The sequence below is a fragment of the Rutidosis leptorrhynchoides genome, chromosome 3 (assembly GCF_046630445.1).
Source record: "Rutidosis leptorrhynchoides isolate AG116_Rl617_1_P2 chromosome 3, CSIRO_AGI_Rlap_v1, whole genome shotgun sequence".
NCBI classification, from domain to species: domain Eukaryota; kingdom Viridiplantae; phylum Streptophyta; class Magnoliopsida; order Asterales; family Asteraceae; genus Rutidosis; species Rutidosis leptorrhynchoides.
The window spans coordinates 35,550,165-35,622,253 of record NC_092335.1 but is presented as its reverse complement, the minus strand read 5'-3'; positions in this window follow the sequence as shown (position 1 = coordinate 35,622,253).

Genomic DNA, 72,089 nt, shown 5'->3' with positions numbered 1-72,089 from the left:
TTCAAGATTATTGAACGTGTCGGACCAGTAGCTTACCGACTTGAGTTACCCTAACAACTCGCAGCTGTACATAACACTTTTCACGTCTCGAATTTGAAGAAATGTTTTGTTAAAGAAGATCTCACTATTCCGTTAGACGAAATTCAAATCAACGAAAAACTTCAATTCATTGAAGAACCCGTTGAAATAATGGATCGTGAGGTTAAAAGACTTAAGCAAAACAAGATACCAATTGTTAAGGTTCGATGAAATGCTCGTAGAGGACCCGAGTTCACCTGGGAATGAGAAGATTAGATGAAGAAGAAATACCCGCACTTATTTCCAGAAGATACGTGATGGTTAAAGCTAAGGGGTATAAAATACTATTAAATTTTAGCAGGAAATACTATTAAATACGTTACAATTTTATACAAGATATTTATTATTTATTTACAGATGGGATATACCTAAACCTTGCTACAACACTATAGGCAGTGTACCTAATCGTAGAGTAGTATAGTTTTTAGTAAGTCCGGTTCGTTTCACATGGAGCGGGCTTATTGTACACTATATTTTAATTAACTATATTTGTACAAAATATTTATAATTATATATAATAATATATAAAAGGGGGTTTACCGTTTAATGACCGGTTTGTCGATTTTAAAACTTTAGTCGCAGTTAAAACCTAATGTAAAATATTAAATAAATAAAAGACTTAATTTAAAGCGTAAAATAAATAACGATAATGAAATTGCAATAAATAAAAGTGCGATGAAATAAAATTGCGATAATTAAAAATGTGATAATTAGAAGTGCAATTAAATATGAAAATAAAGGAATTATGCTTATTTAAACTTCCGTAATCATGATGTTTGACGTGTTGATTTTATTTTATTCCCATGGGTTAATTGTTCTTTGTCCTGGATTATTCAATATTTCCGTCTGGTTTTTGTCCATAACAGTCCATCAGTCATAAATATAAAGTGCGAGTGTCCTCGTCAAATTATCCTTATACCCGAAGTCATAAATATAATTACACCAGGATATCGACTGCGTGTAACCCAAGGTTTTAATACTTTGTTATCAATTATGCCAAGTGTCCTTGTACATAATTTCACCCCTGTTTTAATAATTCCATAGACTATTAATCCATTCCCGTGTCCGGTTAAATGAACGATTATTCGTACATATAAATATCCCGCCCATCGTGTCCGATCGAGTGTATATGGTTATTTATAGGTATGTCCAATTGTAAATCTTTATATTAAAATTAACAAACTATCATTTAGTAAAACAAATATAAAGCCCATTAATAGTCCATAGTCTAATTTCCACAAATGTCGTTCTTTTGTCCAAACTCCAATTATGGTAAAAAGCCCAATTACCCAATTTTAATATTTTTAGCCCAACATCATGATTACTTCGTCTTAAATAAGCATAATAATAACTTAAGTACGAGACATTAATTTAAAAAGGAGAACATAGCTTACATTGATTATTTATCGCGTAGTGTTACACGGACAGAACTTCGACTTCAAAAACCCGTAAAATAACTTTTACATAACCCAAACTAATCTAATATAAAACTACCCTATACTATATATAAATATATATATTTATTATTATTAGAGGAGTATTATTATTATTCTATTTAAAACTCGTCGAATAAGCTGGCTATTTATAGGACCTGACCAACTTTTTCGGGCCATGCGATCGCATGGGATATGTGCCTTCTGGCCATGCGATCGCATGGTGTCTGGAACCAGCTCACATTCATTTGTTTTTTAGTCTGCCGACACTATTTAATATAATATAAAATATATAAATAATTTATATAATTATTTAAATATTATATTATATTCTTGTGCATAGTAGACTTGTAATTTTTGGTCCGTTGCGTCGGGCATTGATAGTTGGCTCAGGTCCCGGTTTCGGATTTTTGAACGTCCTTTCGTATAATTTAATATCTTGTACTTTGCATTCCGAAACTTGTACTTTTGTCATTTTTAGATGTTTCTCATCAATAAATTGAACCACTTGGATTGTATCTTATACATTTGAGCTTTTTGGTCATTTGCGTCTTCAAATCGTCGTTTTGGCCTTTTGTCTTCGCACTTATTTAATATAAACGATTACAACTTAAAATAGGACAATTACAACTAAATAATTTACATATTGGGAGGATATTGCTACTAAATATATGTTCATTTAGAGCACTATCAATACATCAACACCCCCAACTGCTTAAAATTTCGGGACGAAATTTATTTAACGGGTAGGTACTGTAGTGACCCGAACTTTTCCATGTTTATATATATTAAATGAAATTGTTATTTACATGAAGAAGTGTTTCCAACATGTTAAGCAATCAAACTTGTTAAGACTTGATTAATTGAAATAGGTTTCATATAGACAATTGACCACCCAAGTTGATCGGTGATTTACGAACATTAAAACTTGTAAAAACTATATGATGACATATATATGATTATATATATAGTTAACATGATATTATGATAAGTAAGTATCTCATTAGGTATTTTAACAATGAGTTATATACATAAAATTGAGTTTATTGAATTAAGAAACTCGAAACGATATATATAACGATTATCGTTATAACAACGTCCTACTAAATACATATGAATCATATTAAGATATTGATACACCATGTTTAATCATGATAAATGATAAGTAAACATGTCATTAAGTGTATTAACAATGAACTACATATGTAAAAACAAGACTACTAACTTAATGATTTCGAAACGAGACATATATGTAACAATTATCGTTGTAACAACATTTAACTGTATTTATATCATACTAAGATATATTAATATATCATAATATCACGATAATGTAATAATTTAACATCTCATTAGATATAATAAACATTGGGTTAACAACATTTAACATGATCGTTAACTTAAAGGTTTCAAATCAACATTTACATGTAACGACTAACGATGACTTAACGACTCAGTTAAAATGTATATACATGTAGTGTTTTAATATGTATTCATACACTTTTGAAAGACTTCAAGACAATTATCAAAATGCTTCTACGTAACAAAAATGCTTACAATTACATCCTCGTTCAGTTTCATCAACAATTCTACTCGTATGCACCTGTATTCGTACTCGTACAATACACAGCTTTTAGATGTATGTACTATTGGTATATATACTCCAATGATCAGCTCTTAGCAGCCCATGTGAGTCACCTAACACATGTGGGAACCATCATTTGGCAACTAGCTTGAAGTATCTCATAAAATTACAAAAATATTAGTAATCATTCATGACTTATTTACATGTAAACAAAATTACACATCCTTTATATCTAATCCATATACCAACGACCAAAAACACCTACAAACACTTTCAATCTTCAATTTTCTTCATATAATTGATCTCTCTCAAGTTCTATCTTCAAGTTCTAAGTGTTCTTCATAAATTCTATAAGTTCTGGTTTCATAAAATCAAGAATACTTCCAAGTTTGCTAGCTTACTTCCAATCTTATAAAGTGATCATCCAACCTCAAGAAATATTTCTTATTTACAGTAAGATATCTTTATAATACAAGGTAATACTCATATTCAAACTGTGATTCAATTTCTATAACTATAACAATCTTATTTCGAGTGGAAATCTTACTTGAACTTGTTTTCGTGTCATGATTCTGCTTCAAGAACTTTCAAGCCATCCAAGGATCCTTTGAAGCTAGATCCATTTGTCTCTTTTCCAGTAGGTTTATCCACAAAACTTGAGGTAGTAATGATGTTCATAATGTCATACCCCGTCCAAATCCTCTTGGACGAATACAATAACATCTGGTACCATTGGGATGAACGGACCTCTATATGCCATGAACGACTCCATGTAATATGAGCAAATGCATAGCGGAAGATTTCTTTCATACCTGAGAATAAACATGCTTTAAAGTGTCAACCAAAAGGTTGGTGAGTTCATAAGTTTATCATAAAACAATAAAATTCATCATTTTGATAGACCACAAGATTTAAATGTTGCATGGTATAAATGGGCCCGAATCCTATACCCGCCTGTAATGTACATGCGATATCTTTTAAATACAGTACACCTTTCTTGTGTACAAAACCATTTTTCATAAATCTTAGTAACCGTACACATATCTTGTGCACAAAAATAACATACACATAACCTGTGTATAAAATCATTCTCTCGATACATAACATTCACTTTTCATTGCTTTCATAGCTTGGCTTGGTAACCGACCTTAACATATAATGCGCATAATAATATCCCCAAAACTGGACATCTCGTCTGTATAATAATCATATAAACTTCGAAGTACTAAACACCACGCCCACTAGCCCTTCCGTCTAGTGAACATTCTGGGTGGGGGTGTTAAACCCGGTAGCTACCTTTAGGATTCGCGTCAATTAGGCGTGCACTAATTCTCAAAATTAGTGATGTTCCGTAATTCTTAGGTTACCAAGCAATAATAATCAGGGGGAAAATATTCATATCAATTGTGGCAATTATCACGTCCACATAATTCAATGGTGGAAATTATCACGTCCATATAATTCATTCGAGGAATGTTTTGCTTGTGTCTATCTCGTCAAACATTCATAAAAGCATTTCATGTATGCGCAGTTCAAAATGTATTTCAAAAGCATTTAATAAAGCAGTTGTAAAAGTATCACAGGTATTCTCAGTCCCAAAAATATAAAGAGTAAAAGGGAGCAAATGAACTCACGATACGATATTGTGTAGCAAAAATATGCATACGACAGAACTGAACAATGCATGGTTGGCCTCAGATTCACGAACCTATATCAAGTATGTATATTAACACATATAATAATATTCAAATAAATATATATACTTTGATATTAGTAATTTACTTGTGGTATTAAATTAAATATTAATGATAACTTAAATATTTTTATTATATATATATATTTTATTAAATTATCATAATAAGATATTATATACCTTATTAATATATTTTGAATAAATACTTAGTGTTAATATTTTTAAATACTTATAATTTTTAATATGATAGTATTTTTAATAAATTCAAGTTATATTAAAACGTAAATGAACAAAAAGTATTTTATTAGTAAAAGTAGTATACTTATTATATATATTTTTATATATATAATGTTTGAATTTATCTTATGATATCTATCTTTTTAGTTTAAGATCATAAAAATATAGTTATATTTTATATACAAAATACATTTAAAACTAAAGTTATAGTTAGTAATATTAATAATAATAATAATAATAATAATAATAATAATAATAATAATGATATTAGTAGTAAAAATAATAATGATAATGATAATAATATTGATATTAGTAATAAAATTTCTTATTTTAATAATATTAATAATAATAATAATAATAATAATAATAATAATAATAATAATAATAATAATAATAATAATAATAATAATAATAATAATAATAATAATAATAAGTATACTACCTTAAGGAAATAGTAAAAAAATAATGTCGTAGCCCGGACTCAAACCCATGACCTCCCGTTCAACACCCACACACTTAACCAATGCTCTGCATCATTTTTTCTAAAATAATTCCTGAGTAAAACCATATAAGCCTCCTATCCGTCTGTTCTTCTTCTTCCTCTTGTTCTAAAAAAGAGATGCCACATTCCGGGCTCAAACCCGAGACCTCTCGCTCAAGACCAACACACTTAACCATCCATCTGCTCCTCCATTTCTGTTTTAATTATCTCCTAAATTTCTTTTAACCTTTAACTGTTTTCATTTTTTTTTATAATCCAATCATCATCATACCACAATCATGATTATAACCTAATCATAACCATCTAAATACACGGGATCATCATGAACATCGAACAATCCATCAATAACAACATCATAGTGATATCATCATTATCTTCACGAATCATTATCATCTACATCACGTGTCATCATCTTCATTATTTACATGATCATAACCATCATGATCATAATACTATCATAAGCTCATCATCTTCTTAAGTCATCATCCTCACACTTACTAATATCTTATCATACGCGTAATAAAAAGGAATACCAGGAACGGTGCTCATTTTAATTAATGGCCCAAGATAAAAATACTAATACTTACGGCCCAACATATGATATACATTGAAGCCCGTTAATTACCTCAACCATTCACGGCCCAAATAAAGAAAAGAAGAATGGTAGCCCAAGGGGAAATCTGGTAATAGGTCGATAAAGAAGTGGGGTTTATGTTTTGGGTGGATGTCACTATAAAGAAAAAGGAGTACATGATGGCCGTAAAAAAAAGGCAAAGGTTGAGCAGTATTTGTAGGGTTATATAATATGGTTCTTGATCAATAAACGGAAACGGAGAGTAGAAACAATAATGGAGATCGAATATAATAAATATGTGGTGGGTTTTGGTTTGAATCGTAAACAGAAGCAGGAGAGGATCTCATCACAATTCATGGTCTCGATCGTGTCCTCATCATCATTTTCGATCATTATTGTAACAGAAACAGTGGAATGGTTTGCTAGAATAATAGAACTCGTAAAAGTAGGTTATGTGGTTTTTATTGTATGGTTTTTGAATAACAGTAAAATAGGAACAGGTTATTGAAGTAGCAGCATGGGTTCCATATTAGAGGTGGCTATTTGGTTGTGAAGATAGTTGATGGTTCGAACATAACATAAATCATAAAGAACCAAATATCACTAGAGTGATTTGTAGTGGTTGTGGTAGTAAACAAGCAGAAAGTTTGCAGTGGTTATGCGTATTCATGGTGGAGGTTATGGTGAGAAGAAATAGAAGGAAAAGAGAGAAGAGAGAGATGGAGAGATGGAGGGTTGATGTTCACGTAGGTGGTGCGATGGTTCCTTCGGTTTGTTCGACCCATGATTAAAACGAAAGAAAGATAGATGGTGATTCAAGGTGATTGTTGCAAGGTTGTGATGTTTAATGGTGGTGGGTTTAGGCGGTTTTTGATTACCGGATAAGATAAATAGGGTGGTGGTACGGTGGTGGATGTGAGGTTTGTCGATTATGTGTTGGATTTATATCTAACAAGTGATGGTCTAGTGTCTTTGATCTTCAAGTATTTACATGGCCAAGTTGATCGATATGAAAAAAAAATTAGAAAAAAAATGGTCTAAGTTTATGGAGAAGATAGGTGATAGTGATATAAGTCTATCTATGTTAGTGTAAATGTATATGTATGTATATATATTATATATATATATATAAATATGCTAGTTGTAGTGTTTCAAACAAATGAATTCAACGTGCAGCAACAATAATTCATAAATTAATATATTATTAGTCACCATTTTGTGTATATATATATCCATATTCCATATTCATTATATATCATAGTGCATGAAAGTTATGGAAAACAGAAAGCAAGTAATCATTTATGCATAGTGTAGCCGAGTTTAAATTTAAGTGATATGGTGTGATATTTGACAGAAAATAAGAAATATTGACACCTAGCCTCCACTCTATATTTGATTATGTGTATATGTTTATGGGTAATATGTCAAGTGTGTCACGGATGAAGGAAGTATGCACCAAAAAAAGTACCAATCACATCTCAATCAACAATAGTGATTAGCCATTTAATATCGATATATTTATCTATAGACATGTATATATATACGGATATTATCTTGGGTTCCGTTGTTAAACAGTGGTGGATAAAAGTCTTCGGAAAAATTTCATATTTTTTTAAATTAACTATATTTATTTATTTTGGCCATTATGGTATAAAATTCAATCATTAATTTAATAAATAAAAATTACATCAACTGTCCCTCTCATTTATGGGTGAAATATCAAAAGTGTTAAAATTTAACAAATAGTTCCTAAATACATTTTTAATAAGCCTAAAATTTATAGAATTCATTTTCGTATCACCATTTATTTAAAATTACATAAGTTTGAATTTAATTTGCTTAATATCAATCGAAACATCAAACGAGTATTACAATCATTTAATATTTATTTTTAATATACTTTATTTATATATATAGATATATTTTAAATAATAATTATTATAATATCCTATTTTTATTTTACTTTACATAAATAAATTTTAGTAGCAACAACATACAATATTTAAAATTATGTTTCCAATTATTATTTATATATGTGTGTGTGTGTATATATATATATATACACACCTATCAAGTTACAATTAATTGTTCATGAATCATCAGAACTGGTCAAAGGTTAAATGAACCAATGTAAACAGCTCAAAAATTTTAAGACTCAATATTACAGACTTCGCTTATCGTGTCGAAATCATATAATGATTAAGTTTAAATTTGATCGGAAATTTCCGGGTCGTCACAGCACCTACTCGTTAAAGAAATTTCGTCCCGAAATTTGATCGAGGTTGTCATGGCTAAGAATAAAAATGTTTTCCTGACGAATATGAGCTGATAATTAGAGTTTTATTACAGTTAAGTAATACGGATAAGATAATTCGATTACTCGAAGAGTACGAGTGAAGCTATGACAAAAGAATGAATTAAGTAAATGCAAGTTCGTCTTAACCGGTGACGTAGTCACGGTTGATTTTCGGAATTTAAGGGATTTGGAGAAAATCTTCTTAATAAGATTTGGTTCTTCAATAATTAAGGGAGTTAGGATCCTCTTAAATTTAATGCGGGTAATCTACCTCGATTACTATGAAATGTCCCGTTCTTATTGATTAAAAACGTTCCATATTAATTGATTTCGTTGCGAGGTTTTGACCTCTATATGAGACGTTTTTCAAAGACTGCATTCATTTTTAAAACAAACCATAACCTTTATTTCATAAATAAAGGTTTAAAAAGCTTTACGTAGATTATCAAATAATGATAATCTAAAATATCCTGTTTACACACGACCATTACATAATGGTTTACAATACAAATATGTTACATCGAAATCAGTTTCTTGAATGCAGTTTTTACACAATATCATACAAACATGGACTCCAAATCTTGTCCTTATTTTAGTATGCAACAGCGGAAGCTCTTAATATTCACCTGAGAATAAACATGCTTTAAACGTCAACAAAAATGTTGGTGAGTTATAGGTTTAACCTATATATATCAAATCGTAACAATAGACCACAAGATTTCATATTTCAATACACATCCCATACATAGAGATAAAAATCATTCATATGGTGAACACCTGGTAACCGACAATAACAAGATGCATATATTAGAATATCCCCATCATTCCGGGACACCCTTCGGATATGATATAAATTTCGAAGTACTAAAGCATCCGGTACTTTGGATGGGGTTTGTTAGGCCCAATAGATCTATCTTTAGGATTCGCGTCAATTAGGGTGTCTGTTCCCTAATTCTTAGATTACCAGACTTAATAAAAAGGGGCATATTCGATTTCGATAATTCAACCATAGAATGTAGTTTCACGTACTTGTGTCTATTTTGTAAATCATTTAAAAACCTGCATGTATTCTCATCCCAAAAATATTAGATTTTAAAAGTGGGACTATAACTCACTTTCACAGATTTTTACTTCGTCGGGAAGTAAGACTTGGCCACTGGTTGATTCACGAACCTATAACAATATATACATATATATCAAAGTATGTTCAAAATATATTTACAACACTTTTAATATATTTTGATGTTTTAAGTTTATTAAGTCAGCTGTCCTCGTTAGTAACCTACAACTAGTTGTCCACAGTTAGATGTACAGAAATAAATCGATAAATATTATCTTGAATCAATCCACGACCCAGTGTATACGTATCTCAGTATTGATCACAACTCAAACTATATATATTTTGGAATCAACCTCAACCCTGTATAGCTAACTCCAACATTCACATATAGAGTGTCTATGGTTGTTCCGAAATATATATAGATGTGTCGACATGATAGGTCGAAACATTGTATACGTGTCTATGGTATCTCAAGATTACATAATATATAATACAAGTTGATTAAGTTATGGTTGGAATAGATTTGTTACCAATTTTCACGTAGCTAAAATGAGAAAAATTATCCAATCTTGTTTTACCCATAACTTCTTCATTTTAAATCCGTTTTGAGTGAATCAAATTGCTATGATTTCATATTGAACTCTATTTTATGAATCTAAACAAAAAAAGTATAGGTTTATTGTCGGAAAAATAAGTTACAAGTCGTTTTTGTAAAGGTAGTCATTTCAGTCGAAAGAACGACGTCTAGATGACCATTTTAGAAAACATACTTCCACTTTGAGTTTAACCATAATTTTTGGATATAGTTTAATGTTCATAATAAAAATCATTTTCTCAGAATAACAACTTTTAAATCAAAGTTTATCATAGTTTTTAATTAACTAACCCAAAACAGCCCGCGGTGTTACTACGACGGCGTAAATCCGGTTTTACGGTGTTTTTCGTGTTTCCAGGTTTTAAATCATTAAGTTAGCATATCATATAGATATAGAACATGTGTTTAGTTGATTTTAAAAGTCAAGTTAGAAGGATTAACTTTTGTTTGCGAACAAGTTTAGAATTAACTAAACTATGTTCTAGTGATTACAAGTTTAAACCTTCGAATAAGATAGCTTTATATGTATGAATCGAATGATGTTATGAACACCATTACTACCTTAAGTTCCTTGGATGAACCTACTGGAAAGGAGAAAAATGGATCTAGCTTCAATGGATCCTTGGATGGCTCAAAGTTCTTGAAGCAAAATCATGACACGAAAACAAGTTCAAGTAAGATCATCACTTGAAATAAGATTGTTATAGTTATAGAAATTGAACCAAAGTTTGAATATGATTATTACCTTGTATTAGAATGATAACCTACTGTAAGAAACAAAGATTTCTTGAGGTTGGATGATCACCTTACAAGATTGGAAGTGAGCTAGCAAACTTGAAAGTATTCTTGATTTTATGAAACTACAACTTTTGGAATTTATGAAGAACACTTAGAACTTGAAGATAGAACTTGAGAGAGTTCAATTAGATGAAGAAAATTGAAGAATGAAAGTGTTTGTAGGTGTTTTTGGTCGTTGGTGTATGGATTAGATATAAAGGATATGTAATTTTGTTTTCATGTAAATAAGTCATGAATGATTACTCATATTTTTGTAATCTTATGAGATATTTCATGCTAGTTGCCAAATGATGGTTCCCACATGTGTTAGGTGACTCACATGGGCTGCTAAGAGCTGATCATTGGAGTGTATATACCAATAGTACATACATCTAAAAGCTGTGTATTGTACGAGTACGAATACGGGTGCATACGAGTAGAATTGTTGATGAAACTGAACGAGAATGTAATTGTAAGCATTTTTGTTAAGTAGAAGTATTTTGATAAGTGTATTGAAGTCTTTCAAAAGTGTATAAATACATATTAAAACACTACATGTATATACATTTTAACTGAGTCGTTAAGTCATCGTTAGTCGTTACATGTAAGTGTTGTTTTGAAACCTTTAGGTTAACGATCTTGTTAAATGTTGTTAACCCAATGTTTATAATAACAAAAGAGATTTTAAATTATTATATTATCATGATATTATGATGTACGAATATCTCTTAATATGATATATATACATTAAATGTCGTTACAACGATAAACGTTACATATATGTCTCGTTTCAAAATCATTAAGTTAGTAGTCTTGTTTTTACATATGTAGTTCATTGTTAATATAATTAATGATATGTTTACTTATCATAATATCATGTTAACTATATATATAACCATATATATGTCATCATATAGTTTTTTTACAAGTTTTAACGTTCGTGAATCACCGGTCAACTTGGGTGGTCAATTGTCTATATGAAACATATTTCAATTAATCAAGTCTTAACAAGTTTGATTGCTTAACATGTTGAAAACATTTAATCATGTAAATATCAATCTCAATTAATATATATAAACATGGAAAAGTTCGGGTCACTACAGTACCTACCCGTTAAATAAATTTCGTCCCGAAATTTTAAGCTGTTGAAGGTGTTGATGAATCTTCTGGAAATAGATGCGGGTATTTCTTCTTCATCTGATCTTCACGCTCCCAGGTGAACTCGGGTCCTCTACGAGCATTCCATCGAACCTTAACAATTGGTATCTTGTTTTGCTTAAGTCTTTTAACCTCACGATCCATTATTTCGACGGGTTCTTCGATGAATTGAAGTTTTTCGTTGATTTGGATTTCATCTAACGGAATAGTGAGATCTTCTTTAGCAAAACATTTCTTCAAATTCGAGACGTGGAAAGTGTTATGTACAGCCGCGAGTTGTTGAGGTAACTCAAGTCGGTAAGCTACTGGTCCGACACGATCAATAATCTTGAATGGTCCAATATACCTTGGATTTAATTTCCCTCGTTTACCAAATCGAACAACGCCTTTCCAAGGTGCAACTTTAAGCATGACCATCTCTCCAATTTCAAATTCTATATCTTTTCTTTTAATGTCAGCGTAGCTCTTTTGTCGACTTTGGGCAGTTTTCAACCGTTGTTGAATTTGGATGATCTTCTCGGTAGTTTCTTGTATAATCTCCGGACCCGTAATCTGTCTATCCCCCACCTCACTCCAACAAATCGGAGACCTGCACTTTCTACCATAAAGTGCTTCAAACGGCGCCATCTCAATGCTTGAATGGTAGCTGTTGTTGTAGGAAAATTCTGCTAACGGTAGATGTCGATCCCAACTGTTTCCGAAATCAATAACACATGCTCGTAGCATGTCTTCAAGCGTTTGTATCGTCCTTTCGCTCTGCCCATCAGTTTGTGGATGATAGGCAGTACTCATGTCTAGACGAGTTCCTAATGCTTGCTGTAATGTCTGCCAGAATCTTGAAATAAATCTGCCATCCCTATCAGAGATAATAGAGATTGGTATTCCATGTCTGGAGATGACTTCCTTCAAATACAGTCGTGCTAGCTTCTCCATCTTGTCATCTTCTCTTATTGGTAGGAAGTGTGCGGATTTGGTGAGACGATCAACTATTACCCAAATAGTATCAAAACCACTTGCAGTCCTTGGCAATTTAGTGATGAAATCCATGGTAATGTTTTCCCATTTCCATTCCGGGATTTCGGGTTGTTGAAGTAGACCTGATGGTTTCTGATGCTCAGCTTTGACCTTAGAACACGTCAAACATTCTCCTACGTATTTAGCAACATCGGCTTTCATACCCGGCCACCAAAAATGTTTCTTGAGATCCTTGTACATCTTCCCCGTTCCAGGATGTATTGAGTATCTAGTTTTATGAGCTTCTCTAAGTACCATTTCTCTCATATCTCCAAATTTTGGTACCCAAATCCTTTCAGCCCTATACCGGGTTCCGTCTTCCCGAATATTAAGATGCTTCTCCGATCCTTTGGGTATTTCATCCTTTAAATTTCCCTCTTTTAAAACTCCTTGTTGCGCCTCCTTTATTTGAGTAGTAAGGTTATTATGAATCATTATATTCATAGATTTTACTCGAATGGGTTCTCTGTCCTTCCTGCTCAAGGCATCGGCTACCACATTTGCCTTCCCCGGGTGGTAACGAATCTCAAAGTCGTAATCATTCAATAATTCAATCCACCTACGCTGCCTCATATTCAGTTGTTTCTGATTAAATATGTGTTGAAGACTTTTGTGGTCGGTATATATAATACTTTTGACCCCATATATGTAGTGCCTCCAAGTCTTTAATGCAAAAACAACCGCGCCTAATTCCAAATCATGCGTCGTATAATTTTGTTCGTGAATCTTCAATTGTCTAGACGCATAAGCAATCACCTTCGTTCGTTGCATTAATACACAACCGAGACCTTGCTTTGATGCATCACAATAAATCACAAAATCATCATTCCCTTCAGGCAATGACAATATAGGTGCCGTAGTTAGCTTTTTCTTCAATAACTGAAACGCTTTCTCTTGTTCATCATTCCATTCAAATTTCTTCCCTTTATGCGTTAATGCAGTCAAGGGTTTTGCTATTCTGGAAAAGTCTTGGATGAACCTTCTGTAGTAACCAGCTAGTCCTAAAAACTGGCGTATGTGTTTCGGAGTTTTCGGGGTTTCCCACTTTTCAACAGTTTCTATCTTTGCCGAATCCACCTTAATACCTTCTTTGTTCACTATGTGACCGAGGAATTGAACTTCTTCCAACCAAAATGCACACTTTGAAAACTTAGCGTACAATTCTTCCTTTCTCAATACTTCTAACACCTTTCTCAAATGTTCACCGTGTTCTTGGTCATTCTTTGAGTAAATAAGTATGTCATCAATGAAAACAATGACAAACTTGTCAAGGTATGGTCCACACACTCGGTTCATAAGGTCCATGAACACAGCTGGTGCATTAGTTAAACCAAACGGCATGACCATAAACTCGTAATGACCGTAACGTGTTCTGAAAGCAGTCTTTGGAATATCATCTTCTTTCACCCGCATTTGATGATACCCGGAACGTAAGTCAATCTTTGAATAAACAGACGAGCCTTGTAGTTGATCAAATAAGTCGTCGATTCTCGGTAGTGGGTAGCGGTTCTTGATGGTAAGTTTGTTCAACTCTCGGTAGTCGATACACAACCTGAATGTACCATCTTTCTTCTTGACAAACAAAACAGGAGCTCCCCACGGTGATGTGCTTGGTCGAATGAAACCACGCTCTAAAAGTTCTTGTAATTGGCTTTGCAGTTCTTTCATCTCGCTGGGTGCGAGTCTGTAAGGAGCACGAGCTATTGGTGCAGCTCCTGGTACAAGATCTATTTGAAATTCAACGGATCGATGTGGGGGTAATCCCGGTAATTCTTTTGGAAATACATCGGGAAATTCTTTTGCAATGGGAACATCATTGACGCTCTTTTCTTCAGTTTGTACTTTCTCGACGTGTGCTAGAACAGCATAGCAACCTTTTCTTATTAGTTTTTGTGCCTTCAAATTACTAATAAGATGTAGCTTCGTGTTGCCCTTTTCTCCGTACACCATTAAGGGTTTTCCTTTTTCTCGTATAATGCGAATTGCATTTTTGTAACAAACGATCTCCGCTTTCACTTCTTTCAACCAGTCCATACCGATTATCACATCAAAACTCCCTAACTCTACTGGTATCAAATCAATCTTAAATGTTTCGCTAACCAGTTTAATTTCTCGATTCCGACATATATTATCTGCTGAAATTAATTTACCATTTGCTAATTCGAGTAAAAATTTACTATCCAAAGGCGTCAATGGACAACTTAATTTAGCACAAAAATCTCTACTCATATAGCTTCTATCCGCACCCGAATCAAATAAAACGTAAGCAGATTTATTGTCAATAAGAAACGTACCCGTAACAAGCTCCGGGTCTTCCTGTGCCTCTACCGCATTAATATTGAAAACTCTTCCACGGCCTTGTCCATTCGTGTTCTCCTGGTTCGGGCAATTTCTAATAATGTGGCCTGGTTTTCCACATTTATAACAAACTACATTGGCATAGCTTGCTCCGACACTACTTGCTCCGCCATTACTCGTTCCGACACCATTTGTTCCTTTCGTTCTATTAACCCCTGGTCCGTAGACCTCACACTTCGCCGCGCTATGACCATTTCTTTTACACTTGTTGCAAAATTTGGTGCAGAACCCCGAGTGATACTTTTCACACCTTTGGCATAGCTGCTTCTGATTGTTGTTGTTGTTGCGGTTATTATTGTTGTTGGGATGATTGTTGTAGTTGCTGTTGTTGTTGTTGTTGTTGTTGTTGGGCCGTTTGTTGTAGTTGCGATTGATGTTGCGATTGTTGGGATAATTGTTGCGATTGCTGTTGTTGTTGTATTGGTGATTCTTATCACCATTTTCCTCCCACTTTCTTTTGACTTGCTTCACATTGGCCTCTTCAGCAGTCTGTTCTTTAATTCTTTCTTCAATCTGGTTCACTAGTTTGTGAGCCATTCTACATGCCTGTTGTATGGAGGCGGGCTCGTGTGAACTTATATCTTCTTGGATTCTTTCCGGTAATCCTTTCACAAACGCGTCGATCTTCTCTTCCTCATCTTCGAATGCTCCCGGACACAATAGGCACAATTCTGTGAATCGTCTTTCATACGTGGTAATATCAAATCCTTGGGTTCGTAACCCTCTAAGTTCCGTCTTGAGCTTATTGACCTCGGTTCTGGGACGGTACTTCTCGTTCATCAAGTGCTTGAATGCTGACCACGGTAGTGCGTACGCATCGTCTTGTCCCACTTGCTCTAGATAGGTATTCCACCATGTTAACGCAGAACCTGTGAAGGTATGCGTAGCGTACTTCACTTTGTCCTCTTCAGTACACTTACTTATGGCAAACACCGATTCGACCTTCTCGGTCCACCGTTTCAATCCGATCGGTCCTTCGGTTCCATCAAATTCCAAAGGTTTGCAGGCAGTGAATTCTTTGTAGGTGCATCCTACACGATTTCCTGTAATGCTAGATCCAAGGTTATTGTTGGTATGTAGCGCAGCCTGTACTGCGGCTATGTTTGAAGCTAGAAAAGTACGGAATTCCTCTTCATTCATATTCACTGTGTGTCGAGTAGTCGGTGCCATTTCCTTCAAAATAGTCAAATGGAACAAGTTAATCATACAGAATATTAAGAGTAGTTAATAGTATTTCGTAGCATAATATGAACTCATTTATAAAAGCTTTTTCTTCATATTAGCGTTTTATAAGTTTAAATTCGGGTAGTACCTACCCGTTAAGTTCATACTTAGTAGCTAATATACAATTCAACTACTACAATTCTATATGAAAAACTGATTATAATAATATTTCGCGTTCAAACTTTTATACAATATTTTACAAACTTACAATACCGCTTATTTTACATAAAGCATGAAATATAGCACAAAATAACTTTGATACAAGATAGTTGTGAAGACAATTCTAGCTAGTACACAAGTCGTTCAGCAAAGGCAATAAAGACACGTAATTCATACGTCCAGAAACAAGTCATGCATTCTGGTTTTACTAGGACTACTTCCCATCCTTGGTCTTGTGCAACATAACCGTTATGGCCGTTGATAAGACAGCGTGTTGTAACGTCATCAAAGGGACGAGGGTTACGTAATGTCCAACAGTCCCGTAATAATCTAAAAACCTCATTTCTTACCCCAATTACCGACTCCGTCACTTGTGGAAACGTTTTGTTTAATAGTTGTAGCCCGATGTTCTTGTTCTCACTTTGGTGAGAAGCGAACATTACTAATCCGTAAGCATAACATGCTTCTTTATGTTGCATGTTAGCCGCTTTTTCTAAATCACGAAGTCCAATATTCGGATATATTGAGTCAAAATAATTTCTTAACCCGTTGCGTAAAATAGCATTTGGGTTCCCCGCAATATATGCGTCAAAGTAAACACATCGTAACTTATGGGTTTCCCAATGTGATATCCCCCATCTTTCAAACGAAAGTCTCTTATAAACCAAGACATTCTTGGAACGTTCTTCGAATGTCTTACAAACTGATCTCGCCTTAAATAGTTGTGCCGAAGAATTCTGGCCGACTCTAGACAAGATTTCATCAATCATGTCTCCGGGTAGGTCTCTTAAAATATTGGGTTGTCTATCCATTTTGTGTTTTTAAACTGTAAAATAGACAAGAGTTAGATTCATAAAAAAAAAAATACTTATTAATACAAGCAATTTTTACATATATCATAAAGCATAAGAACACTATATTCCATATATTACACCACACGAATACAACTATCTTATTCCGACTCGCTCGTTTCTTCTTCTTCAGTTTTGGTTCGTTTTGCCAAGTTTCTAGGGATATATGATGTTCCCCTAATACGAGCCGTCGTTGTCCACATTGGTTTAGAAAAACCTGGTGGTTTAGAGGTTCCCGGGTCATTGTTACAACTTAAGGACTTCGGGGGTTGACGATACATATAAAGTTCATCGGGGTTGGAATTAGATTTCTCTATTTTTATGCCCTTTCCCTTATTATTTTCTGTTGCCTTTTTAAATTCAGTTGGGGTAATTTCTATAACATCATCGGAATTCTCGTCGGAATCCGATTCATCGGAGAATTGGTAATCCTCCCAATATTTTGCTTCCTTGGCGGAAACACCATTGACCATAATTAACTTTGGTCGGTTGGTTGAGGATTTTCTTTTACTTAACCGTTTTATTATTTCCCCCACCGGTTCTATTTCTTCATCCGGTTCCGATTCTTCTTCCGGTTCCGATTCTTCTTCCGGTTCCGACTCTTCTTCCGGTTCCTCTTCGGGAACTTGTGAATCAGTCCACAAATCATTCCAATTTACATTTGACTCTTCATTATTATTAGGTGAGTCAATGGGACTTGTTCTAGAGGTAGACATCTATCACATAATATCAAACACGTTAAGAGATTAATATATCACATAATATTCATATGTTAAAAATATATAGTTTCCAACAAAAATGTTAAGCAATCATTTTTAAAGAAAACACGGTCGAAGTCCAGACTCACTAATGCATCCTAACAAACTTGATAAGACACACTAATGCAAATTTTCTGGTTCTCTAAGACCAACGCTCGGATACCAACTGAAATGTCCCGTTCTTATTGATTAAAAACGTTCCATATTAATTGATTTCGTTGCGAGGTTTTGACCTCTATATGAGACGTTTTTCAAAGACTGCATTCATTTTTAAAACAAACCATAACCTTTATTTCATAAATAAAGGTTTAAAAAGCTTTACGTAGATTATCAAATAATGATAATCTAAAATATCCTGTTTACACACGACCATTACATAATGGTTTACAATACAAATATGTTACATCGAAATCAGTTTCTTGAATGCAGTTTTTACACAATATCATACAAACATGGACTCCAAATCTTGTCCTTATTTTAGTATGCAACAGCGGAAGCTCTTAATATTCACCTGAGAATAAACATGCTTTAAACGTCAACAAAAATATTGGTGAGTTATAGGTTTAACCTATATATATCAAATCGTAACAATAGACCACAAGATTTCATATTTCAATACACATCCCATACATAGAGATAAAAATCATTCATATGGTGAACACCTGGTAACCGACAATAACAAGATGCATATATTAGAATATCCCCATCATTCCGGGACACCCTTCGGATATGATATAAATTTCGAAGTACTAAAGCATCCGGTACTTTGGATGGGGTTTGTTAGGCCCAATAGATCTATCTTTAGGATTCGCGTCAATTAGGGTGTCTGTTCCCTAATTCTTAGATTACCAGACTTAATAAAAAGGGGCATATTCGATTTCGATAATTCAACCATAGAATGTAGTTTCACGTACTTGTGTCTATTTTGTAAATCATTTAAAAACCTGCATGTATTCTCATCCCAAAAATATTAGATTTTAAAAGTGGGACTATAACTCACTTTCACAGATTTTTACTTCGTCGGGAAGTAAGACTTGGCCACTGGTTGATTCACGAACCTATAACAATATATACATATATATCAAAGTATGTTCAAAATATATTTACAACACTTTTAATATATTTTGATGTTTTAAGTTTATTAAGTCAGCTGTCCTCGTTAGTAACCTACAACTAGTTGTCCACAGTTAGATGTACAGAAATAAATCGATAAATATTATCTTGAATCAATCCACGACCCAGTGTATACGTATCTCAGTATTGATCACAACTCAAACTATATATATTTTGGAATCAACCTCAACCCTGTATAGCTAACTCCAACATTCACATATAGAGTGTCTATGGTTGTTCCGAAATATATATAGATGTGTCGACATGATAGGTCGAAACATTGTATACGTGTCTATGGTATCTCAAGATTACATAATATATAATACAAGTTGATTAAGTTATGGTTGGAATAGATTTGTTACCAATTTTCACGTAGCTAAAATGAGAAAAATTATCCAATCTTGTTTTACCCATAACTTCTTCATTTTAAATCCGTTTTGAGTGAATCAAATTGCTATGATTTCATATTGAACTCTATTTTATGAATCTAAACAAAAAAAGTATAGGTTTATTGTCGGAAAAATAAGTTACAAGTCGTTTTTGTAAAGGTAGTCATTTCAGTCGAAAGAACGACGTCTAGATGACCATTTTAGAAAACATACTTCCACTTTGAGTTTAACCATAATTTTTGGATATAGTTTAATGTTCATAATAAAAATCATTTTCTCAGAATAACAACTTTTAAATCAAAGTTTATCATAGTTTTTAATTAACTAACCCAAAACAGCCCGCGGTGTTACTACGACGGCGTAAATCCGGTTTTACGGTGTTTTTCGTGTTTCCAGGTTTTAAATCATTAAGTTAGCATATCATATAGATATAGAACATGTGTTTAGTTGATTTTAAAAGTCAAGTTAGAAGGATTAACTTTTGTTTGCGAACAAGTTTAGAATTAACTAAACTATGTTCTAGTGATTACAAGTTTAAACCTTCGAATAAGATAGCTTTATATGTATGAATCGAATGATGTTATGAACACCATTACTACCTTAAGTTCCTTGGATGAACCTACTGGAAAGGAGAAAAATGGATCTAGCTTCAATGGATCCTTGGATGGCTCAAAGTTCTTGAAGCAAAATCATGACACGAAAACAAGTTCAAGTAAGATCATCACTTGAAATAAGATTGTTATAGTTATAGAAATTGAACCAAAGTTTGAATATGATTATTACCTTGTATTAGAATGATAACCTACTGTAAGAAACAAAGATTTCTTGAGGTTGGATGATCACCTTACAAGATTGGAAGTGAGCTAGCAAACTTGAAAGTATTCTTGATTTTATGAAACTACAACTTTTGGAATTTATGAAGAACACTTAGAACTTGAAGATAGAACTTGAGAGAGTTCAATTAGATGAAGAAAATTGAAGAATGAAAGTGTTTGTAGGTGTTTTTGGTCGTTGGTGTATGGATTAGATATAAAGGATATGTAATTTTGTTTTCATGTAAATAAGTCATGAATGATTACTCATATTTTTGTAATCTTATGAGATATTTCATGCTAGTTGCCAAATGATGGTTCCCACATGTGTTAGGTGACTCACATGGGCTGCTAAGAGCTGATCATTGGAGTGTATATACCAATAGTACATACATCTAAAAGCTGTGTATTGTACGAGTACGAATACGGGTGCATACGAGTAGAATTGTTGATGAAACTGAACGAGAATGTAATTGTAAGCATTTTTGTTAAGTAGAAGTATTTTGATAAGTGTATTGAAGTCTTTCAAAAGTGTATAAATACATATTAAAACACTACATGTATATACATTTTAACTGAGTCGTTAAGTCATCGTTAGTCGTTACATGTAAGTGTTGTTTTGAAACCTTTAGGTTAACGATCTTGTTAAATGTTGTTAACCCAATGTTTATAATAACAAAAGAGATTTTAAATTATTATATTATCATGATATTATGATGTACGAATATCTCTTAATATGATATATATACATTAAATGTCGTTACAACGATAAACGTTACATATATGTCTCGTTTCAAAATCATTAAGTTAGTAGTCTTGTTTTTACATATGTAGTTCATTGTTAATATAATTAATGATATGTTTACTTATCATAATATCATGTTAACTATATATATAACCATATATATGTCATCATATAGTTTTTTTACAAGTTTTAACGTTCGTGAATCACCGGTCAACTTGGGTGGTCAATTGTCTATATGAAACATATTTCAATTAATCAAGTCTTAACAAGTTTGATTGCTTAACATGTTGAAAACATTTAATCATGTAAATATCAATCTCAATTAATATATATAAACATGGAAAAGTTCGGGTCACTACATACTATGTCTGATATTTTACTATAAATTCACCTCTTCCATTCCATTATTTTCACAACTCCTTTACTTCCTCCTATTTTGAAGCTTCATGCTTCTGTTTTCTTTTCGACATAAAGTAAACCGATCAAGACGTATCGATTTTGTATGTATAAAGTTCGGATGAACATGATTAAGATTCTAAGCAGGAATGAAAGGGAATAGTACGATTTGATTTGTAGATTACCGAAAATTACGGAAGATAGAACTATCAAGAATATATTTTCTTGATATGTTCGGAGTTTAAGTAGAATGAAAGAGTTTTGTAACATGGCACATGATGACGTTATAATCTGTGAATCATCACGTCCCATTAGAAACTCAGCATGACTTACTGTAATATAATCACGTTGGCTGGGCGTCATTATATTATACCAATCCATGCTTCAATTCCCAACACTTCTCCACAATTCATTCATAATTTATACTTAAATTTTTACAGAATATTGGAAACTAAAACAGTTTCCAATATGATGTAGTACATATAACACGAAGAGATATATAATTTCGGACGAGAATATTTATGTAGATATCTTCAGAAATATCGAGGATATTTATGATAATATTTTGGAATTTCTAAATTCGAAGGTTGATGAAGAAAAAATTTTTCGCAAGATTTTAACATGACTTCGGAGCAGGATATTCTCTAAAGATTTCATTGGATCCAGAATTACCTGTATTCTTTGAATATATGGTATGGTCCTTGTATTTGGCCTTGGTCTCCTTCATTGTTAGCTCAATTCGTTTTTTCTTCTTCTTCCTATCAAGCTTTCCTAACACTCCTTTCTTTATCATCAAACTTTTGACCGTTTAGACCATCTACAATTTTTTTATTTCCTCTGCATTTAATGCTACGATATCTGAATCTTCGGTTATCAATCCGAGGTAGTTTCAGGAGAATTGTGTTTTTAGATGATTAAACGTTGATGGTAGTATGGTGGAATATAAAAGGTTCTCTGGTAACAATAAATGAGTACGCATATATATCAAAGTTATAATAAGGTTGTTTTGAATGAAAAGTCGAAGTTGTCTTGCTGGAGCTGTGACAAAATTGGCTATTTTGAAGAAGCACTACAAAGTTATTTTGGGTAATAATAACACTAAAGGAATTAGCACAGCTACGTGTTAAACGTTTACTCAGTTTCCGAGAGTTTTTCAGGTGCATAACTATATGTATAAATCTTTTCTTCTATAGACGAAGTGCGGTTGGTTCATCCTCTCGATTGAAGTGCTTTCAAGAATTATGAAAGGTTTGAATCGCAGATTGTAATCGTCAAGATACAAATGAGGTGTAAGATGAAATCAAGTGGTAACTTGAAGAATAGTTTAGTTTCATATGTTATAATCAATATTTTAATTCATTTTAATTGTCCAATGTTTTCTTCATTATGCCACTTGTTGGATTCTTGATAAGTCAAAATCCAAATATGAAATCGAATAATAATGGTTATTCTGTGGTGAACGGATTCGTATATCTGTGGATGTAAGTAGGATAGTAAATGAACGTTGAATCAGATTCGAAGAATGTTACAGTGTAACTTATTAATGTGAAATCTAAATATTCCTCGGCTATTACCTACCCGTTAAAATATTTTCATCATTAACAGTTTGTACAAAAGAATTTTTAATTACAATCTTTATGAAAATATATATACATATATATTTTCTTCAGATATAATCATGGTTTTAGGAGTTAATGTGATATTAATCTCATTTGCTTTTCGGTTTGAGCTAGAATAAGTAATCTTTAAAACTTTTAGAAATCACATATTCTTCACAGAATATTTCTTCTTCACAGAATATTTCTTCAATGAAGTTATGGATCAATACTTCATCGTTCATTGTTGTTGGTACACCTTGGTATCTATGGTGCATATGACTTTGATGTTCGAGGTATAGATTGTGATGTCGAGACGTGTGATGCGGATGTTGTTGTTGGTGGTAATGGTACTGTTGATGTTGGTGCCGTTGCTGAAGCTGGTACGTTTTGCACCATATTTCCCAAAGTGACAACTCGGGCGCGAAGCTCGTTGGCTTCTGCTATTACTCCGGGATGATTGTCGGTCGGAACGAGCGGATGAATAAAATCTAGAATTCGAGATAGTGTATAATCATGACAAGATACTCTGGAAATGAGAGAGAAAATGGTATTTCGAACAGGTTCGCCGGTAAGTGCTTCAGGTTCTTTGCCAAGAGGGCAATAAGGTGGGTGGAAGGGATCGCCTTCTTCTTGTCTCCAATGATTTAGTAGACTACGAACCCATCAAGTGAATTGAGGATGGCTGATAGATTAATCCATTCCGGTTACACTGCATTCAGAGCTCGAGTGGAAATCCATATCGGAATCAGATGAACTTGAACTGGTTGCAGAATTCATCTTACACGGTTAGATAAAGGATTTTTCGATATTAAATGATTCTCGGATATCGGATGATATTCTATTTACATAAAATACCCATTTATAGTACAGAAGATCCCGTAGATTAAGGAGGGAATTAAGGAAACGTGTCAGACAAGGTCTAATGTGATTGAATATGGATTCGTCTGTACATCATCTATGCAATAATTGCAATAAGACGTGTCGAGACTGAAAATGATAAGTAGATATTTTTTGACAAGGAATGATATGCAAAGTTTCTAACATGCAGACCAGGTTCAAGTCTAGACTTATTAATTTATCCTAACAATTACTATGTCGAAGTCCAGACTCATTAATGCATCTAAACAACTATCAGTTAGACACACTAATGCAAGACCTGGTTCGCTAAGACCACCGCTCTAATACCACATGTCATACCCCGTCCAAATCCTCTTGGACGAATACAATAACATCTGGTACCATTGCGATGAACGGACCTCTATATGCCATGAACGACTCTATGTAATATGAGCAAATGCATAGCGGAAGATTTCTTTCATACCTGAGAATAAACATGCTTTAAAGTGTCAACCAAAAGGTTGGTGAGTTCATAAGTTTATCATAAAACAATAGAATTCATCATTTTGATAGACCACAAGATTTAAATGTTGCATGGTATAAATGGGCCCAAATCCTATACCCGCCTGTAATGTACATGCGATATCTTTTAAATACAGTACACCTTTCTTGTGTACGAAACCATTTTTCATAAATCTTAGTAACCGTACACATATCTTGTGCACAAAAATAACATACACATAACCTGTGTATAAAATCATTCTCTCGATACATAACATTCACTTTTCATTGCTTTCATAGCTTGGCTTGGTAACCGACCTTAACATATAATGCGCATAATAATATCCCCAAAACATGACATCTCGTCTGTATAATAATCATATAAACTTCGAAGTACTAAACACCACGCCCACTAGCCCTTCCGTCTAGTGAACATTCTGGGTGGGTGTGTTAAACCCGGTAGCTACCTTTAGGATTCACGTCAATTAGGCGTGCACTAATTCTCAAAATTAGTGATGTTCCGTAATTCTTAGGTTACCAAGCAATAATAATCAGGGGAAAAATATTCATATCAATTGTGGCAATTATCACGTCCACATAATTCAATGGTGGAAATTATCACGTCCACATAATTCATTCGAGGAATATTTTGCTTGTGTCTATCTCGTCAAACATTTATAAAAGCATTTCATGTATGCGCAGTTCAAAATGTATTTCAAAAGCATTTAATAAAGCAGTTGTAAAAGTAGCGCAGGTATTCTCAGTCCCAAAAATATAAAGAGTAAAAGGGAGCAAATGAACTCACGATACGATATTGTGTAGCAAAAATATGCATACGACAGAACTGAACAATGCATGGTTGGCCTCAGATTCACGAACCTATATCAAGTATGTATATTAACACATATAATAATATTCAAATAAATATATATACTTTGATATTAGTAATTTACTTGTGGTATTAAATTAAATATTAATGATTACTTAAATATTTTTATTATATATATATATATATTTTATTAAATTATCATAATAAGATATTATATACCTTATTAATATATTTTGAATAAATACTTAGTGTTAATATTTTTAAATACTTATAATTTTTAATATGATAGTATTTTTAATAAATTCAAGTTATATTAAAACGTAAATGAACAAAAAGTATTTTATTAGTAAAAGTAGTATACTTATTATATATATTTTTATATATATAATGTTTGAATTTATCTTATGATATCTATCTTTTTAGTTTAAGATCATAAAAATATAGTTATATTTTATATACAAAATACATCTAAAACTAAAGTTATAGTTAGTAATATTAATAATAATAATAATAATAATAATAATAATAATAATGATATTAGTAGTAAAAATAATAATGATAATGATAATAATATTGATATTAGTAATAAAATTTTTTATTTTAATAATAATAATAATAATAATAATAATAATAATATAATAATAATAATAATAATAATAATAATAATAATAATAATAATAATAATAATAATAATAATAATAATAATAATAATAATAATAATAATAATAATAATAATAATAATAATAATAATAATAAGTATACTACCTTAAGGAAATAGTAAAAAAATAATGTCGTAGCCCGAACTCAAACCCATGACCTCCCGTTCAACACCCACACACTTAACCAATGCTCTGCATCATATTTTTCTAAAATAATTCCTGAGTAAAACCATATAAGCCTCATATCCGTCTGTTCTTCTTCTTCCTCTTATTCTAAAAAAGAGATGCCACATTCCGGGCTCGAACCCGAGACCTCTCGCTCAGGACCAACACACTTAACCATCCATCTGCTCCTCCATTTTTGTTTTAATTATCTCCTAAATTTCTTTTAACCTTTAACTGTTTTCATTTTTTTTATAATCTAATCATCATCATACCACAATCATGATTATAACCTAATCATAACCATCTAAATACATGGGATCATCATGAACATCGAACAATCTATCAATAATGACATCATAGTGATATCATCATTATCTTCACGAATCATTATCATCTACATCACATGTCATCATCTTCATCATTTACATGATCATAACCATCATGATCATAATACTATCATAAGCTCATCATCTTCTTAATTCATCATCCTCACACTTACTAATATCTTATCATACGCGTAATAAAAAGGAATACCAGGAACGGTGCTCATTTCAATTAATGGCCCAAGATAAAAATACTAATACTTACGGCCCAACATATGATATACATTGAAGCCCGTTAATTACCTCAACCATTCACGGACCAAATAAAGAAAAGAAGAATGGTGGACCAAGGGAAAACTGGTAATAGGTCGATAAATAAGTGGGGTTTATGTTTTGGGTGGATGTCGCTATAAAGAAAAAGGAGTACATGATGGCCGTAAAAAAAAGGCAAAGGTTGAGCAGTATTTGTAGGGTTATATAATATGGTTCTTGATCAATAAACGGAAACGGAGAGAAGAAACAATAATGGAGATCGAATATAATAAATATGTGGTGGGTTTTGGTTTGAATCGTAAACAGAAGCAGGAGAGGATCTCATCACAATTCATGGTCTCGATCGTGTCCTCATCATCATTTTCGATCATTATTGTAACAGAAACAGTGGAATGGTTTGCTAGAATAATAGAACTCGTAAAAGTAGGTTATGTGGTTTTTATTGTATGGTTTTTGAATAACAGTAAAATAGGAACAGGTTATTGAAGTAGCAGCATGGGTTCCATATTAGAGGTGGCTATTTGGTTGTGAAGATAGTTGATGGTTCGAACATAACAGAAATCATAAAGAACCAAATATCACTAGAGTGATTTGTAGTGGTTGTGGTAGTAAACAAGCAGAAAGTTTGCAGTGGTTATGTGTATTCATGGTGGCGGTTATGGTGAGAAGAAATAGAAGGAAGAGAGAGAAGAGAGAGATGGAGGGTTGATGTTCACGTAGGTGGTGCGATGGTTCCTTCGGTTTGTTCGACCCATGATTAAAATGAAAGAAAGATAGATGGTGATTCAAGGTGATTGTTGCAGGTTGTGATGTTTAATGGTGGTGGGTTTAGGTGCTTTTTGATTACCGGATAAGATAAATAGGGTGGTGGTACGGTGGTGGATGTGAGGTTTGTCGATTATGTGTTGGATTTATATCGAACAAGTGATGGTCTAGTGTCGTTGATCTTCAAGTATTTACATGGCCAAGTTGATCGATATGAAAAAAAATAGAAAAAAATGGTCTAAGTTTATGGAGAAGATAGGTGATAGTGATATAAGTCTATCTATGTTAGTGTAAATGTATATGTATGTATATATATTATATATATATATATAAATATGCTAGTGGTAGTGTTTCAAACAAATGAATTCAACGTGCAGCAACAATAATTCATAAATTAATATATTATTAGTCACCATTTTATCTATATATATATCCATATTCCATATTCATTATATATCATAGTGCATGAAAGTTATGGAAAACAGAAAGCAAGTAATCATTTATGCATAGTGTAGCCGAGTTTAAATTTAAGTGATATGGTGTGATATTTGACAGAAAATAAGAAATATTGACACCTAGCCTCCACTCTATATTTGATTATGTGTATATGTTTATGGGTAATATGTCAAGTGTGTCACAGATGAAGGAAGTATGCACCAACAAAAGTACCAATCACATCTCAATCAACAATAATGATTAGCCATTTAATATCGATATATTTATCTATAGACATGTATATATATACGGATATTATCTTGGGTTCCGTTGTTAAACAGTGGTGGATAAAAGTCTTCGAAAAAATTTCATATTTTTTAAATTAACTATATTTATTTATTTTGGCCATTATGGTATAAAATTCAATCATTAATTTAATAAATAAAAATTACATCAACTGTCCCTCTCATTTATGGGTGAAATATCAAAAGTGTTAAAATTTAACAAATAGTTCCTAAATACATTTTTAATAAGCCTAAAATTTATAGAATTCATTTTCGTATCACCATTTATTTAAAATTACATAAGTTTGAATTTAACTTGCTTAATATCAATCGAAACATCAAACGAGTATTACAATCATTTAATATTTATTTTTAATATACTTTATTTATATATATATAGATATATTTTAAATAATAAATATTATAATATCCTATTTTTATTTTACTTTACATAAATAAATTTTAGTAGCAACAACATACAATATTTAAAATTAAGTTTCCAATTATTATTTATATGTGTGTGTGTGTGTGTATATATATATATATATACACACCTATCAAGTTACAATTAATTGTTCATGAATCGTCAGAACTGGTCAAAGGTTAAATGAACCAATGTAAACAGCTCAAAAATTTTAAGACTCAATATTACAGACTTCGCTTATCGTGTCGAAATCATATAATGATTAAGTTTATATTTGATCAGAAATTTCCGGGTCGTCACAGCACCTACCCGTTAAAGAAATTTCATCCCGAAATTTGATCGAGGTTGTCATGGCTAATAATAAAAATGTTTTCATGACGAATATGAGCTGATAATTAGAGTTTTATTACAGTTAAGTAATACGGATAAGATAATTCGATTACTCGAAGAGTACGAGTGAAGCTATGACAAAAGAATGAATTGAGTAAATGCAAGTTCGTCTTAACCGGTGACGTAGTCACGGTTGATTTCTGGAATTTAAGGGATTTGGAGAAAATCTTCTTAATAAGATTTGGTTCTTCAATAATTAAGGGAGTTAGGATCCTCTTAAATTTAATGCGGGTAATCTACCTCAATTACTATGTCTGATATTTTACTATAAATTCACCTCTTCCGTTCCATTATTTTCACAACTCCTTTACTTCCTCCTATTTTGAAGCTTCATGCTTCTGTTTTCTTTCCGACATAAAGTAAACCGATCAAGACGTATCGATTTTGTATGTATAAAGTTTGGATGAACATGATTAAGATTCTAAGCAGGAATGAAAGGGAATAGTACGATTTGATTTGTAGATTACCGAAAATTATGGAAGATAGAACTATCAAGAATATATTTTCTTGATATGTTCGTAGTTTAAGTAGAATGAAAGAGTTTTATAACATGGCACATGATGACGTTATAATCTGTGAATTATCACGTCCCATTAGAAACTCAGCATGACTTACTGTAATATAATCACGTTGGCCGGGCGTCATTATATTATACCAACCTATGCTTCAATTCCCAACACTTCTCCACAATTCATTCATAATTTATACTTCAATTTTTACAGAATATTGGAAACTAAAACAGTTTCCAATATGATGTAGTACATATAACACGAAGAGATATATAATTTCGGACGAGAATATTTATGAAGATATCTTCAGAAATATCAAGGATATTTATGATAATATTTTGGAATTTCTAAATTCGAAGGTTGATGAAGAAAAAAATTTTCGCAAGATTTTAACATGACTTCGGAGCAGGATATTCTCTAAAGATTTCATTGGATCCAGAATTACCTGTATTCTTTGAATATATGGTATGGTCCTTGTATTTGGCCTTGGTCTCCTTCATTGTTAGCTCAATTCGTTTTTTCATCTTCTTCCTATCGAGCGTTCCTAACACTCCTTTCATTATCATCAAACTTTTGACCGTTTAGACCATCTACAATTTTTCTATTTCCTCTGCATTTAATGCTACGATATCTGAATCTTCGGTTATCAATCCGAGGTAGTTTCAGGAGAATTGTGTTTTTAGATGATTAAACGTTGATGGTAGTATGGTGGAATATAAAAGGTTCTCTGGTAACAATAAATGAGTACGCATATATATATCAAAGTTATAATAAGGTTGTTTTGAATGAAAAGTCGAAGTTGTCTTGCTGGAGCTGTGACAAAATTGGCTATTTTGAAGAAGCACTACAAAGTTATTTTGGGTAATAATAACACTAAAGGAATTAGCACAGCTACGTGTTAAACGTTTACTCAGTTTCCGAGAGTTTTTCAGGTGCATAACTATATGTATAAATCTTTTCTTCCATAGACGAAGTGCAGTTGGTTCATCCTCTCGATTGAAGTGCTTTCAAGAATTATGAAAGGTTTGAATCGCAGATTGTAATCGTCAAGATACAAATGAGGTGTAAGATGAAATCAAGTGGCAACTTGAAGAATAGTTTAGTTTCATATGTTATAATCAATATTTTAATTCATTTTAATTGTCCAATGTTTTCTTCATTATGCCACTTGTTGGATTCTTGATAAGTCAAAATCCAAATATGAAATAGAATAATAATGGTTATTCTGTGGTGAATGGATTCGTATATCTGTGGATGTAAGTAGGATAGTAAATGAACGTTGAATCAGATTCAAAGAATGTTACAGTGTAACTTATTAATGTGAAATCTAAATATTCCTCGGGTATTACCTACCCGTTAAAATATTTTCATCATTAACAGTTTGTACAAAAGAATTTTTAATTACAATCTTTATGAAAATATATATACATATATATTTTCTTCAGATATAATCATGGTTTTAGGAGTTAATGTGATATTAATCTCATTTGCTTTTCGGTTTGAGCTAGAATAAGTAAACTTTAAAACTTTTAGAAACCACATATTCTTCACAGAATATTTCTTCTTCACAGAATATTTCTTCAATGAAGTTATGGATCAATACTTCATCGTTCATTGTTGTTGGTACACCTTGGTATCTATGGTGTATATGACGTTGATGTTCGAGGTATAGATTGTGATGTCGAGACGTGTGATGCGGATGTTGTTGTTGGTGGTAATGGTACTGTTGATGCTGGTGCCGTTGCTGAAGCTGGTACGTTTTGCACCATATTTTCCAAAGTGACAACTCGGGCGCGAAGCTCGTTGGCTTCTGCTATTACTCCGGGATGATTGTCGGTCGGAATGAGCGGATGAATAAAATCTAGAATTCGAGATAGTGTATAATCATGACAAGATACTCTGGAAATGAGAGAAAAAATGGTATTTCGAACAGGTTCGCCGGTAAGTGCTTCAGGTTCTTTGCCAAGAGGGCAATAAGGTGGGTGGAAGGGATCGCCTTCTTCTTGTCTCCAATGATTTAGTAGACTACGAACCCATCAGGTGAATTGAGGATGGCTGATTGATTAATCCATTCCGGTTACACTGCTTTTAGAGCTCGAGTGGAAATCCATATCGGAATCAGATGAACTTGAACTGGTTGCAGAATTCATCTTACACGGTTAGATAAAGGATTTTTCGATATTAAATGATTCTCGGATATCGGATGATATTATATTTACATAAAATACCCATTTATAGTACAGAAGATCCCGTAGATTACGGAGGGAATTAAGGAAACGTGTTAGACAAGGTCTAATGTGATTGAATATGGATTCATCTGTACATCATCTATGCAATAATTGCAATAAGACGTGTCGAGACTGAAAATGATAAGTAGATATTTTTCGACAAGGAATGATATGCAAAGTTTCTAACATGCAGACCAGGTTCAAGTCTAGACTTATTAATTTATCCTAACAATTACTATGTCGAAGTCCAGACTCATTAATGCATCTAAACAACTATCAGTTAGACACACTAATGCAAGACCTGGTTCGCTAAGACCACCGCTCTGATACCACATGTCATACCCAGTCCAAATCCTCTTGGACGAATACAATAACATCTGGTACCATTGCAATGAACGGACCTCTATATGCCATGAACAACTCCATGTAATATGAGCAAATGCATAGCGGAAGATTTCTTTCATACCTGAGAATAAACATGCTTTAAAGTGTCAACCAAAAGGTTGGTGAGTTCATAAATTTATCATAAAACAATAAAATTCATCATTTTGATAGACCACAAGATTTAAATGTTGCATGGTATAAATGGGCCCGAATCCTATACCCGCCTGTAATGTACATGCGATATCTTTTAAATACAGTACACCTTTCTTGTGTACGAAACCATTTTTCATAAATCTTAGTAACCGTACACATATCTTGTGCACAAAAATAACATACACATAACCTGTGTATAAAATCATTCTCTCGATACATAACATTCACTTTTCATTGCTTTCATAGCTTGGCTTGGTAACCGACCTTAACATATAATGCGCATAATAATATCCCCAAAACAGGATATCTCGTCTGTATAATAATCATATAAACTTCGAAGTACTAAACACCACGCCCACTAGCCCTTCCGTCTAGTGAACATTCTGGGTGGGGGTGTTAAACCCGGTAGTTACCTTTAGGATTCGCGTCAATTAGGCGTGCACTAATTCTCAAAATTAGTGATGTTCCGTAATTCTTAGGTTACCAAGCAATAATAATCAGATATAATAAATATGTGGTGGGTTTTGGTTTGAATCGTAAACAGAAGCAGGAGAGGATCTCATCACAATTCATGGTCTCGATCGTGTCCTCATCATCATTTTCGATCATTATTGTAACAGAAACAGTGGAATGGTTTGCTAGAATAATAGAACTCGTAAAAGTAGGTTATGTGGTTTTTATTGTATGGTTTTTGAATAACAGTAAAATAGGAACAGGTTATTGAAGTAGCAGCATGGGTTCCATATTAGAGGTGGCTATTTGGTTGTGAAGATAGTTGATGGTTCGAACATAACAGAAATCATAAAGAACCAAATATCACTAGAGTGATTTGTAGTGGTTGTGGTAGTAAACAAGCAGAAAGTTTGCAGTGGTTATGCGTATTTATGGTGGCGGTTATGGTGAGAAGAAATAGAAGGAAGAGATAGAAGAGAGATGGAGAGATGGAGGGTTGATGTTCACGTAGGTGGTGCAATGGTTCCTTCGGTTTGTTCGACCCATGATTAAAATGAAAGAAAGATAGATGGTGATTCAAGGTGATTGTTGCAAGGTTGTGATGTTTAATGGTGGTGGGTTTAGGCGGTTTTTGATTACCGGATAAGATAAATAGGGTGGTGGTACGGTGGTGGATGTGAGGTTTGTCGATTATGTGTTGGATTTATATCGAACAAGTGATGGTCTAGTGTCGTTGATCTTCAAGTATTTACATGGCCAAGTTGATCGATATGAAAAAAAAAATTAGAAAAAAAATGGTCTAAGTTTATGGAGAAGATAGGTGATAGTGATATAAGTCTATCTATGTTAGTGTAAATGTATATGTATGTATATATATTATATATATATATATATATATATATATATATATATATATATATATATATATATAAATATGCTAGTGGTAGTGTTTCAAACAAATGAATTCAACGTGCAGCAACAATAATTCATAAATTAATATATTATTAGTCACCATTTTGTCTATATATATATATATATCCATATTCCATATTCATTATATATCATAGTGCATGAAAGTTATGGAAAACATAAAGCAAGTAATCATTTATGCATAGTGTAGCCGAGTTTAAATTTAAGTGATATGGTGTGATATTTGACAGAAAATAAGAAATATTGACACCTAGCCTCCACTCTATATTTGATTATGTGTATATGTTTATGGGTAATATGTCAAGTGTGTCACGGATGAAGGAAGTATGCACCAACAAAAGTACCAATCACATCTCAATCAACAATAGTGATTAGCCATTTAATATCGATATATTTATCTATAGAAATGTATATATATACGGATATTATCTTGGGTTCCGTTGTTAAACAGTGGTGGATAAAAGTCTTTGGAAAAATTTCATATTTTTTTAAATTAACTATATTTATTTATTTTGGCCATTATGGTATAAAATTCAATCATTAATTTAATAAATAAAAATTACATCAACTGTCCCTCTCATTTATGGGTGAAATATCAAAAGTGTTAAAATTTAATAAATAGTTCCTAAATACATTTTTAATAAGCCTAAAATTTATAGAATTCATTTTCGTATCACCATTTATTTAAAATTACATAAGTTTGAATTTAACTTGCTTAATATCAATCGAAACATCAAACGAGTATTACAATCATTTAATATTTATTTTTAATATACTTTATTTATATATATAGATATATTTTAAATAATAATTATTATAATATCCTATTTTTATTTTACTTTACATAAATAAATTTTAGTAGCAACAACATACAATATTTAAAATTATGTTTCCAATTATTATTTATATATGTGTGTGTGTGTGTGTGTGTGTGTATATATATATATATATATATATATATATATATATATATATATATATATATATATACACACACCTATCAAGTTACAATTAATTGTTCATGAATCGTCAGAACTGGTCAAAGGTTAAATGAACCAATGTAAACAGCTCAAAAATTTTAAGACTCAATATTACAGACTTCGCTTATCGTATCGAAATCATATAATGATTAAGTTTAAATTTGATCGGAAATTTCCGAGTCATCACACATAACATCATTTGATTCATACATATAAAGATATCTTACTCGAAGGTTTAAACTTGAAATCACTAGAACATAGTTTAGTTAATTCTAAACTTGTTCGCAAACAAAAGTTAATCCTTCTAACTTGACTTTTAAAATCGACTAAACACATGTTCTATATCTATATTATATGCTAACTTAATGATTTAAAACCTGGAAACACGAAAAACACCGTAAAACCGGACATACGCCGTCGTAGTAACACCGCGGGCTGTTTTGGGTTAGTTAATTAAAAAATATGATAAACTTTGATTTAAAAGTTGTTCTTCTTTGAAAATGATTTTTCTTATGAACATGAAACTATATCTAAAAATCATGGTTAAACTCAAAGTGAAAGTATGTTTTTCAAAATGGTCATCAAGACGTCGTTCTTTCGACTCAAATGACTACCTCTTACAAAAATGACTTGTAACTTATATTTTCGACTATAAATCTATACTTTTTCTGTTTAGATTCATAAAATAGAGTTCAATATAAAACCATATCAATTTGATTCACTCAAAACGGATTTAAAACGAAAAAGTTATGGGTAAAACAAGATTGGATATTTTTTTTATTGTTGTAGCAACGAGAAATATTGTAATAATTCTATACAAATCATATCATAGCTTACTTATATTGTATTATACATATATTCTAATATATTATGTAATCTTGGGATACCATAGACACGTATGCAAATGTTTTGACATATCATATCGACCCATGTATATATATTATTTGGAACAGCCATAGACACTCTATATGCAGTAATGTTGGAGTTAGCTATACAGGGTTGAGGTTGATTCCAAAAATATATATACTTTGAGTTGTGATCTAGCATGAGACGTGTATACACTAGGTCGTGGATTGATTCATGATAATATATATCAATTTATTTTCTGTACATCTAATTGTGGACAACTAGTTGTAGGTTACTAACGAGGACAGCTGACTTAATAAACTTAAAACATTAAAATGTATTAAAAATGTTGTAAATATATTTTGAACATACTTTGATATATATGTACATATTTGTTATAGGTTCGTGAATCGACCAGTGACCAAGTCTTACTTCCCGACGAAGTAAAAATCTGTAAAAGTGAGTTATAGTCCTACTTTTAAAATCTAATATTTTTGGGATGAGAATACATGCAGGTTTTATAAATGATTTACAAAATAGACACAAGTACGTGAAACTACATTCTATGGTTGAATTATCGAAATCGAATATGCCCCTTTTTATTAAGTCTGGTAATCTAAGAATTAGGGAACAGACACCCTAATTGACGCGAATCCTAAAGATAGATCTATTGGGCCTAACAAACCCCATCCAAAGTACCGGATGCTTTAGTACTTCGAAATTTATATCATATCCGAAGGGTGTCCCGGAATGATGGGGATATTCTTATATATGCATCTTGTTAATGTCGGTTACCAGGTGTTCACCATATGAATGATTTTTATCTCTATGTATGGGATGTGTATTGAAATATGAAATCTTGTGGTCTATTGTTACGATTTGATATATATAGGTTAAACCTATAACTCACCAATATTTTTGTTGACGTTTAAAGCATGTTTATTCTCAAGTGAATATTAAGAGCTTCCGATGTTGCATACTAAAATAAGGACAAGATTTAGAGTTCATGTTTGTATGATATTGTGTAAAAACTGCATTCAAGAAACATATGTCGATGTAATATATTTCTATTGTAAACCATTATGTAATGGTCATGTGTAAACAGTATATTTTAGATTATCATTATTTGATCATCTACGTAATGTTTTTAAAACCTTTATTGATAAAATAAAGGTTATGGTTGTTTTAAAAATGAATGCAGTCTTTGAAAAACGTCTCATATAGAGGTCAAAACCTCGCGACGAAATCAATTAATATGGAACGTTTATAATCAATATGAATGGGACATTTCACAATAATGGCATGCTAGACTTGGTCATCCATCAGAATAAGTTTTAAAAGTGTTAAAAGAAAAATTAAATTTAAAAGATTTAAAAGAAAATCATGATTAGGTATGCTACTGTTTTAGTTCCTGAAAATAAATTTTCAAGTAGGTTTGTCAAATGTGTTCTCATTAATTTTGGTAATGTTCAAAAAGGTTATAGATTGTTAGATTTGGATAAAAGAAGTATGTTTTTTTCTAGAGATGTGAAGTTCTATGAAAGCATTATTCCTCTAAAACCAAATTCTTTTGTTTTTGAGTCAAAAGATCCTGATTCTCAGGAAACAGGTTTTAATCATTTAAATTTCTTTGATCAAATTTTTCAAAATAACCAAAACACCCAAAGTCCCAATGATGAAGGGAGAGTAACATATGATGGTGATGGCAGGGGTACTGTACATACTAGTGATAATAATCATACAAGTGAAGATTACAGTGGTAACAGTCATTCTGTTGATAACAGTAATACTTCAAGTGATGATAGTGGTCCTAGTGGTGATTGTAGTACTTCTGCAACTCCCATGAATAACATTTTATCTCTTGAGGGCACTTCTATTTCCAATGAAAATGTTAACATTCAACCTAATATTCAAAACATAAAAAGGTCATCCAGAGAGACTATTTTTCCAAGAAAGTTTGATGATTTTGTTGTTGAAGGTAAAGTTAAATATGGACTTGAAAAAGTGTTAAATTATTCTTTTTTAAATAAAGAAAATCAGTGTTTCACTTCAAAATAAATCCATTGAACCAAAGTCATATTATGAAGCCTCCAAAGATAGTAATTGGGTTGAGGCTATGAATCAAGAAATGGAAGCTCTTAAAAGAAACAACACTTAGATTATTACTGATTTACCTCCTGACAGAAAACTAATAAGTAATAAATGGGTTTATAGAATTAAATATAAATCAAATGGTGAAATTGAGAGGTACAAAGCAAGACTTGTTGCTAAAGGTTATAGTCAAAAGGAGGGAATTGATTATGATGAAACCTTTTCACCTATTGTGAAACATGTTACTGTAAGATGTATAATTACACTTGAGGTTCAGAATAATTGGCCTCTTTTTCAATTGGATATTAACAATGCTTTTTTATATGGTGACTTGTATGAAGAGGTATATAGGAAATTTCATGAAGGATATTTTTCCAAAAATGATAATAAGTTTTGCAAGTTAGTTAAATCCTTGTATGGATTAAAGCAAGCCCCGAGGCAATGGAATTCAAAGTTGAATTCTGCCTTGGTTGAGCATGGCTTTGAACAAGTACTTGTGATCATTCTTTGTATATTAAAAGATCTGATGATATTATTATTGCTCTACTTGTCTATGTGGATGATATTGTTCTGACTGGAAATAATTCTGCTGAAATTAAAAAATTTATATCTTTTCTTAAAACCAAGTTTATGATTAAAGATCTTGGAAGATTAAAATATTTTCTAGGAATTGAAATTTTACCAAATGGATCTGGAGTTTGTATGAATCAAAGAAAATATTGTTTGGAATTGCTTAATGATTATGGAATGCTTGGGTGTAAACCTATTGGCACTCCTATTGAACAAAATATGAATGTTGAATGTGAACCAAGCATCAAAGACAAACTTCTAACGAATATCACTGAATATCTAAAACTTGTGGGAAGAGTGATTTATTTAACTCTTACAAGACCTGATATAGCTTTTTCTGTTCAAGTTTTGAGTCAGTATATGCATTCTCCTTTACAATCACATTTCAATCTTGCTTTTAGAGTCCTAAGATATTTAAAGGGGGCTCCTGGAAAAGGAATTAACAGTGTTAAAATCAATAATTTCAATCTGTGTGCTTATAGTGATTCTGATTATGTAAAATGTAAACTGGATAGAAAATCTGTTACAGGTTACTTGGTGTATTTTTGTGATTCTTTGGTGTCTTGGAAAAGTAAAAAAATGGCTATGTGTCAAGGTCTTCAGCTGAAGCTGAATATAGGGCCATGGCCTCAACTGCCTGTGAAATTGTTTGGATTAAAAATCTTTTAACTGAGCTGAACATTAAAGTTGAGTTACCTATTAAATTGTTTTGTGATAATAGTTCAGCTCTTCAACTCGTTGCTAATCCTGTTTTTCATGAGAGAATAAAACATTTTGAAGTTGATGTTCATTATATAAGGCATAAGGTAGCAACAGGTATAATTCAAACAATTAAAGTGGGGTCTGCAATTCAACTTGCAAACATTTTAACCAAGGGATTAAGTGTAGGACAACATGATCATTTGGTAAAACAATTGGGATTGTTGGACTTGTTTCAAAATAAGTTTGAGGGGGAATGTTCAAAATGATACATTATAACAAACTTATTTTGAAACCTTTTTGTAACGACCCGTCAAAATCGCTATTGACGCGGCACGTTAATCATTGATTCCACAGTGAGGTTTTGACCTCTATATGATACGTTTTGATAAAATATTGCATTCATTAAAATAAATGACTTTCTAAACATAGAAAGTTATAAACATGTGGGTGAGTACTTAGGTATAAGCAAATCCCCAAAATACATAAGTTTTTATCATACAGTTTGACATCACAGTCAAATTATTTATTACACAACGCAGTTTTATTTCGAATGCGATAAACTTTATACAAAGCATGAGAGACTCCATGCAGGCAACAAACACATCACAGCAGAAGCAGTCTAAGGACCTGAGGAAAAAAAATGCTAAAAAGTCAACACGAATGTTGGTGAGTTATAGGTTTAATTGCTCGAGTCATAAATATATATAAAGATGGACCACAAGATTTCATCAAAAGTTTATCAATAGATTCTACGTAACAGAGCACCCTGGTAACTAAACTTAACGCTATAATGATAATTACCCTATTCGTTTTAATACACGCAAACCAACGTGTCACAAACTCAAATAACATACGTCCGTTAAAAGGCTAGCGCTCTAGCTCGAACGGGGATGTCATGCTCTATGGATCCATATACAATTATTCGTGCCCACCAGTCCATATCTTATGTACTGGCAGCTACTAGTTACCAAAGTTAAGGGATTTTTGGTTTAACTCAATGTAGAATTAAGTATGTACTTGTATCCATTGTGTTAAAAATAAATTGCGTGTATTCTCAGCCCAAAAATATTTAAAGTATTTAAAAAGGGAGACTATAAACTCACTGTTCAATATTGAAATTCAATATTGTAGGCAAATTGTGTAGACGTAATGATGGTAGATGACTGTATGGTTGGCCTTGGATTCACGAACAATACCCAATATTTCCTTAGTTTTAAATCAATATGAAACCCGACTTGCAAATCTCCCGAGCATAACCTCGTTTCAATATTTTATCTCTAACTATAGTTTATACGGAGTAAATATAGATAGAGATATGATATATATATATATATATATATATATATATATATATATATATATATATATATATATATATATATATATATATATGTTTTCTCTCGACCGAAATTCAAAGTGCTAAAATTTGTTGAAATTTTACTTCGAGCTAATCACTATATTGATTGGAAAGAAAGAAAAAAAAATAGTAATTTGTATATTGTTTTCGTTATATCTCAACAAGAATTAAGAGCACCATATATATAATACTTTGGCCAAAGACAAGCAACTCTATAGTCAACTTAAAAAAACACGTTTTCAGGAAATCCAAAATAAAGTATCATGACCCGTGATTTAGAAATATGATCCGTGACTTATTATTATTATTAGTTTTTTTATTTGTTCTTATCCAACTTATCACATGTAGATCTCCTAAACACGTCATGTTCCTACTATTTGTTAAAATAAAATAATTCATATTATTTTATTTTTTAATCGTAGATTATGATTTTTTTTTTATCTATTCCTAATATTAAAATAATTATGGAGTAAACTTAAGAATTAAATTGAAGATGTGAAGTAGGATGTCTCTCGAGCCATAAGTAAAATAATACGGAGCAATTTGATATAAGATTGATAGAAAACACAAATATATATATATATATTCATTTTATTCGCATGCGTATGAACAAGCAACAACCTAACATTTGTCTCCTTTAACCTCTCGTTTGTGGGCTCAAGAAATTAAATTCGTGACTTTTGTTTGTTCTTACACTGCCGAAGATTTTACCCGTACCAATGATTAATGGTAAAAATCATATATAAAAATTTCATAATTTAGGATAAGGTTAAAATATTTATTTTTGTCATGGCAGCTAAGAACGAGTCCTAAAAAGTGTACCCATGTCTAAAATACTTATACGTTTGTTTTAGGAAAACTGCCACCCAAATTGTAATATATAAAATCTATAATTTCTATAACTAAAATCTAGTTTTATCTTTAACAATATTTAAGTGAGACAATTAAATACACACACGTGAACTTGCATAAACAAATGTCTAGCTACTTTAAATTTTGTCCTCGTCTAATATCGAATCTATATAGATATGCATGTTTATCAAAAGTGAAAAATAGAAAGTCCCACATTTTTGTCCAAATACTATCTTGCCAGTTTCAATGATATATATATATATATATATATATATATATATATATATATATATATATATATATCGAGTTATTTATATAACATATATAATTAAATTATTTATTTAAATCGTTATATATATATATATATATATATATATATATATATATATATATATATATATATATATATATATATATATATATCCATTTATAAATGGTTGTTCGTGAATCGTCGGAAATGATCAAAGGGTACTTGAACGTGTAAACTAGTTCAAAAAGTTTTAAGATTCAACATAATAGGTTCGCTTATCGTGTCGAAAATATTTTATCCTGTAATTAATTTCTTAATGTGAAATTTTCTGGGTCATCACAGTACCTCCCCGTTAAAGAAAATTTCGTCCCGAAATTTTGAGTAGTACCTGTTTTATGAGCGATATCAATGAACAAATGTGGATACTTTTGCTTCATTTGATCTTCACGTTCCCAAGTAAACTCGGGTCCTCGTCTGGTGTTCCAACGAACTCTAACTATCGGTATTTTGTTTTGTTTTAATTGTTTGACCTCACGGTCCATGATTTCAACAGGTTCTTCGATAAAATGGAGTTTATCATTGATTCGTATTTTGTCAAGAGGAATTACGGCATCCTCTTCAGCTAAACATTTCTTCAAATTTTACATGTGAAATGCGTCGTGAACACCACTAATGTCATAACCCGTCCTTAACCATAAGAACGAGTTAGATAACGTATGATTTCATTGCGAGGTATTGACCTCTATATGCGACATTTTTAAAAGAACAACTGCATTTATTTTACATTACAAACCATAACTCTTATTTTAATACAAGCTTTAGACAATAAAAAGATGATTATCGTTTAGCGATAATCTTAGACTTACAAACTTTACATGTGATGATAACAATACGATTTCTAGCATATTTTACATTACAATTCCTCGGATATGCAGTTTTATTTTTGACACAAATATGCATACTCAAGATCTTGCTTAAATTCAACATGTTGCAGCGGAAGCTTTTAGTTATCACCTGAGAATAAACATGCTTAAAACGTCAACATAAAGTTGGTGAGATATAGGTTTAATGCCGGCAGCAATATATATATATATAGACCACAAGATTTCATATATAAACATTTTAATAAAAATATTCTAAGTGGTTGAGCACTTGGTAACCATACTTAACATTTAATCACGTCGCATATTCCCTTTATTATGAAATCTTACTACACCGTACCAAGTATAGTCACGAAACGAAGTACTGTGCAACCGTTGAATACTGGTCGTCCAGTCCGGTTGGGGTTGTCAGGCCCGATAGATCTATCAACAGGATTCGCGTTTACAATACCGCTGTAAATAGTAGTTACCAAGCTACAGGGAAGTATGCCAGTGGTACAACTCAACGTAGAATATATTTTTCAGTTACTTGTGTGATGACCCGGGAATTTCCGACCAAATTTAAACATAATCTTATATGATTCGACTCGATAAGCAAAGTCTATTAAACCGAGTCTCATTATGTTTGAACTATTTCATGATAACATTTGACCTTTAACTATTTCCGACGATTCACGAATCTTTAATTGTAACTAAGAATGTAAATATAAATAATTATATATAAAACTAATTATATTAGTATTAATGAACTATTAAGTAATTTTGTTATTATAAAAGATAACATTTAATAACTAAAGATTTTCATTTTGAATATATATAGTATATTATATATAAATGATTCAAACATATTTTACCAACGTTATCAAAATATTAAATGTACAATGTTATACTTTGTAGTTAATTGTTTAATATACATAATTAATCATCTACTCAACATTTAAAACATGATTTTATATATATGGTAGTATACATATATACATAAATATAACTATATATATATGATTTTATACATAATTATTATATTATGTATATGTAGAAATTTATAATATATCTATGATGAAATAATGTACTATTTTAATAAATATATATAATACTTACATATATAAAACATTTATATTTTTCATAATTACATACATAAGTATAATATAATTAGTATGTAAATAAATATTATAATATATTTATATTAAAATGCATAAATATATAATATTCAGTATATGTTACAATACATATTACATAATTATTAAATATTACATAATAATAGATGATATTAATAAATTAAATTTAAATACAAATATAGTTGTTGTAGTAATGTTATTTGTATCGTCAAATATCAATATTTGTATTCATAATATCACTTTATATCATATAAAGATGAAATTGGATGTATATATTAGATTATTATTACTAATATTATTATTATCGATAAAATATTAATATTATCATAATTAGTATGGTATTATTATTATTATTATTATTATTATCATTTTTACAATTATTATTATCATTAATATTATATTTATCATTATTATTAATTTTATTAATATTATTAGATATTAATAGTATTGTTATTATATATTATTATTATTAATTAAAAAAAACAGTAGGGATCTATATTATACGCGTGACCTCTGTATCCTTTATCTCTATTATTATTATTTTTTTGTTTCTTTCCTGCTCCCAACTCGTGAACCTGTGTTGACATTTTCTCCATTTTTTATCAACCGATCTCTATTATTACAACATGATTATGTATAATTGCAAATCAAATAAAAAGGAAATCCAATGGGATTAAAGAGCACAGCGATATTTTTTTTTTCTTCTTCTCTGCACGCTCCAATTTTTTTTTTCTCTTAATTCAATTTCGAATAAAGTTTCAAAATCTAAAAATGCAGAAAGGTTAGAAATCTTTCTTTGAATCTATCTGCAAAATCTCAACTCTCAAATATTTATATCGATCTTGAATTTTGAAGTCAAAGTTTAGTTTAAAAAAAGTCAACAATTGTTCTTGAGACAAATTCGCGTTCGTGTATATGTTTCTGATCAAATTGACGATTCCAGTAGTTTTTATACATGTTTAGAAAACTATTTCGTGTTATAAACATTATCTATAATGTTATCTATTACGAAATCAATTTTTTTTTTGTTCCAAGAATCGACGCTGCAGTAGGCCTTTAGTATTTTTTTTTTTATTTTAGAACCCAAATTATTTTTTTTCTGTAATGTTTTGAAGCTTTAAAGGGAACCCCGATTTTGTTTTTTTTTTTTTGGTTATTGATGTTTTGTTGAATCCATGAGACTTGTGGAGAAGAAGAGGAATAGAAGAAAAACAGTTTATATATAAAATTTAAATTCGATATTAGTACAGAGAATCAGAATTGGTGGGATGGTCGAGAGTGTTTGCGTGTGAGCATGTGGTCACGAGATCGATTCCAGAGGACGGTAGTTTCTTTTTTTTTGAAACTCTTTTCATGTGAGGTAGTTTTCTTTTCTAATTTTATTATTGTTATTATATATTAATTATTATTAGTATTATTATTATTATTGTGATTGTTTTGATTGTTATTGTTATTGTTATTATTAGTATCATACTTGTTATCATATTTGAAAGTATTATAGACATTACTATTATTATTATGATAGGTATTAATAATATTATTATTAGTAATAAACTTATCATTTTAGTATTTTATCATCATTAGGATTATGATTATGATTATCATTATTATTATTATGAAGGAAATAAAAATATATTATTATCATCAATATTAGAATTTGTACCGGTTTATAAATAATAGTATCATCAGTACATTTACAATTAATAATATCATATTTATCAGTATCATCATTAATATTTACTAGTATTATTATGATTATCATTTATCATTTTATAAATATTAGAACCCTTATTATTAACATAAGTATGGTATTAGTATTAATATTATTTTAGAGTTATTATTATTAGTATCATTAACAGTTATCATTTTCATTTTTTTTGCTATTAGTATTATCATTATTAATAAAATTATTATTATTATTAGTAAATCATTATTATCTAAATTATTATTTTAACAAATAAATATTTTGTACACTATATATATACTTATGGTATATACTAGGATTGTATTAATAATTCACATAACAAACTAATAAAATTTCATAAATACAATACTAACCACAAATATATGTATATAAATATATTAATGTCACTATTTATATAAACGTAAATCATTATAGATATATATACATAAAATCGATATATATATAAAATATAATATAAGTATACGTTTTAAAATAAAGGTTAGAATAAATTCTACAAAACTATAATATATAAATAATACATATTAATAAATGAAATTTTGTAACTTACATTATACGTATTAATATATACACAATTGATATAGGTTCGTAAATCCGAGGTCAACCCTGCATTGTTCAATGACGTCATATGTATTTTTACTACAAAATACAGTATCGTGAGTTTCATTTGCCTTTTTACCCTTTATATTTTTGGGCTGAGAATACATGCGCAACTTTTATAACTGTTTTACGAAATTGACACAAGTACGTGAAACTACATTCTATGGTTGGATTATCGAAGTCGAATATGCCCCTTTTTATTAAGTCTGGTAATCTAAGAATTAGGGAACAGACACCCTAATTGACGCGAATCCTAAAGATAGATCTATCGGGCCCAACAAGCCCCATCCAAAGTACCGGATGTTTTAGTACTTCGAAATTTATATCATGTCCGAAGGAGGATCCCGGAATGATGGAGATATTCTTATATATGCATATTGTTAATGTCGGTTACCAGGTGTTCAATCCATATGAATGATATTTTTGTCTCTATACATGGGACGTATGTTTATGAGAAATGGAAATCTGAAATCTTGTGGTCTATTAAAATGATGGAAACGATTGTTTAAGTTAAACTAATGAACTCACCAACCTTTTGGTTGACACTTTAAAGCATGTTTATTCTCAGGTACGAAAGAAATCTTCCGCTGTGTATTTGCTCATTTTATAGATATTACTTGGAGTCATTCATGGCATATTTCAAAAGACGTTGCATTCGAGTCGTCGAGTTCATCAAGATTATTATCAAGTCAATTATAGTTGGATATATTATGAAATGGTATGCATGCCTGTCAACTTTCGATGTAATGAAAGTTTGTCTTTTCAAAAATGAATGCAATGTTTGTAAAATGTATCATATAGAGGTCAAGTACCTCGCGATGTAATCAACTGTTGTGAATCATTTATAATCGATATGGACTTCGTCCGGAGGATTAGGATGGGTCTTCACAGTTGGTATCAGAGCGGTGGTCTTAGCGAACCAGGTCTTGCATTAGTGAGTCTAACTGATAGTCGTTAGAATGCATTAATGAGTCTGGACTTCGACCGTGTCTGCATGTCAAAAGTTTTGCTTATCATTTAGTGTCGAAAAATTATTTGCTTATCATCCTTAAAGTCTAAGACACGTCTTACTGCCTTTATTGCATAGACAGTGTATAGTTAAATTCATATCTTAGCGTATCTGTTATTGTTACCTTTGCCTGACAGCTTCCGTAGATTCCTCCGTAGCTTATGGGATTTTAGTATTATATATGCATATGTAAATTATGTATTGCAGGGTACTAATCTACATCCTATAATCTATTTCTTATCGAAAATCCTTCATCTGATCGTACGAGATGAATCCCTCAACCAGTTCGAGTCCATCAGATTTCGATAGCTATTTCGATAGTTATTCCGACAGCTATTTCGATATGGATTTCCACTCGAGCTCCGAAAGCAGAGTAACCGGAATGAATCGATCAATTAGCCATCATCTATTCTGAATGAATTGGAGATGGGTTCGTAGTCGACTTAATCAATGGAAATGCGAAGAAGGCGATCATTTCCACTAACCAAATTCACCTCTTGACAATGAACCTAAAACGTTTACCGGCGAACCTGTTCGAGACACCATTTTCTCTCTCATTTCCAAAGTATCTCATCACGATCATATACTATCTCAGATTCTAAACCTCATTCATCCGCTCGTCCGAACCGACAATCATCCCGGTGTAATAGAAGAAGTTAACGAACTTCGCGCATAAGTTGTAGTCTTGGAAAATATGGTGCAAAACGTACCAGCTTCATCCAAATCACCGGCACCAACAGTACCACCAACAACCCAAATTTCAATATCACATGCCTCAACATCTCAATCTATACCTCGAGTATAATCATCATTCTACATGACATTCTACATCAGTTATCTTCGTTCGACATGGTGATTATGTAATCTCTAATGTTTTAGAGATTATTTATTCTAGTTCCAACTGAAAACTAAATGAGTTTAATATCATGTTAACTCATTAAATTCATGATTACATCTGAAGAAAATATATATGTATATATGTTTTCATAAAGATTGTAATTAAAAATTCTTTTGTACAAACTGTTAATAATAAAAATATTTTAACGGGTAGGTAATACCCGAGGAATATTTAAATTTCACATTAATAAGTTACACTGTATATTCTTCGAATCTGATTCAACAGTTATTCACTATCCTATTTAAAACCACAGGGATACTTATCCGTTCACCAAAGAATAACTATTTTCATTCAAATTCAATTTCATATTTGAATTTTGACCTATCAGAATCCAACAAGTGGCATAATGAAGAAATAATGGACACAATAAAAATTGATTAGAAACAGACTAATTAACAATATTAAATTTTATTAAGAAACCACGCTAACAAAATCCTAGCTAACTGTTCCTAGCTAACTGTTAATTCCGTATTACATTTTATTTATCGCAATTTATTTATCGCAATTTATTTTATCGCAATTTATATTCTCGCAATTTTATTTATTGTCATTTAATTTCTGTTATTTACTTTACGCACTTTATTTATCGTCATTTAATTTCTGTTATTTATTTTACGCACTTTAAATATCGGGACACGTATACAAGGTTTTGACATATCATATCGACACATCTATATATATTATTTGGAATCACCATAGACACTCTATATGCAGTAATGATCGAGTTCTCTATACAGGGTTGAGGTTGATTCTATAATAATATATATACTTTGAGTTGTGATCGAGTCTGAGACATGTACACGGGTCACGATACGTATTAATTAATTCAAATATTATATATTAAACTATATATGAATGATTGCACTGTCAACTGTGGACTATCGACTGTGGACTAATAACATTGCACAATTAAAATGAATTAAAATATTGAATATAACATATGAAACTAAACAATTCTTCAAGTTTGCCACTTGATTTCGTCTTAAACCTCATTTGTATCTTCACGATTACATTCTGCGTTCAAACCTTTCATGATTCTTGAAAACACCTCAATCGATAGGATGAATCAACCGCACTTCATCTACGGAAGGAAAGATTTATGCATATAGTTATGCACCTGAGAAACTCTCGGCAATTGAGTAAAAGTTCAACACGTAGCCGCGTCAGATCCTTTGGCATTTATTAACAAAAACAACTTTGCGATCCCTTTTCAAAATTAGCCAATTTTGTCACAGCTCCAACAAGTCAACTTCGACTTTTCGTACGAAACAACCTTATTATAACGTTTATATATACGCGTGCTCTTTTATTGTTACCAGGTAACCTTTCATATTCCATCATATTACCATCAGCGTTTAATCATCTAAAAACACAATTCTCCTGAAACCACCTCGGATTAATAACCGATGATTCAGATATCATAGCATTAAATGCAGAGGAAACAGAAAAATGGTAGATGGTCTAAACGGACCAAAGTTTGATGATAAAGAAAGGAGTGTTAGGAACGCTCGATAGAAAATTGGGTATTGAAAAACAGATTGAGTTACCCATGAAGGAGACCAATGACAAATACAAGGACCAAATCCTATATTCAAAGGATTCAGGTAATTCTGGATCCGTTGAAATCTTTAGAGAATATCTTGCTCCGAAGTCATGTTAAAATCTTGCGGAAAATCTTTCTCCATCAACCGTCGAACTTAGAAATTCCAAAATATCATCATCAATATCTTTGATATTTCTGAGGATATTTTCATAAATATTCTCGTCCGAAATTATATACCTCTTCGTGCTTCCTGTGTATCAATATATTGGAAACATTCAATAGAAAATATAGTACCGAAAAACAGATTATGCGAAACTATGAAGAAAGCCGTGGATAAATCACAAAGAATAAGTTTGACTTCAAAGAATCCAAATAATTCAATGTCTGCTAAAGTCTATAGTGAATAACTTGCTCCTTACTCTAAACCCTTGCAGACAATAGTTTCTATCATCCTCTGATCTTAGATATTCTGAGATATTATCGTACCTTTCATTATAAATATCCTCCATATTTCTGGAGATATTTTTATAACTATTCTTATCTGAAATCATTAATCTTTTCGTGCTATCAGTATTACATCATATAGAAACTGTTAGTTTCTATATTCTGTAAATTTTCAAGCTTAAAATATGAATGTTATTGAAGTAATGATGGGAACTGATGCATGAGTTAGTATAATATAATGACACTTGATCAACGTGATTATATTACAGTAAGTCATGTTGAGTTTCTAAATGAAACGTGATGATTCACAGATCATAACGTCATCATGTGCCATGTTACATAACTCTTTCATCCTACTTAACTCCGTAACAAATCAAGAAAATGTATTCTTGATGGTTCTATCTTCCGTGATGTTGATAAATTTGAAAATCAAATCGTGCTATCACGTTCCTTCATGCTTAGAACATTATAATCATTCGAAACTCTATATCTATAAATTCTGGACCATTATTCGCTTGACTTGAAGTCGAGAAGAGAAAACAAAAGCATAGAGCTTTGAAATATAAGGGAGAATATAAAGTCCGATAACAACACATAAATTACAAACCGTGTATATCAATGTTTATCGCAACATAAAGACACGGGAGAATTAAAAACATTATAATCAAGAGGGCGAAGTAGAAGAAAGCAGATTCCTCTGGTGGAAGTTGGAAAAGGAGAATGATTGTTGCGATAGTAAGGATGAGGACAAGGATCAGAACTGGATTAATCATTTTCAGAATCTTTTGGATGTATGAACTAAGAAAGAAAGTATAAGAATGGTGAGAATAATGGAAAGGAAGAGCTTAATTTATACTGGAAATATCAGACGTAGTAATCGGGGCAGATCACCGTATTTAATTAAAGAGATCTTAATTTCCATAAATCCCGAAGAATCAGATTTTATAGATCTTCAAGATTTTCTTTAAATCCCTTAAATTTCGGAATTCAACCAAGGCAATGTCAAAAGTTAAGACGCGCCTTATTTTCTAAATTCAAACCTGACTACGTCAAAAGTTAAAAACAAATCTTTGTTTCTCATTTCATCCTTTTGTGAATAGCTTCATTCGCACTCTTCAAATAATCGAATTATTTTTATCCATATTACTCAATGATGATAAAACTCAAGTTATCAACTCATATTCGTCAGGAAAACATATTTATTGTTAGCTATGACGACCTCACTCAAATTTCGGGACGAAATTTCTTTAACGGGTAGGTACTGTGATGACCCGGGAATTTCCGACCAAATTTAAACATAATCTTATATGATTCGACTCGATAAGCAAAGTCTATTAAACCGAGTCTCATTATGTTTGAACTATTTCATGATAACATTTGACCTTTAACTATTTCCGACGATTCACGAACCTTTAATTGTAACTAAGAATGTAAATATAAATAATTATATATAAAACTAATTATATTAGTATTAATGAACTATTAAGTAATTTTGTTATTATAAAAGATAACATTTAATAACTAAAGATTTTCATTTTGAATATATATAGTATATTGTATATAAATGATTCAAACATATTTTACCAACGTTATCAAAATATTAAATGTACAATATTATACTTTGTAGTTAATTGTTTAATATACATAATTAATCATCTACTCAACATTTAAAATATGATTTTATATATATGGTAGTATACATATATACATAAATATAACTATATATATATGATTTTATACATAATTATTATATTATGTATATGTAGAAATTTATAATATATCTATGATGAAATAATGTACTATTTTAATAAATATATATAATACTTACATATATAAAACATTTATATTTTTCATAACTACATACATAAGTATAATATAATTAGTATGTAAATAAATATTATAATATATTTATATTAAAATGCATAAATATATAATATTCAGTATATGTTACAATACATATTACATAATTATTAAATATTACATAATAATAGATGATATTAATAAATTAAATTTAAATACAAATATAGTTGTTGTAGTAATGTTATTTGTATCGTCAAATATCAATATTTGTATTCATAATATCACTTTATATCATATAAATATGAAATTGGATGTATATATTAGATTATTATTATTATCGATAAAATATTAATATTATCATAATTAGTATGGTATTATTATTATTATTATTATTATTATTATTATCATTTTTACAATCATTATTATCATTAATATTATATTTATCATTATTATTAATTTTATTAATATTATTAGATATTAATAGTATTGTTATTATATATTATTATTATTATTATTAATTAAAAAAAAACAGTAGGGATCTATATTATACGCGTGACCTCTGTATCCTTTATCTCTATTATTATTATTTTTTTGTTTCTTTCCTGCTCCCAACTCGTGAACCTGTGTTGACATTTTCTCCATTTTTTATCAACCGATCTCTATTATTACAACATGATTATGTATAATTGCAAATCAAATAAAAAGGAAATCCAATGGGATTAAAGAGCACAGCGATATTTTTTTTTTCTTCTTCTCTGCACGCTCCAATTTTTTTTTCTCTTAATTCAATTTCGAATAAAGTTTCAAAATCTAAAAATGCAGAAAGGTTAGAAATCTTTCTTTGAATCTATCTGCAAAATCTCAACTCTCAAATCTTTATATCGATCTTGAATTTTGAAGTCAAAGTTTAGTTTAAAAAAAGTCAACAATTGTTCTTGAGACAAATTCGCGTTCGTGTATATGTTTCTGATCAAATTGACGATTCCAGTAGTTTTTATACATGTTTAGAAAACTATTTCGTGTTATAAACATTATCTATAATGTTATCTATTACGAAATCAAATTTTTTTTTTGTTCCAAGAATCGACGCTGCAGTAGGCCTTTAGTATTTTTTTTTTTATTTTAGAACCCAAATTATTTTTTTTCTGTAATGTTTTGAAGCTTTAAAGGGAACCCCGATTTTGTTTTTTTTTTTTTGGTTATTGATGTTTTGTTGAATCCATGAGACTTGTGGAGAAGAAGAGGAATAGAAGAAAAACAGTTTATATATAAAATTTAAATTCGATATTAGTACAGAGAATCAGAATTGGTGGGATAGTCGAGAGTGTTTGCGTGTGAGCATGTGGTCACGAGATCGATTCCAGAGGACGGTAGTTTCTTTTTTTTTGAAACTCTTTTCATGTGAGGTAGTTTTCTTTTCTAATTTTATTATTGTTATTATATATTAATTATTATTAGTATTATTATTATTATTGTGATTGTTTTGATTGTTATTGTTATTGTTATTATTAGTATCATACTTGTTATCATATTTGAAAGTATTATAGACATTACTATTATTATTATGATAGGTATTAATAATATTATTATTAGTAATAAACTTATCATTTTAGTATTTTATCATCATTAGGATTATGATTATGATTATCATTATTATTATTATGAAGGAAATAAAAATATATTATTATCATCAATATTAGAATTTGTACCGGTTTATAAATAATAGTATCATCAGTACATTTACAATTAATAATATCATATTTATCAGTATCATCATTAATATTTACTAGTATTATTATGATTATCATTTATCATTTTATAAATATTAGAACCCTTATTATTAACATAAGTATGGTATTAGTATTAATATTATTTTAGAGTTATTATTATTAGTATCATTAACAGTTATCATTTTCATTTTTTTTGCTATTAGTATTATCATTATTAATAAAATTATTATTATTATTAGTAAATCATTATTATCTAAATTATTATTTTAACAAATAAATATTTCGTACACTATATATATACTTATGGTATATACTAGGATTGTATTAATAATTCACATAACAAACTAATAAAATTTCATAAATACAATACTAACCACAAATATATGTATATAAATATATTAATGTCACTATTTATATAAACGTAAATCATTATAGATATATATACATAAAATCGATATATATATAAAATATAATATAAGTATACGTTTTAAAATAAAGGTTAGAATAAATTCTACAAAACTATAATATATAAATAATACATATTAATAAATGAAATTTTGTAACTTACATTATACGTATTAATATATACACAATTGATATAGGTTCGTAAATCCGAGGTCAACCCTGCATTGTTCAATGACGTCATATGTATTTTTACTACAAAATACAGTATCGTGAGTTTCATTTGCCTTTTTACCCTTTATATTTTTGGGCTGAGAATACATGCGCAACTTTTATAACTGTTTTACGAAATTGACACAAGTACGTGAAACTACATTCTATGGTTGGATTATCGAAGTCGAATATGCCCCTTTTTATTAAGTCTGGTAATCTAAGAATTAGGGAACAGACACCCTAATTGACGCGAATCCTAAAGATAGATCTATCGGGCCCAACAAGCCCCATCCAAAGTACCGGATGTTTTAGTACTTCGAAATTTATATCATGTCCGAAGGAGGATCCCGGAATGATGGAGATATTCTTATATATGCATATTGTTAATGTCGGTTACCAGGTGTTCAATCCATATGAATGATATTTTTGTCTCTATACATGGGACGTATGTTTATGAGAAATGGAAATCTGAAATCTTGTGGTCTATTAAAATGATGGAAACGATTGTTTAAGTTAAACTAATGAACTCACCAACCTTTTGGTTGACACTTTAAAGCATGTTTATTCTCAGGTACGAAAGAAATCTTCCGCTGTGTATTTGCTCATTTTATAGATATTACTTGGAGTCATTCATGGCATATTTCAAAAGACGTTGCATTCGAGTCGTCGAGTTCATCAAGATTATTATCAAGTCAATTATAGTTGGATATATTATGAAATGGTATGCATGCCTGTCAACTTTCGATGTAATGAAAGTTTGTCTTTTCAAAAACGAATGCAATGTTTGTAAAATGTATCATATAGAGGTCAAGTATCTCGCGATGTAATCAACTGTTGTGAATCGTTTATAATCGATATGGACTTCGTCCGGATGGATTAGGACGGGTCTTCACAACTTGTGTCCATATCGTAAAACATAAAATACATGTATTCTCATCCCGAAATATTTAGAGTTTAAAAGTGGGACTATATACTCACTTTTGCCTTGAAGATATATATATATTTTGACTTGGTCTCCGGTTGATATCACGAACCTATCCATATAATTTATCAATATATTTTCATTTTAAACAATCGTCACATATATATACTTATAATACTTTTAATGTCTTCTTAGTCCGTAGTTAGCAATTCAATTTTTTAATGGTTCATATTTAGGTGTTTAATAAATAAATAAAACCCCCATCGAAATAAATAAAACCCCCATCGTATTCGTATTGGTCGGGATTAATCTTGACCCACGGTACCGTGTTGTCAAATGACGTGTTGCGTACATAAAGTACCGGTGTTGTCAAATGACGTGTTGCGTACGTACATGAGGTCTTATGATTAATCTTCTCGTGTTGTTTACGGGTGATCCTGAAATATATAAAATTAAATTATGAGTACATATATATAAAATATCATGTTATTTTAGAAAGATGTGATTTATTTAATTTTTCTCCAATTATTTTCGTGGCTAAACTAGTTTTGGATATCCGATCTTGTTTTAGTCATAGTTTCTTCGTTACAACTCCGTTTTCGTTGGTTCAACTTGCCACTTCCTTGGATCGAGTCCTTCTTTAAGAATATGAACTTTAAATACCTTAGTTTGTATTCAAAATCACAGGTCATAGGTCAAACTTTAGTGAAACTCATGAAGTTGATCATTTTCCATCATGTAAACAACCTTAAATGATTATTTTTCTAAAAATACTTATACTTTGAGTTAAATCATGGAATTTTTATGTGTTAACATATTCATAGTAAATATCAATTTTCCAGAAAATAAGCCTCCAATTCAAAGTTCAAAATAGTTTTTAATTATCCAACCCAAAACAGCCCCCGGTTGTACTCCGACGTTGTAAATTCAGTTTTTAAGGTGTTCTTTGAAAAACCAAGTTATACCTTGTTAAATTAGCATATATTTATGATATATTACAGGTCTTGAAGTATTTTAAAAATTAAGTTAGAAGGATCTATTTAGTTTGCAAACAAGTTTGAAATCATTCAAACTATGTTCTTGTTGTTAAAATTGTATACCATAAAATAAGATAGCTATATATATATGAATCGAATAAGGTTATGAACAAAGTTACTACCTCAAGTTACTTGGACAAGATTGCTGTGAAAGAGGAGTAAAAACCTAGAACCAAAAGAGTGATGGAATTGGATGAAAGTTTGGAAGCAACTTAAGACATAAACTTGAATTGAAAGTTGTATTTTTGTAGTGTTTTTGTTTGATCTTGTTATGGTGGTGTTTAAGGTGATTCTTGAGAGGATTTTTGCTGGAGTTCTTAGAGATACATGAGGCTAATAAGTGTGTGTGTTTAGCTAGAGAAATGATGTATCAAAAATTGAAAATGGATGCATGTATAAATGATGGTGGTGGCGTGATTTATGATGAACAAAGACAAGATTTTAGGTTGTTTTCTTGTATAATTAGTCATACTAGATAACAAAGTAGTTACCTTATACATAAGGCATGAACAAGGGCTGGTTGGTGGTGATTTGATGTGTATATACCAATAGTAAATATGTATAGAAGCTAGGTATGATACGAGTACATATACTCTAGATATACGTATAGAAATCTTGTGAAAACGGAACGAGGATTCAAATATAGCTATCTTTTGTGAATACACTTATATTGTTTTATGTATTTAAGTCCTTAAAAGTGATTAAATACATTACATATACGATATATGTATAAACATTATAGGTCATAAGTATTTATGTCAAATAACGTTACGTATGGTTATTTTTTGAAAACTTAAGTTAGTAGTTTCAAAATATACTTATAACTTATTGTTATTAATACAAAATGAGGTATTACAACATCCTTAGATCATGTTAAATATGTATATATACATATATATACACAAACGTATAATTATCATATGTTATATAGTTCGTGATATCATCGGTCAACTAGACGGTCAAACGTTGTGTAAAACTCTTTTCAAAAACATAAGTCTCAACAATTTGGATTGCTTATCATGTTGGTAAGGTTTAATTTATGTAAATATTAATCTTATAAGTATAAATTGATCGAAAAAGTCCGGGTCATTACAGTACCTACCCGTTAAATAAATTTCGTCCCGAAATTTTAAAATCGTACCTATTTTGCGTCATCGGGAAACAAATGCGGGTATTTTTGTTTCATTTGATCCTCTCACTCCCAAGTAAACTCGGGACCTCTTCGTGCATTCCAACGAACTTTAACGATCGGTATGTTGCTCTGCTTGAGCCGTTTAACTTCACGGTCCATGATCTCGATTGGTTCTTCTATGAATTGTAGTTTCTCGTCAACTTGAATTTCTTCAAGAGGAATGGTGAGGTCTTCCTTTGCAAGACACTTTTTAAGGTTTGAGACGTGAAATGTATTATGTACTCTGGCGAGTTGTTGCGGTAACTCGAGTCGATAAGCTACCGGTCCAATGCGTTCGATGATCTTGAACGGGCCTACATATCTTGGGTTCAGTTTACCTCTTTTACCGAAACGTATTACACCTTTCCAAGGTGACACCTTTAGCATAACCATGTCACCGATCTGAAACTCTAATGGTTTCCTTCGGACATCGGCGTAGCTCTTTTGGCGACTACGGGCTGTTTTCAATCTCTCCTTGATTTGTACTATCTTCTCAGTCGTTTCGTGTATGATCTCGGGACCAGTTAATTGTCGATCTCCTACTTCATTCCAACAAATAGGAGATCTACACTTCCTTCCGTACAATGCTTCGAATGGCACAGCTTTAATGCTCGCATGATAACTATTATTATACGAGAATTCTGCTAATGGTAGATATTTATCCCATCCGTTTCCAAAATCGATCACACATGCCCTGAGCATGTCTTCAAGAGTCTGAATTGTTCTTTCACTCTGCCCGTCGATTTGCGGATGATATGCGGTACTCATATCCAAACGAGTTCCTAGTGCCTCCTGTAGTGATTGCCAGAACTTTGAGGTAAATCTACTATCACGATCAGATATAATGGAAATAGGTATTCCATGCCTTGAAACTATTTCCTTTATATATAATCGTAATAATTTCTCCATTCTATCCGTTTCCTTTATAGGCAAGAAATGTGCAGATTTGGTAAGACGATCAACAATTACCCAAATGGTGTCGTATCCCCAGGCAGTCTTTGGTAACTTCGTGATGAAATCCATGGTAATACCGTCCCATTTCCATTCTGGAATTTCTGGTTGTTGAAGTAATCCTGACGGCTTCTGGTGTTCTGCTTTGACTTTGGAACAAGTTAAACACTCCCCAACATATGTTGCAACGTCTGTCTTTAAATTAGGCCACCAATAATGTGTCTTAAGATCTTGGTACATCTTTCCAACTCCAGGATGTATCGAATATCTTGTCTTATGTGCCTCGTTCAATATCAACTTCCTTAATCCACCCAACTTCGGTACCCAAATACGATTTGCAAAATATCGAATTCCATCTTCCCGCATAACGAGTTGCTTCTCATACTTCTTCATTATTTCATTTCCTATATTTTCTTTAGTAAGTGCTTCTCGTTGAACTTCTTTGATTTGTGAGTTGAGATTCATGCGAATTTTTATGTTCATCGCTCGTACTCGAATTGGTTCTCGTTCCTTTCTGCTTAGTGCGTCAGCCACCACATTCGCTTTCCCGGGATGATAATGAATTTCACAATCATAGTCGTTTATTAACTCGACCCACCTACGTTGCCTCATGTTCAGCTGTTTCTGATCAAAAATATGTTGAAGGCTTTTATGATCAGTAAACACAGTGCATTTAACCCCATACAAGTAGTGTCTCCATATCTTCAATGCAAACACGACTGCTCCCAGTTCTAGATCATGCGTCATATAATTCTGCTCGTGAATCTTCAATTGTCGGAATGCGTATGCAATAACTTTCTTCCGTTGCATAAGAACGCAACCAAAACCTTGTCGTGAAGCGTCACAATATATTTCAAAATCATCGTTCCCTTCTGGTAACGATAAAATAGGCGCCGTAGTCAACTTCTTTTTCAGTAATTGAAATGCACTCTCCTGCTCAGAAGTCCATTCATATTTCTTCCCTTTTTGCGTTAACGCTGTCAACGGCTTAGCTATTCGGGAAAAATCTTGAATAAACCTTCTATAATAACCGGCTAAACCCAAAAATTGGCGTATCTGCATTGGTGTCTTAGGAGTCTCCCATTTTTCAATGGCTTCAATTTTTGCTGGATCAACCTGAATTCCTTTGCTACTAACAACGTGGCCAAGAAATTGCACTTCTTTCAACCAGAAAGCACACTTAGAAAATTTAGCGTATAGCTGTTCTTTTCTCAACAACTCTAATATTAAACTTAAATGCTGCTCATGCTCTTGCTCACTCTTGGAATAGATAAGAATGTCATCAATGAAAACAATAACAAACTTATCTAAATATGGACTACAAACTCGATTCATGAGGTCCATGAATACAGCTGGCACATTCGTCAATCCAAACGGCATGACCAAAAATTCGTAATGACCGTAACGTGTCCGAAAAGCAGTTTTCGGTATATCTTCTTCTTTGACGCGTAATTGATGATAGCCCGATCTTAGGTCAATTTTTGAGTACACACATGATCCTTGCAGTTGATCAAATAAGTCGTCAATTCTCGGTAGTGGATACCGATTCTTGATAGTTAACTTATTTAATTCACGATAATCTATACACATCCTAAAAGATCCATCTTTCTTTTTAACAAATAGAATCGGAGCTCCCCACGGTGAAGTACTTGGTCGTATGAATCCACGATCCAGTAATTCTTTTAACTGACTCTGAAGTTCTTTTAACTCGGACGGTGCAAGTCTATATGGAGCACGGGCAACTGGTGCAGCTCCTGGTACTAAATCTATTTGAAATTCTACAGATCTAAATGGAGGTAATCCCGGCAACTCTTCCGGAAAAACTTCAGGAAAATCTCTTGCCACAGGCACGTCGTTGATGCATTTCTCTTTTTCTTTCTTTTCGACTTTATTAACATGTGCTAGAATAGCATAACATCCCTTTTCTAAACACTTTTTGGCTTTCAAACAGCTAATGAGTTTTAACATTGAGTTACCCTTCTCTCCATAAATCATCACCGGCATTTTATCCTTACAAGGAATGCGAATTGCCTTCTTGGCACACACAACTTCAGCTCCTACTTTGGACATCCAGTCCATGCCGACTATTACATCAAAACTTCCTAATTCTACGGGTATCAAGTCAATTTTAAACGTTTCTCCGGCTAAATTTATTTTACAATCACGACAAATTTTATCGGCTTTAATTAGTTTACCATTAGCTAACTCAATCATGTACTTAGCATCTAGAGGTAATGATGAACAATTCAATTTAGTGTAAAAATTTCTACACACGTAACTTCTATCGGCACCAGTATCAAATATAATAGATGCTGATAAGTTATTAATGGTAAACGTACCCGTAACAAGCTCCGGGTCTTCACATGCCTCTCTAGCATTAATAATAAATGCTCTTCCACGTGCAGGTCCGATATTCTTCTCAGGATTCGGGCACTGGCTATTATAGTGACCTTGTTTTCCACACCCATAACAAGTAATGGTAGCCAAAGCAGTTCTATTTGCATTGGTGGCAGGAGTCTTGGTACCATTTGTATTTGTAACGAGAGCCCTACAATCTTCAGCAAGATGACCCTTTCGATTACATTTGTTGCATACCACATTACAGTAACCAGAGTGATGTTTGTGGCATCGGTTGCATAAAGGATTTTGTCCTTTGTAACCAAAGCTTAAACCACTACCCGCACCTTGCGTGATTTCTTGTTTCTTAAAAGATTGTTGTTGGTTACCTCGATCATAATTTCCATTCCACTTTCTTTTGTTACCTGATACCTTCACATCAGTATTGGATACTTTCTTATCCATGATGACCTGATCCATTAGCTCGTTTTCCATGGTTATAGCTTCATGAATTGTCTTAGGTTTCGATGCTGTAACATTTGCCTTGACCTTTTTGGGCAAACCTTCTTTGTACATTTCAATCTTCCGTTCTTCGGTTGGAACCAATTCAGGACATAGCAAAACTAATTCCATGAATCGCTGATTGTAGTTGGTGATTTCAGTACCAATAACCTTCAAACTTCGTAATTCATCTTCCAACTTCCTAACCTCGTTCCTTGGACAATATTCGTTGATTAACATTGTTTTGAATTCTTCCCATGGAGTATCATAAGCTACATCTCCTCCTACAGCCTTCACAAAATTTTTCCACCACGTGAGTGTACTATCTTGTAGAGTGCACGATGCATACTTGGTCATGTCCTTTTCAACACAACCACTGATTTTAAACACAGTCTCCATCTTTTCTATCCACCGGGTTAAACCGATCGGTCCTTCTGTTCCACTGAATGATGAGGGCTTGCAAGCTTGAAAAGTTTTGTAGGTGCATCCTACACGAGGATTTGGGTTAACTGCAGCAGCTCTTGCAGCCTCGACCCATAACATTCTGTCGTTCACTCACTGGTTGATGAATTCCTCGACTTCTTGTTCCGTCATTCGATTCAATCGCGCCATATTCTTCTATAAGAATGAAAAGAAAATAATTATTCACATGGAATATTATAGATGTAGTGTATATTTACAGTACATTATAGCTTATTAATAATATGAACCAGGTATTATTATAAAAGCCTTTTCTTCTTATTAGCGTTTTATAATTATATCTAGGGTAGTACCTACCCGTTAATGTCCATACTTAATAGCTTAGTACAGAACCAATTACTACCATCTAAATAATACTTAACCATGGAAAATTATTGTATTTCATACTTCACTATTTTACATATGCTTATCTTACATCGAACATTAAGCAAACCACACTAATAATATTATACAAAACATTATATGATCCCATGGTTTAATACGGCAGCGCATCGTTTGGTCTATTTTCTAGGACGTTTAGGTTCAAAGAATCGCTTAACGCTTATCCTGGCTGTCTGCCTATATTTTAGCTGTGGGGCTGAAGAACTGGATGCCGGGATAGAACGAATAGGAATAGCAGGAATAGGGGTGGTAGTGTCTAGTGGAGTTGGTGCCACATCATCCTTACTAAACTCGGGATTTGAATTTTCTAATTCATTAGCCTTTCGTTTCTTTCCTAGTTCGAACTTGTCTTTTGTAATTTCCTGTATTTCTTCCTCGGGTTCACTTTCCTCCTCGGGTTCACTTTCCTCCTCGGGTTCACTTTCCTCCTCGGGTTCACTTTCCGGGTTCTCTATAGTCGGTTCATCCGGAATTTGTGAGTCTTCCCCAAAGATATTATTTTCGTCATCGGATAGGTTAATGACTGGAACACCATCTGAAGATTCTGGTTCGGAGTCGCTGAATGTGATAACAAGTTTTGAGCCCGACATCTATCACACAACAACTAACCCATTAGTACTACATAATATTTACATATAAATTTTAACCAACAATGATAAGCAATGGTTTTTAAATCAGACCCGGTCAAAGTCTAGACTTACTAATGTATCCTAACGACTTATCAGTTAGACACACTAATGCAAACCTGGTTCGCTAAGACCACCGCTCTGATACCACATGTCATAACCCATCCTTAACCATAAGAACGAGTTAGATAACGTATGATTTCATTGCGAGGTATTGACCTCTATATGCGACATTTTTAAAAGAACAACTGCATTTATTTTACATTACAAACCATAACTCTTATTTTAATACAAGCTTTAGACAATAAAAAGATGATTATCGTTTAGCGATAATCTTAGACTTACAAACTTTACATGTGATGATAACAATACGATTTCTAGCATATTTTACATTATAATTCCTCGGATATGCAGTTTTATTTTTGACACAAATATGCATACTCAAGATCTTGCTTAAATTCAACATGTTGCAGCGGAAGCTTTTAGTTATCACCTGAGAATAAACATGCTTAAAACGTCAACATAAAGTTGGTGAGATATAGGTTTAATGCCGGCAGCAATATATATATATAGACCACAAGATTTCATATATAAACATTTTAATAAAAATATTCTAAGTGGTTGAGCACTTGGTAACCATACTTAACATTTAATCACGTCGCATATTCCCTTTATTATGAAATCTTACTACACCGTACCAAGTATAGTCACGAAACGAAGTACTGTGCAACCGTTGAATACTGGTCGTCCAGTCCGGTTGGGGTTGTCAGGCCCGATAGATCTATCAACAGGATTCGCGTTTACAATACCGCTGTAAATAGTAGTTACCAAGCTACAGGGAAGTATGCCAGTGGTACAACTCAACGTAGAATATATTTTTCAGTTACTTGTGTCCATATCGTAAAACATAAAATACATGTATTCTCATCCCGAAATATTTAGAGTTTAAAAGTGGGACTATATACTCACTTTTGCCTTGAAGATATATATATTTTGACTTGGTCTCCGGTTGATATCACGAACCTATCCATATAATTTATCAATATATTTTCATTTTAAACAATCGTCACATATATATACTTATAATACTTTTAATGTCTTCTTAGTCCGTAGTTAGCAATTCAATTTTTTAATGGTTCATATTTAGGTGTTTAATAAATAAATAAAACCCCCATCGAAATAAATAAAACCCCCATCGTATTCGTATTGGTCAGGATTAATCTTGACCCACGGTACCGTGTTGTCAAATGACGTGTTGCGTACATAAAGTACCGGTGTTGTCAAATGACGTGTTGCGTACGTACATGAGGTCTTATGATTAATCTTCTCGTGTTGTTTACGGGTGATCCTGAAATATATAAAATTAAATTATGAGTACATATATATAAAATATCATGTTATTTTAGAAAGATGTGATTTATTTAATTTTTCTCCAATTATTTTCGTGGCTAAACTAGTTTTGGATATCCGATCTTGTTTTAGTCATAGTTTCTTCGTTACAACTCCGTTTTCGTTGGTTCAACTTGCCACTTCCTTGGATCGAGTCCTTCTTTAAGAATATGAACTTTAAATACCTTAGTTTGTATTCGAAATCACAGGTCATAGGTCAAACTTTAGTGAAACTCATGAAGTTGATCATTTTCCATCATGTAAACAACCTTAAATGATTATTTTTCTAAAAATACTTATACTTTGAGTTAAATCATGGAATTTTTATGTGTTAACATATTCATAGTAAATATCAATTTTCCAGAAAATAAGCCTCCAATTCAAAGTTCAAAATAGTTTTTAATTATCCAACCCAAAACAGCCCCCGGTTGTACTCCGACGTCGTAAATTCAGTTTTTAAGGTGTTCTTTGAAAAACCAAGTTATACCTTGTTAAATTAGCATATATTTATGATATATTACAGGTCTTGAAGTATTTTAAAAATTAAGTTAGAAGGATCTATTTAGTTTGCAAACAAGTTTGAAATCATTCAAACTATGTTCTTGTTGTTAAAATTGTATACCATAAAATAAGATAGCTATATATATATGAATCGAATAAGGTTATGAACAAAGTTACTACCTCAAGTTACTTGGACAAGATTTCTGTGAAAGAGGAGTAAAAACCTAGAACCAAAAGAGTGATGGAATTGGATGAAAGTTTGGAAGCAACTTAAGACATAAACTTGAATTGAAAGTTGTATTTTTGTAGTGTTTTTGTTTGATCTTGTTATGGTGGTGTTTAAGGTGATTCTTGAGAGAATTTTTGCTGGAGTTCTTAGAGATACATGAGGCTAATAAGTGTGTGTGTTTAGCTAGAGAAATGATGTATCAAAAATTGAAAATGGATGCATGTATAAATGATGGTGGTGGCATGATTTATGATGAACAAAGACAAGATTTTAGGTTGTTTTCTTGTATAATTAGTCATACTAGATAACAAAGTAGTTACCTTATACATAAGGCATGAACAAGGGCTGGTTGGTGGTGATTTGATGTGTATATACCAATAGTAAATATGTATAGAAGCTAGGTATGATACGAGTACATATACTCTAGATATACGTATAGAAATCTTGTGAAAACGGAACGAGGATTCAAATATAGCTATCTTTTGTGAATACACTTATATTGTTTTATGTATTTAAGTCCTTAAAAGTGATTAAATACATTACATATACGATATATGTATAAACATTATAGGTCATAAGTATTTATGTCAAATAACGTTACGTATGGTTATTGTTTTGAAAACTTAAGTTAGTAGTTTCAAAATATACTTATAACTTATTGTTATTAATACAAAATGAGGTATTACAACATCCTTAGATCATGTTAAATATGTATATATACACAAACGTATAATTATCATATGTTATATAGTTCGTGATATCATCGGTCAACTAGACGGTCAAACGTTGTGTAAAACTCTTTTCAAAAACATAAGTCTCAACAATTTGGATTGCTTATCATGTTGGTAAGGTTTAATTTATGTAAATATTAATCTTATAAGTATAAATTGATCGAAAAAGTCCGGGTCATTACAACTAAGTTCTTGCGGTAGCTTTAATCGATAAGCAACTGTTCCAATTCTTTCAGTGATTTCAAAGGGCCCTACGTACCTAGGACTTAGCTTTCCTCGTTTACCGAATCGTACAACACCTTTCTAGGGTGACACTTTCAACATGACTTTGTTGCCCACTTGAAATTCTAGCGGTTTTCTTCCTTTGTTAGCATAACTCTTTTGTCGACTCATGGCCGTTTTCAATCGTTGTTGTATTCAAAAGATCTTTTCGGTACTTTCATGAATAATTTCTGGTCCAGTAAGTTGTCTTTCTCCTACTTCACTCCAACAAATAGGAGATGTGCACTTTCTACCGTAAAGTGCTTCAAATGGTGCTGCGTTGATGCTCGTATGATAGCTGTTATTGTATGAAAATTCTGCCAAAGGTAAGTGTCAATTCCAACCGGTTCCAAAGTCAATCACACATGCCCGTAACATGTCTTCCAATGTTTGTATTGTTCTTTCACTTTAACCATCTGTCTGTGGGTGATAAGCGGTGCTCATATCTAATCGAGTTCCCAATGCTTTTTGTAATAACTTCCAAAAATATGATACGAATCGGGTGTCACGATCAGATATAATGAAGATAGGTACACCATGTCTGGAAACTATTTCCTTCAAATATAAGCGTGCTAATCTCTCCATACTGTCTGTCTCCTTTATTGGTAGAAAGTGAGCTGATTTAGTGAGGCGATCAACTATCACCCAAATAGTATCGTGACTACTTGCAATCCTTGGCAATTTCGTAATGAAATCCATGGTTATTCTTTCCCATTTCCAATGAGGAATTTCTGGTTGTTGCAGTAATCCTGACGGCTTCTGGTGCTCAGCTTTGACCTTTGCACACGTCAAACATTTGCTTACATAAGTAGCAATTTCTGCCTTCATATTAGGCCACCAATAGAACTTCTTGAGATCGTGGTACATTTTCCCATTTCCTGGGTGAATTGAGTACCTCGTTTTGTGTGCTTCATCCAGTACTAGTTGCCTTAGGTTACCATGTTTTGGTACCCATATCCTACCAGCAAAATACAGGGTTCCATCGGCTTTTACTTCAAGTTGTTTTTCTAATCCTTTACTCATTTCGCCTTTTTCATTTTCTTCTTTTAAAGCTTCTAACTGTGCTGCTTGAATTTGCTTTGTGAGATCAGTACGAATTGTAATGTTCAAATCTCGGACCCTAAGATGTTTTACTCTTTCTTTCTGACTTAGGGCATCAGCTACAACATTAGCCTTTCCGGGGTGGTAACGGATTTCACAATCGTAATCGTTCAATAACTCTACCCAGCGACGTTGCCTCATATTGAGTTGTTTTTAATCAAAAATATGCTGAAGACTCTTATGGTCAGTGTACACTGTACACTTGGTGCCATATAGATAGTGTCTCCAAATTTTGAGTTCAAAAACTACTGCTCCAAGTTTCAAATCGTGCGTCGTATAGTTTCTTTCGTGAATTTTTAGTTGTCGTGAGGCGTATGCGATAACTTTTGTGCATTGCATTAATACGCATCCTAAATCTTGGCGTGAAGCGTCACAATAGATCACGAAATCATCATTTCCTTCGGATAATGACAAAATGGGTGCAGACGTTAACTTTTTCTTTAACAGTTGAAATGCGGATTCTTGTTCCGTGGACCAATCAAACTTCTTTCCCTTTTGAGTCAATGCAGTTAAGGGTTTGGCGATTTTAGAGAAATCTTGAATGAGTCTTCGGTAGTACCCAACAAGACCTAAGAATTGGCGGATTTGTGTTGGAGTCTTCGGTGTTTCCCATTTACTAATGGCTTCGATCTTGGCAGGGTCAACTTTAATTCCATATTTACTGACAATATGGCCCAAAAACTGTACTTCTTGTAACCAGAAATCACACTTCAAAAATTTTGCGTACAATTCTTCTTTCTTGAGGATTTCTAGTACCAGTCTTAAGTGTTGTTCATGTTCTTCTTTGTTCCTCGAGTAAATCAATATGTCGTCGATAAAAACAATGACAAATTTGTCTAAATACGGTCTGTAGATGCGATTCATTAGATCCATGAATACTTGATGTGAGCAGCGGTGTATACGAAATAGTTATATTTTTACTACGAAATACGATACAATTTACACAAGTTTTATTTATTTATATAGATGGGATATACTTAAACCTTGCTACAACACTTATAGGCAGTGTACCTAATCGTAGAGTAGTGTAGTTTTTAGTAAGTCCGGTTCGTTCCACAGGGAGCTAGCCAAGTTTAACGCTATATTTTAAAACTATATTTGTATATATATAAATATATATATATATATATATATATATATATATATATATATATATATATATATATATATATATATATATATATATATATAAGTAGTATTATTATTATAAAAGGGGGTTTTTACCGTTTAATGACCGGTTTGTCGATTTTAAAACTTTAGTCGCAGTTAAAATCTAATGTAAAATATTAAAAATATAAAAGACTTAATTTAAAGCGTAAAGTAAATGACAATAATAAAATTGCGATAATTAAAATGAGATAAATAAAATGTCAATAAATAAAATTGCGATAATTAAAAAGTACGATAATTAAAAGTGCAATTAAATATAATGAAAATAAAAATGCGTTGAAATATGAAATAAAGGAGTTATGCTTATTTAAACTTCCGTAATCATGATGTTTGACGTGTTGATTTTAGTTTATTACCATGGGTTAATTGTCCTTTGTCCTGGATTATTCGATATGTCCATCTGGTTTTTGTCCATAACAGTCCATCAGTCATAAATATAAAGTGCGAGTGTCCTCGTCAAATTATTCTTATATCTGAAGTCAAATATTCCAACTAATTGGGGACTTAAACTATAATTACACCAATTTTCCTTGTATGTAATTTACCCCTGTTTTAATAATTCCATTAACTATTAATCCATTCCCGTGTCCGGTTAAATGAACGATTATTAGTACTTATAAATATCCCGCCCATCGTGTCCGATCGAGTGTATGTGGTTATTTATAGGTACGTCCAATTGTAAATCTTTATATTAAATTAACAAACTATCATTTAATTAAAAAAATATAAAGCCCATTAATAGCCCATAGTCTAATTTCCACAAGTGTCGTTCTTTTGTCCAAACCCCAATTATGGTACAAAGCCCAATTACCCCGTCTTAATATTTAGCCCAACATCACGATTACTTCGCTTTAAATAAGCATAATAATAACTTAGCTACGAGACATTAATTTAAAAAGGTTGAACATAACTTACAATGATTAATAATAGCGTAGCGTTACACGGACAGAATTTCGACTTACACCCTTACAACATTCGCTAACATACCCTCATTATTATTAAAATTAAAATTAAAAGTAAAATTAAAATTAAAATTAAAATTATAATATATATATATATATATATATATATATATATATATATATTTTTATATATATATATATATATATTACAGAGAGATGGAGAGGATAGAAAAAGGAGTACCAAACTCGACTGATAACTTTGCAATTTATAGCACTTGGCCTGACTTTTGGCCCCATGCGATCGCATGGAAATTGTGCTTCCAGGCCATGCGATCGCATGGCCCTCTGATCCAGCTCACAAAATTTTGTTTTCTTATTTGCCGACGGTTTTAATATATAATATAATATATATATATATAATTTTAAGAATTAATTATATATTATATTATATTCATGTGCATAGTTGACTTATAATTTTTAGTCCGTTGCGTCGAGCGTTGAGAGTTGACTCTGGTCCCGGTTCCGGATTTTCGAACGTCCTTGCGTACAATTTAATATCTTGTACTTTGCGTTTCGCGGCTTGTACTCTTGTAATTTCTAGACGTTTCTCATCAATAATTTGAACCACTTGGATTGTACTTTGTACTTTTGAGCTTTTTGGTCGTTTGCGTCTTCAATTCGTCGAATCTGTCTTTTGTCTTCACCTTTTATTATTTAAACGAATATCACTTGTAAATAGAACAATTGCAACTAAAAGCTTGTCTTTCTTGAGGGATAATGTTATGAAATATATGTTCATTTTTAGCATTATCAATACTGCTGGAGCATTAGTCAAACCAAAAGGCATGACTAAAAACTCATAGTGATCGTAACAGGTTCTGAACGTGGTTTTAGGAACATCTTCTTCCTTCACTCTCAGCTGATGATATCCGGAACATAGATCGATCTTAGAATAAACACTTGATCCTTGCAATTGATCAAACAAATCATCAATCCTCGGTAATGGGTACCGATTCTTGATCGTTAATTTGTTTAATTCTCGGTAATCTATGCACATTCTCATAGATCCATCCTTCTTCTTGACAAACATAATAGGAGCACCCCAAGGTGAAAAACTGGGGCGAATAAATCCACGATCCGATAATTCTTGCAATTGGTTTTGTAATTCTTGCATTTCTGAAGGTACAAGTCTATATGGGGATCGGGCTACATGTGCGGCTCCTGGCACGAGATCAATCTGGAATTCTACACATCTGTGTGGAGGTAGCCCCGGTAATTCTTCTGGAAATACTTCGGGATATTCTCTCACAACCGGCACGTCATCAATACTTCTTTCTTCAGTATCGATCTTCTTCACGTGAGCCGAAATAGCATAACAACTTTTTCTTATAAGTTTCTGGGCCTTCATACAGCTGATAAAGTTCAGTTTCGAGTTGCTCTTCTCCCCATAAATCATTAATGACGTTTCATCCTTTCGAGGGATGTGGATCGCTTTATCAGCACAAACAACTTCCGCTCTTGTTTTGGACATCCAGTCCATGCCAACGATTACGTCAAAACTTCCTAATTCTACGGGTATCAAATCGATTTTGAAGGTTTCACCAGCGAGATTTATTTCACAACCATGGCACATTTTATCGGCTTTTATCAATTTACCATTAGCTAATTCAATAGTATATTTATCGTCTAGAGGTAATGATGCACATTTCAGTTTAGAACTAAAGTCTTTACACATATAACTTCTATCGGCACCCGTATCAAACATAATAGAAGCTAGTTGATTATTAACGGTAAACGTACCCGTAACAAGATCAGGGTCCTCACGCGCTTCGCTGACATTAATGTTAAACGCCCTTCCCCGTGCGGGTTCTTTATTCTTCTCCTTATCAGGGCATTGATTTTTAAAGTGACCAGGCTTCCCACATCCAAAACATTTCTTGACATTGGTCAGTTTTGTCTTTACTTCAGAAACGGTGGCATAACAATCTTTCGCCACATGTCCTTTCTTGTTGCACTTATCACAGACCACCTGGAAATAACCTGAATGATGGGTGTAACATCTTTTGCAGAACGGATGGGGTCCCTTGTAGTTTGGGCTAGCAATTGCCCCATCTTGTTTGCCCTTAAAGGTCTCTCGCCTCTTCAGGTGAGTACTTTTGCCCTTAAAGTCTTCTCATTTCCTTTTCCCTTCAGTTGTCTTGACTTCGGTAATTGGTGCCTTAATCGAACTCTCTGTGATCTGATCCATGAGTTGGTGTGCCATTCTCATGGCTTCCTGCATCGTATTCGGTTTGGACGATGTAACATTTCCCTTGATATTGAGTGACAAACCGTTAATATACATCTCTATCTTTCATTTCTCGTTTAGCACTAATTCGGGACATAACAAGGCTAGTTCCATGAAACGCTTTTCATAGTTCTTGAGATTCGCACCGAAAACCTTTAGATTACGTAGCTCAGTCTCCATCTTTCTAATCTCGTTTCGGGAACAATATTCTTCAATTAGCATCTTTTTCAGTTCTTCCCAAGAGATATCATATGCCGTATCTACTCCTTCGGCTTTAGCATAATTGTTCCATCAAGTAAGTACACCGTCTTGTAATGTGCACGAAGCATACTTTGACTTGTCTCCGTCCGCACAATTACTGATTTTGAAAACGGACTCCATCTTTTCGAACCATCGGGTTAGACTGACTGGTCCCTCAGTTCCACTAAACGTATGTGGTTTGCATGCTTGAAAAGTTTTGTATGAGCATCGGTTTCTTGAGTTTATGTTTACGGCTGCTGCTTTGGCTGCTGCTTCGGCTGCTGCTTTTGCAGCTGCTTCGGCTGCTTCTTTTGCTGCCTCGGCTGCAGCAATTCTTTCATTCACACGTTTCTCGACTAGTTCCTCAAACTCAGCATCCGACATTTGAGACATGTTTCTTCAATAAACACAACAGATATAATTAATCACGTAGAATATTATAGATGTAGCGAGTAATTAATGGTACATCATGGCATATTAATAATATGAACCCATTATTATAAAAGCCGTTTCTTCTTTGTTAGCACTTTATAATTATAACTCGAGTAGTACCTACCCGTTAAGTTCATACATAATAGCTAGTACAAGGAATTAACTACTCAAATCCTAATAATATTCCACTATGAAAATTTATAGCGAGTTACTACGTTATTATGTAATAATAATAATAAGAAGTAGTAATAATACAAATAATCATTCCATGCATTTATTATTAATAAATCAAAATAATGCAATACCAAACAATACCGATATTTTACATATGCTTATTTTACATAATAAGATAGAGTAGCACACATAAGCAATAGAATAGCGTATGGAAAATTTATGGTTGCGAGGTCGTTTATTCAGAACTATCAGAAACTTCTTCCCACTTGGTTCTCTCTGCTAATTGTTTATGTGTGCATGGTCCGACAGGCACACTAGCAGTGTATTTAATTTT